Source organism: Oryctolagus cuniculus, chromosome 16 (assembly GCF_051225735.1).
Source record: "Oryctolagus cuniculus isolate XC-2025 breed Fujian yellow rabbit chromosome 16, ASM5122573v1, whole genome shotgun sequence".
In the NCBI taxonomy this organism is placed as follows: Eukaryota; Metazoa; Chordata; class Mammalia; order Lagomorpha; family Leporidae; genus Oryctolagus; species Oryctolagus cuniculus.
The window spans coordinates 15693146-15765234 of record NC_142882.1 but is presented as its reverse complement, the minus strand read 5'-3'; the positions used below and the strand labels follow the sequence as shown (position 1 = coordinate 15765234).

General features: G+C 39.4%; 2 protein-coding genes across 2 annotated transcripts; one reads left to right on the top strand and one right to left on the bottom strand.

The window, feature by feature from the left end:
- Positions 1 to 14533: 14533 nt before the first annotated feature.
- Positions 14534 to 37281, bottom strand: LOC138845779 (vomeronasal type-2 receptor 116-like). The gene is made up of 4 exons (XM_070059360.2): positions 37192 to 37281; positions 19414 to 19641; positions 18093 to 18216; positions 14534 to 15447 (listed from the first exon to the last, which is right to left on the bottom strand). The coding sequence occupies exons 1-4, from the start codon at positions 37279 to 37281 to the stop codon at positions 14534 to 14536; spliced, it is 1356 nt and encodes a 451-aa protein (XP_069915461.2).
- A 6573-nt stretch (positions 37282 to 43854) lies between these two features.
- Positions 43855 to 49688, top strand: LOC100351217 (vomeronasal type-2 receptor 116-like). Its single transcript, XM_089315569.1, has 2 exons — positions 43855 to 44020; positions 48775 to 49688. The coding sequence occupies exons 1-2, from the start codon at positions 43855 to 43857 to the stop codon at positions 49686 to 49688; spliced, it is 1080 nt and encodes a 359-aa protein (XP_089171695.1).
- The last annotated feature ends 22401 nt before the right edge of the window (positions 49689 to 72089 follow it).

Below are 72089 nucleotides of genomic sequence, written 5' to 3'. Positions count from 1 at the left end.
GCCTGAAGTCCACCACCCAAAATACAGCCTGTCCCCCCATATAACAACATTTGAAATCTACTCCATAGAAGTCTTTTGGGCATCATATCCTGAAAATAAGGGGCAATCCTTAATCACTGGTATTCTATATGGGAAAAGTCAGGGCCTGGCTTGTTCAGGAGCCCATGAGACAAGTGTAGAGGCCAAATTCTGCATTCTACTTTCTGTTCTCCAACTGGCAGATGTCTGTCCATCTCCATTCTATGCAAAAGAGAGCCTGCCATCATGTGTGTACTTGTCATGTCCCAAAATTTACTATTCCTAGATGTAGAAAATTCCTTTATGGGCACAGTCTGCCAATTCTATGTGTCATTAGACTTCCACATGAAGCTATATGTTATGAAAGTATTTCCTCATAACTGATGGACATTATGTTATTGTTTCCATGACCACCAAGTGTCATTTTGTATGCATAACCCTCACTTGTTTACTCAATATTAGATATTTGGAATGCCATGCATTTTGTGCAACTATATGTATTATACTGATGATCATTTTATTTGCATATTTCTCTGATGAAAATAATTAGGGAAAATTCTTGGATCATGAAGTATGTTCCCTTATAAAGCTTTTGATACTTCTTGACAAATCCTTGCTGATAAAACTCATTTCTGTTACCTCACAAATTTCCATACCCATTGTCTCCCCATTCTTCAGTCCATCCTCTTGCCTACCTTGTGTCTCTATGGATTTGCCTGTTGTGGGGACTTCATATAAATTGATTCAAATAAACCTCTGTTGATTGGCACCTTTCACTGCACAATGTCTTCATGCTCTATCCATTTTGTGGTTTGTACCAACATGTAGCATACTTTTCTCATAATATCTTAATAACTAGGTATAAATAGGTATCAAGATACTTCTGGTTAGCTATTATAGGTTAGAAATATTAAGAATATATAATTTTAATCTTCTGGATATAAACTATATCATTGGTGTTATCTAAAACTTACACATCTGGCAAAAAAATTTGAGCAATCATAGATCTTGTTCTGCCTCCAGATACCAGATTCTCGAATCAATCTTGCTTTGTCATCAAATTTTTTACAATCTTCCAAGTGTTAAAAATGTTTGACACAGGCAGTTAAAACCAAAATTAACATTTGGAATTGCATAAAATTGAGAAGTTTCTGAACTTCAAAAGAAACAGTCAGGAAAGTGAAGAGGCAACTGACAGAATGGGAAAAAATATTTGCAAACTAATGAAAGAGTGGGAACAAGAGAGGGAAGAGATGTGCAATTCGGGACATGCTCAAGCTGACTTACTGCAAACGGTAGAGTTAGAAACATAACAGGGGATTCCAATTCAATCCCATCAAGGTGGCATGTACCAATGCCATCTCACTAGTCCAAGTGATCAATTTCTGTTCACAATTGATCATAATGATAGGACTAAGAGCCAAAGGGAGCACATAAACAAGATTAGTGTCTGCAAATAGTAGCTGATAGAATAAAAAAGGGAGAGAACCATCCAACATGGGAAGTGAGATACACAGCAGACCCATAGAATGGCAGATGTCCTAAACAGCACTCTGGCCTCAGAATCAGTCCTAAAGGCATGCAGATCCGGCTGAAAAGCCCATGAGAGTATTTCAGGCATGGAAAGCCAAGACACTCTGGGGAAAAAAAAAAACTAAATGAAAGATCTCCACGAGTGAGATCCCAGTGGAAAGAACTGGTCATCAAAGAAGGAGGTACCTTTCTCTGAAGGGAGGAGAGAACCTCCACTTTGACTATGACCTTGTCTAAACAAGATAAGAGTCGGTGAACTCAAAAGGCTTCCATAGCCTTGGAAACTCACACCAAACCTGGGTGTGTCACCTTTGATACACCCTTAACCCTGAAGAACTGAACAGAGCTCTTTGGCCACACCCATCACAGGCCTCCAAAGATCCACCAAAAGCAGACAGTATGCTTAATCTAGAGTCAAAGTATAACGAGAAAAGCCACCACAGCAAGGATAAAAAATGAAGAAACCAAATAATATCTCCACAATGCCAAGCAACAAACACAGAATCTGAGGAAACAAGAACAATGAAGACATTATGATGCCCCCAAATGAACATGACACTCCAATTCAAGATTATGAAGATGATGAGATAGAAGGGAAGCAAGATATGGGTTTCAAAAAATTTATCATAAAAACATTTAGAAATTCTCAAAAACAAATGCTTGAGCTACACAAATCCTTACTGGACAGAATAGAAAATCTCTCTCAAGTGGGTGGGAGGGAAGTTATGGTGGGGGGAAGCTATTGTAATCCATAAGCTGTACTTTGGAAATTTATGTTCATTAAATAAAATATAAATACAAATTTTTAAAAAAAAACACAGTAAAAAAATGAAACCTTAAGGAGAAATCAAAATGAAAGGAGAAGAATCTAGTAGAACAAGAAATGGTGATATTGAAGAGAAAGTAAAATGAAATGAGGAATACAATAGATCAAATGACAAACGCATTTGAGAGCCTTAAAAACAGAGTCAGTGAAGCAGAAAAAGAATATCAGACTTCGAAGACAGAGCACAGGAAAGTATACAGTCAAATCAAAGAAAAGGAGAGGAAATTAGAAATCTAAAAAATATTCTTGGGAATCTACAGATTAGAACTTAAAAACCCAACATTCGGGTTCTAGGAGTTCGTGAAGGCATAGAGAGAGAGAAAGGATTAGAAGGCCTTTTTAGTGAGATACTAACTGAAAACATCCACAGTATGAAGAGGGACAGAGACATACAAGTACAGGAAGCTCATAGAATCCCCAGTAAACATGACCAAAAGAGATCCTCAGCATGACACATTGTAATCAAACTCACCACAATGAAACATAAAGAAAAAATTCTAAAATGTGCAAGAGAGAAATGTCAGATTACTCTCAGAGGATCTCCAATTAGACTCACAGCAGACTTCTTATCAGAAACCCTACAGGATACAAGGGAATGGCCAGATACAGCCAACGTATTAAGAGAAAAAAAAAAACCTGCCAGCCCAGAATATTATATCCTGCAAAGCTCTCATTTGTGAATGAAGGTGAAATCAAGACCTTTCATATCAAACAGAAATAGAAAGAATATATCACCACTTGTCCAGCCCTGCAAAAGATGCTTAAAGATGTATCACACACAGAAACACAGCCATCAGTATGAAAGAAGGTCAAGGAAGAACACATCCCAGGAAAAGATCACAGGAAGTTCAAAGCATATATTAGAAATATCTTTGGGAAAATGGAAGGGCAAACTTACTATTTTTTAAAAACTTTTATTTAGTAAATATAAATTTCCAATATACAGTTTATGGATTACGATGGCTTCCCCCCCCCCATACCTTTGCTCCCACTTGCACCCTTCCCATCTCCCGCTCCCTATCCATTCCATTCAAATCAAGATTCATTTTCAATTATCTTTATATACAGATCAATTTAGTATATATTAAGTAAAGATTTTATCAGTTCGCACCCACACAGAACATAAAGTGAAAATACTCTTTCAGTACAGTTTTAGCATTAATTCACAGTGGAAAACACATTAAGGATGGAGATCCCACATGAGGAGGAATTACACAGTGACTCCTGTTGTTGACTTAACAATTTGACACCCTTGTTTATGGCGTCAGTAATCTCCCTAGGATCTAGTCAAGAGTTGCCAAGGCTATGGAAGCCTTTTGAGTTCGCCAACTTCGATCTTACTCAGACAAGGTCATAGTCAAAGTGGAAGTTTTCTCCTCCCTTCAGAGGAAGGTGCCTCCTTCTTTGATGGCCCTGTTCTTTCCAATGGGATCCCACTTGCAGAGATCTTTCATTTAGGTCCTTTTTTTTTTTTTTTTTTTTTTTTTTTTGCCAGAGTGTCTTGCCTTTCCATGCCTGTAATACTCTCATGGGATCTTCAGCCAGAACTGAATGCCTTAAGGGTTGATTCTGAGGCCAGAGTGCTGTTTAGGATATCTGCCATTCTATGAGTCTGCTGTGTAACCCACTTCTCATGTTGGATCATTCTCTTCCTTTTTTATTCTATCAGTTAGTATTCACAGACACTAGTCTCGTTTGTGTGATCCATTTGACTCTTAGACCTATCAGTGTGATCAATTGTGAACTGAAATTGATCACTTGGACTAGTGAGATGGACTCAGTACATGCAATCTTGATGGGATTGTAATGGAATCCCCTGGTAAGTTTCTAACTCTACCATTTGGGGCAAGTCCGATTGAGCATATCCCAGATTGTACATCTCCTCCCTCTCTTATTCCTACTCTTATATTTAACAGGGATCACTTTTCAGTTAAATTTCAATACCTAAGACTAAATGTGTGTTAATTATAGAGTTCAACCACTAGTATTAACTAGAACAAAAAATACTAAAATGGATAAAGTATTACATTGTACATCAACAGTCAGGACAAGGGCTGATCAAGTCACTGTTTCTCATAGTGTCCCTTTGACTTCAACAGGTTTCCTTGTTGGTGCTTGGTTAGCTGTCACTGATCAGGGAGAACATATGATATTTGTCCCTCTGGGATTGGCTTATTTCACTCAGCACAATGTTTTCCAGATTCCTACATTTTGTTGCAAATGACTGGGTTTCATTGTATAGTATTCTGTATAGTATTCTGTAGAGTACATATCCCATAATTTCTTTATCCAGTCTACTGTTGATGGGCATTTGGGTTGGTTCCACATCTGTTGTGAAGTGAGCTGCAATACATTAATGTGCAGACAGCTTTTTTGTTTGCCAATTTCATTTCCTTTGGGTAAACTCCAAGGAGTGGGATGGCTGGGTTGAATGGTAGCGTTATATTCAGCTTTCTGAGGAATCTCCAGACTGACTTCCATAGTGGCTTAACCAGTTTGCATTCCCACCAACAGCGGGTTAGTGTCCCTTTTTCTCCACATCCTCAGTAGCATCTGTTCTTGGTAGATTTCTGTATGTGAGCCATTCTAACTGGAGTGAGGTGAAACCTCATTGTGGTTTTGATTTGCATTTCCCTGATTGCTAGTGATCTTGGACATTTTTTCATGTGCCTGTTAGCCATTTAAATTTCCTCTTTTGAAAAATGTCTACTGAAGTCCTTGAACCATCTCTCAAGTGGGTTTTGTTTTGTTGTTGTGGAGTTTCTTGATTTCTTTGTAGATTCTTTTTATTAATCCGTTATCTATAGCATAGTTTGCAAATATGTTTTCCCATTCTGTCGGTTGCCTCTTCACTTCCCTGACTGTTTCTTTTGAAGTACAGGAACTTCTCAATTTGATGCAATCCCAATAGTTAATATTGGCTTTCACTGCCTGTGCCTCCTGGGTCTTTTCCAAGAAGTATTTCCCTGTGCCTATATCTTGCAAGGTTTCTCCAATGCTCTCTAATAATTTGATGGTGTCGGGTCATAGATTTAGGTCTTTAATCCATGTTGAGTGGAATTTTCTGTAAGGTGAAAGGTAGGGGTCTTGCTTCATGCTTCTGCCCGTGGAAATCCAGTTTGCCCAGAACCATTTATTGAATAGACTGTGTTTACTCCAGGAATTGGTTTTAGATCCTTGATCAAATATAAGTTGGCTGTAGGTGTTTGGATTGATTTCTGGTGTTTCTATTCTGTTCCATTGGTCTATCCATCTGTTTCTGTACCAGTACGATGCTGTTTTGATCACAACTGCCCTGTAGTATGTCCTGAAATCTGGTATTGTGATGCCTCCGGCTTTGTTTTTGTTGTACAAGATTGCTTTAGCTATTGAAGGTCTCCTGTGGCTACATGTTAATTTCAGCATCATTTTTTCTAGATCAGAGAAGAATGTCTTTGGTATCTTGATTGGTATCACATTGAATCTATAAATTGCTTTTGGGGGAATGGACATTTTGACAATATTGATTCTTCCAATCCATGAGCATGGAAGATTTTTCCATTTTTTGGAATCTTCTTCTATTTCTTTCTTTAAGATTCCGGAATTCTCATCATAGAGATCTTTAACGTCCTTGGTTATGTTTATTCCAAGGTATTTGATTGTTTTTGTAGCTATTGTGAATGGGATTGATCTTAGCAGTTCTTTCTCAGCTGTGGCATTGCCTGTGTATACAAAGGCTGTTGATTTTTGCACATTGTTTTATATCCTGCTACTTTGCCCAACTCATCTATGAGTGCCAATAGTCTCTTAATAGAGTTCTTTGGGTCCCCTAAAGAATGAATCATATCATCTGCAAAGAGGAATAGTTTGAGTTCTTCCTTCCCAATTTTTATCCCTTTCATTTCTTTTTCTTGCCTGATGGCTCTGGCTAAAATTTCCAGAACTATATTGAATAGCAGTGGTGAGAGTGGGCATCTCTCTCTGGTACCAAATCTCAGCTTCCAACTTTACCCCATTCAATAGGATGCTGGCCATGGGTTTTTATAAATTGCTTTGATTGCATTGAGGAATGTTCCTTCTATATCCAGTTTGCTTAGAGTTTTCATCATGAAAGGGTGTTGTATTTTTTTGAATGCTTTCTCTGCACCTATTGAGATATTCACATGTTTTTTTTTTCCTTCTGCAGTCTGTTAATGTGGTGTAGCACATTGATTGATTTGCAAACATTGAACCATCCCTGCATACCAGGGATAAATACCACCTGGTCTGGGTGGATGATCTTTCTGATGTGTTGTTGCATTCTATTGGCAAGAATTTTATTGAGGATTTTTGCATCTAGGTTCATCAGGGATATTGGTCTGTAATTTTCTCTCAGTGCTGCATCTTTCTCTGGCTTAGGAATTAAGGTGATGCTGGCTTCATAGAAAGAATTTGGGAGGATTCCATCTTTTTTGATTGTTCTGTAGTTTGAGGAGAATTGGAGTTAGTTCTTTTTAAATGTCTGGTAGAATTCAGCAGTGAATCCCTCTGGTCCTGGGCTTTTATTTGTAGGGAGGGCCTTTATTACTGTTTCAATTTCTGTCTCGGTTATGGGTCTATTTACATTTTCTAAGTCTTCCTTCTTCAATTAATGTAGGTGCATGTGTCCAGGAATCTATCCATTTCTAATAGATTTCCCTGTTTGCTGGCATACAGGTCCTTGTATTAATTTCTGATGATTCTTTTTATTTCTGTGGCGTCGGTTGTTACATTTCCTTTTTCATCTCTGATTTTTTTTAAAATTTATTTATTTATTTATTTTTAAACTTTTATTTAATGCATATAAATTTCCAAAGTACGACTTATGGATTACAATGGCTTCCCCCCAATACCGTCCCTCCCACCCACAACCCTCCCCTTTCCCACTCCCTCTCCCCTTCCATTCACATCAAGATTCATTTTTGATTATCTTAATATACAGAAGATCAGCTTAGTATACATTAAGTAAGGATTTCAACAGTTTGCTCTCACACAGAAACATTAAGTGAAAAATAATAGATGATTTTTTTAAAATGATGATGAAATCAGATCAGACCTATTGTCATGTTTAATCCCAGTGAGAGTCAAGTTGGGAATTGATAATTTCTTTTTTTTTTTTTTTTACAGAAGATCAGTTCAGTATGCATTAAGTAAAGATTTCAACAGTTTGTACCCCCATAGAAACACAAAGTGAAATATATTGTTTGAGTACTCGTTATAGCATTAAATCTCAATGTACAGCACATTAAGGACAGAGATCCTACATGAGGAGTAAGTGCACAGTGACTCCTGTTGTTGACTTTACCAATTGACACTCCTGTCTATGGCATCAGTAATCTCCCTATGCTCCAGTCATGAGTTTCCAAGGCTATGGAAGCCCTCTGAGTTCTCCGACTCTTATCTTGTTTAGACAAGGTCATAGTCAAAGTGGAGGTTCTCTCCTCCCTTCAGAGAAAGGTACCTCCTTCTTTGATGACCTGTTCTTTCCACTGGGATCTCACTCGCAGAGATCTTTTGCCAGAGTGTCTTGGCTTTCCATGCCTGAAATACTCTCATGAGCTTTTCAGCCAGCTCTGAATGCCTTTAGGGCTGATTCTGAGGCCAGAGTGCTATTTAGGACATCTGCCATTCTATGAGTCTGCTGAGTATCTCACTTCCCATGTTGGATCACTCTCCCCTTTATTTACTCCATCGGTTAGCATTAGCAGGTACTAGACTTGTCTATGTGCTCCCTTTGACTCCCAGTCCCTCCACCATGACCAACTGTGAACTGAAACTGATCACCTGGAACAGTGAGATGGCATTGGTACATGCCACCTCGATGGGATTGAATTGGAATCCCCTGGTATGCTTCCAACTCCACCACTTGGGGCAAGTCAGCCTGAGCATGTCCCAAATTATACATCTCTTCCCTCTCCCATTCCCACCACCATGTTCAACAGGGATCACATTTCAGTTAATTTTCAACACTTAAGGATAACTGTGCATCAATTACAGATCTAAACCAGTCATATTAAGTAGAACAGATAAAAAAACTACTAAGAGGGATAATGTATTAAGTTGTTCATTAACAGTCAGGGCTATGCTGATCAAGCCACCGTTTCCCATAGTGTCCACCTCACTCCAACAGGTTTCCCTCTTGGTGTTCAGTCAGTCGTCACCGATCAGGGAGAACATATGGTATTTGTCCCTTTGGGACTGGCATCTCTGATTTTTATTGATTTGTGTCCTTTATTTTTTTAGTTAGTTGGGCCAACAGGATGTCAATTTTGTTTATTTTTTAAAAAGTTAGCTCCTCGTTTGGCTGATCTTTTGTAAATTTTTTTTATTCAATCCTATTGATTTCTTCTCTGATTTTAATTATTTCTCTTCTCCTACTAGATTTGGGTCTGGTTTGCTGCAGTTTTTCTAGATCCTTGAGATGCAGTGAAAGCTCATCTATTTGGTGCCTTTCCAATTTCTTGATGTAGGCAGCTATTGCTATAAACTTACCTCTCAACACTGCTTTTGCTGTATCCCATAAGTTTTGGTATGTTGTGTTGTTATCCTCATGTACTTCCAGAAAGTTTCTGATTTCTATTTTGATTTCTTCTATGACCCATTGTTCATTCAGGAGCATGTTGTTCAGCCTCTGTGTGTTTGCATATGCTCTAGGGATTCCTAAGTTTCTAATTTCCAACTTCATTCCCCTATGGTCTGAGAATCTGCATCGTATGATTCTAATTCTTTTGAATTTGCTGAGACTTGCTTTATGGCCTAGTATGTGGTCAATCCTAGAGTAGGTTCCATGTACTACTGAGAAGAATGTAAATTCTTCAAGAGTAGGATGAAAAGTTCTGTATTTCTGTTAGATCCATTTGGGCTATAGTGTCATTTAAATCTTCTGTATACTTGTTGATCTTCTGTCTGGTTGACCTGTCTGTTTCTGAGAGTGGGGTATTGAAGTCCCCCAGTACTATTGTATTGGAGTCTAAGTCTCCCTTTAAGTCCCTTAACAAATCTTTTAAATAAAATGGTGCCCTGTAATTAGGTGCATATACATTGATAATCATTATATCTTCCTGTTGAATTAATCCCTTAATCATCATATAGTGCCCCTCTTTGTCTCTCTTAACAGTTTTTTTGTTAAAGTTTATTTTGTCTGATATTAAGATGGCTATGACCGCTCTTTTTTCATTTCTGTTGGCATGGAATATCTTTTTCCAGCCTTTCATTTCCAATCTATATGCATCTTTATTGGAAAGATGTGTTTCTTGTAAGTAACAAATTCATGGGTTTTGTTCCTTAACCCAGTCAGTCAATCTGTGTCTTTTAAATGGACAGTTAAAGCTGTTAACATTCAATGTGACTATTGATAAGTGGTAACTTTGCCCTGCCATTTGCCGAAGATATTTTCTAATATATGCTTTGAACTTCCTTTGATCTTTTTCTGTGAGGTTTCATATTGATGATCGTGTTTCTGTGTTTCTGTGTGTAACACATCTTTAAGCATCTTTTGCAGGGATGAGTAGCAACAAATGCTTTCAATTTCTGTTTGCTATGAAAGGTCTTGATTTCACCTTCATTCTCAAATGAGAGCTTTGCAGGATATAATATTCTGGGCTGGCAGTTTTTTTTTCTCTTAATACATTGGCTGTATCTGGCCATTCCCTTCTATCCTGTAGGGTTTCTGATGAGAAGTCAGCTGTGAGTCTAATTGGAGATCCTCTGAGAGTAATCTGACATTTCTCTCTTGCACATTTTAGGATCTTTTCTTTCTGTTTCACTGTGGTGAGTTTAATTACAATGTGTCATGGTGAGGATCTCTTTTGGTCATGTTTATTTGGGCTTTTATGAGCTTCCTGTACTTGGATGTCTCTGTCATTCACCAAACCCTGGAAGTTCTCTGCTAGTATCTCACTAAAAAGGCCTTCTAATCCTTTCTCTCTCTCCATGCCTTCACGAACTCCTTGAACACAAATGTTGGGTTTTTTAATTCTAATCTGTAGATTCCCAATAATAGTTTTTATATTTCTAATTTCCTCATCTTTTCTTTGGTTTGACTGTATACTTTCCTGTGCTCTGCCTTCTACGTGCGATATTCTCTTCTGCTTCACCCATTCTGTTTTTAAGGCTCTCTAATGTGTTTGTCATTTGATCTATTGAATTTTTCATTTCATTTTGATTTCTCCTCACTATCACACTTCCCTGTTCTACTAGATTCTTCCTTTCATTTTGACTCCTCCTTGAGATTTCATTTTCACAAGAGAGATTTTCTATCCTGTCCAGTAAGGATTTATATAGCTCAAGCATTTGTTTTTGGAAACTTCTAAATGTTCTTATTAATTTTTTGAAATCTGTATCTTGCATTTTTTCCATCTCATCGTCTTCATAATCTTGGCTTGAGGTGTCTTGTTCATTCGGGGGCATCATAATGTCTTCCTTGTTCTGGTTTCCTCAGTTTCTGCATTTGTTGCTTGACATTGTGGAGTTATTCTTTGGATTCTTCTTCCCTCGCTGTGGTATTTTTTTTCTTGTTATACTATGCCTGTAGAAGGTGGACTGTCTGCTTTGATGCAGCCTTAGAGGCTTGAGATGGGTGTGGCCAGAGAGTTCTGTTTGGTTCCTCAGGATTAAGGGTGTGCCAAAGGTGACACTCCCAGGTTAGGCGTGGTAAATCTTTTTTTTTTTTTTTTTTATTCAGAAGGGACATAATTCCACACAGCTGAGCGGAATTAAAGGTACTCAGCTTCTGATCTCTGGCTCCTGTGGGTATAACATTTGCCTGCTCTTTTCCAAGGACCACAGAGGGAATCTGTGCTGCTCTCAGTGTGAGCTCAAATTCTCCTGCAGTCTCTCACTGGGTTGCCAAGGTTACCGACTTGTAGCATCTCTGGAGAGTACTCACGTGAACTCCGTGAGTTCTCTCACCCACCATCTCTTTTTTCACAGTCTCAGTTCATTAGCTCCACACATCACACATTGATTATGTCCTAATCTCCTATTATTTCACACACACACCCCCAGAGTCAGCTTGGCTGTGGGCGGGCACAGCCGTAAGGTCATGCAGCTTTTACGAATGACCAAAATGGCACCTGCTCTTTGTTTCGCTCACCTTTGAGAGGTAAGCAGAGAGAGAGAAACTCATGTTCGTACTGGTCCCTTTGGAAGAGGAGCAACTGGGACAGAATCCAGTACCCTGACCAAGACTAGAACCCAGTGTGCCGGCGCTGCAGGCAGAGGATTAGCCTATTGAGCCATGGCGCCAGCCACTAACACATATTTTTAAAAGGTTACCAAAGCAAGAAAATTTTCGAGGACCAGGAAGCATTCTAGAATAAAGATGGTTCAGAATGCCTGGACCAAAACATGTATTTATAGCCCTGGCCTATATTCTTGCAGAACTATGGTCTTCTTGCTTATTTGTTGAACATTTTGTTTGTTGGAGCATTAAGTCTTTGAATATAATGCAAACTAAAACTATGTTATCACAAAAATAACAAAACAAATATTAGGTTCAGCAAAAGAAAAAAAGAAAATAAAACTGCAAAGCAGAATGATGAAAATCAGGGTGGCACCATGGCTCACTTGGATAATCCTCTGCCAGCAGCACTGGCATCCCATATGGGTGCCAGGTTCTAGTCTCGGTTGCTCCTCTTCCAGTCCAGCTCTCTGCTGTGGCCCAGCAAGGCAGTGGAGGATGGCCCAAGTTCTTGGGCCCTGTACCCACATGGGAGACCAGGAGGAAGCACCTGGTTCCTGGCTTCAGATCAGCATGGCACGCCAGCTGTAAGAGCCATTTGGGAAGTGAACCAATGGAAGGAAGACCTTTCTCTCTCTCTCTCTCTCTCTCTCTCTCTCTAACTCTGCCTGTCTAAAAAAGAATGATGAAAATCAGTAAAATGGAAAACTACACTTTAAAAAAAGGAATGAAAGACGCATGCTGCAATGTGAATGGGTTTGGAATCTGGATCCAATTGAATGAAGCCACACTCCTATGCCACATACTGCTAGAAAGCTTTTTATTTAATAAATATAAATTTCCAAAGTACAACTTTTGGATTATAGCGGTTCTTCCACCCATACCCAACCTCCCATTCCCAAACCATCCCTGCTCCTATTCCCTTTACCACCCCATTCTTCATCAAGATTCATTTTCAATTATCTTTATATACAGAAGATCAACTCTATACTAAGTAAAGAGTTCAACAGTTTGCACACACACATGCACACACACAAAGTATAAAGTACTCTTTAAAGACTAATTTTACTGTTAATTCTCATAGTACAATACATTAAGGATGGAGGTCCTACATGGGGAGCAAGTGCACAGTGACTCCTGTTGTTGATTTAACAATTGATACTCTTATTTATGACATTGGTGATCACGCAAAGCATTTGCCATGAGCTGCCAAGGCTATGGAAGCCTCTAGAGTTCACAAACTCTGACCTTATTTAAACAAGGCCATAATCAAAATGTAAGTGCACTGCTCCCTTGAGAGGAAGGAAGGAAGGAAGGAAGGAAGGAAGGAAGGAAGGAAGGAAGGGAGGAAGGATGGAAGGAAGGAAGAAAGGAAGGAAGGAAGGAAGGAAGGAAGGAAGGAAGGAAGGAAGGAAGGGAGAAAGGAAGGGAGAAAGGAAGGAAGGAAGGAAGGAAGGGAGAAAGGAAGGGAGGAAGGAAGGAAGGAAGGAAGGAAGGAAGGGAGGAAGGGAGGAACTGGAGATGATTGGTTGCATGATATAAGGTCATGGGAATTAGAAAATGACTACTAATGCAGAAATTTTTATAGAGTGATGCAGATGTATTCAATCCACAGAGAAGACTATTGCACAAATGTGAACACAGTATGCACAATCTGAATGTATAAATCCAACTGATTTGAACAATTTAAAAATGTTTCAATTTGGCTGTAAGAATTTCACATCAATCACACAGCATTCTGACCCCATATGCTATTGGAAAAAGAAAAATTAAAACAAGGGAATAACATAACCAGTATTTTGACTGAAGAACATATAGTTACTGAGTCATTCACATGTGCAAATCAATATCCCATGTATGTGTGATAAAGATACCATTTCAAAATAGCTCAACAATGAGTATTTATTAAGATTTTTTTGGAAAACAGGGTATACCCACAGTGGAATACTGCATGACCTACCACCTCCTGTATCTAGGAAAGAAGTCTCACTTAAATCACAATGCCAATAAATAAATGACAAACATTCAACAGCCAGGGAAAACAGAATGTGAAGCATGTTAATTAGATGTCTTAGCAAATAAGAACACTTACATTGTCTGCACATTGATAAATAAATAGAAATTAATTCAGTATCCACCATTTCAGTGATAGCTATTAAATATAAAATAACATTGCTGGGGACAGGTGCAGTGGCTTACTTGGTTAATCCTCCACCTGCGGCACCAGAATCCCATATGGGCACTGGGTTCTAATCCCAGTTGCTCCTCTTCCAGTCCAGTTCTCTGCTGTGGCCCAGGAGGGCAGTGGAGGATGGCCCAAGTGCTTCAGCCCTGCACCCACATGGGAGACAAGGAAGAAGCACCTGGCTCCTGGCTTTGGATCAGGCTAGCTCCGCCGGTAGTGGCCATTTGGGGGGTGAACCCTCTCACTGTCTGTAATTCTACATGTCAAATTAATAAATAAATAATCTTTTTTAAAAATGACCTTGCTGTTGTAGTCTTGATGGCCATCAAAGGTTTCATTTAAAGCATGATTCATTTTTACTCAATTTAAAAATTTCCCTAAACTCCATTACTAACTCTGAGATGTAGAGAAACAGAAGGTTAGTGATAGAAACCAAGAGACCTCCTATTCGATGCTTCACACATCTACACCCCCAATGCTTGCACCTGGGCTGAGGTTACAACCAACAACAGGGATTCAGACCCTGGATTTTCACATGGGTGCCAGGACCAAGTTACATGAAGATTCACCACTTCCTTCCAAGGGCCCCCAGGACTCAAAAGTCCAGGTCAGGGGCCAAAACCAGAGCCAGAAATAGATGCCATGAGCTCAGATTGCTAGGCTAAACATCCAACTAACAAGTCATTTATAATGGAAAAATCCATTTTAGCTCCTTCATATATCTGGATTGCTACTCAGCCTGCATTCTTGGTCCTAAACCCTGAAAATGTGACAGGAAAACAAGTGGAAATTTTTAGAATCCCTTAGAACTTACTCTTTTCTTTAAGCCTTTCAAAGAATTCCTTTCTGGTCTTAAGAGAATAATGTAGCACTTGGGGAGGAAGATGCAGCCCAGGAGCCCCGCACTGGAGGCCAAGATGGAGAAGACCTCCACGGCCACCATGACCTTCCCCTTGGTGCTGTGGTAGACAGGCAGGAAGGTCACCCAGACACTGCAGAACACCAGCATGCTGAATGTCAGGAACTTGGCTTCATTGAATGTGTCAGGCAGGTTCCTGGCTAGGAAAGCCACAGTGAAGCTTGCCAGGACCAAGGAGCCCAGATATCCCAGGACACAGTAGAAGGCAGTGGCTGAACCCTTGTTGCACACCAGGATGATGTGGCCAGGCTCAGAGTGTGCATCTTTGTCAATAAAGGGAGGAGAAGTCCCAAGCCAGATGCCACAAACAACCACTTGGATCAGGAAACAGATAGAAATGACAGAGTTAGAAGCTCCTGATACCAGCAATTGCCTGATAGTTCTTCCAGGTTTTGTAAATTTGAAGGCAAGAATCACAGTGATGGTCTTGGCCAGCACGGTGGAAACAGCCACTGTGAACACAAGACCAAATGCTATTTGTTGCAGGAGGCAGGTGGCTGTGTTGGGACGGCCAAAGAAGAGTAAGGAGCAGAGAAAGCACAGGAGGAGGGCGATGAGCAGGATGTAGCTGAGGGTCCTGTTATTGGCCTTGATGATGGGAGTGTCTTGGTGCTTCACAAAGACCCAGAGGACGGCAGCTGTGAGGACAGAGAAGCACAGAGCCATGCAGGTCAGAGCCATCCCCAGAAATTCCTCAAAGCCTAAGAAGGTCACCAGTTTCAGGAGGCAGTGGTTTCTCTCCATGTTTGGGTACTCGTGATCTGCACACGGGATGCATTGTTCTGCATCTGTGGGGAAAAGCAAGATTCACGTTTCCATTTCACAATTTGTTCCTTTTTCCCTGTTCAGGAAAAGGGTCCGTTTTTCAATGTCATAGTGAGTCCATCCTGCTCTGATGTATACCAACAAACACTAAAGGATATTTCTACATTCCTGACCCAGGGAGAATGCTTATCTCCTGTGGAAGAAAGTCTTTCAAGGAAGCTCCTTTGCACATGGGGCTCTGTGGCCTCATTCTGTCACTCTGAGTTTTTTTGTGTGTGTGTGTGTTTGAATTTCTATAAAATGATGAATTTCCTGTATTTCATATGGGCATGAGATTCTTCCAAGCCCTCTTCTCTACAGTCCCCAGTGTCTTTCTTAGGAAAAGCCTTAGATTCACATGGGTTAGAATATTTTTCTGGGGTCATCAGTGTTAAGGTTGTTCTTACTTTTCCTCAGATGTTGACGACGTATATAAATGATATCTGATTCCTGGGACCTCTATAAATTTTTTCAGTACTCTAATTTCCTGCATGGACTCACCTTTTTATTCTTTCCATATAAATATTGTGATACTGTGATTGAATGTAAGAGAATTGTAGCTGGTTGTCTTTCTGAGGTAATATAGCCATAAGTGGTATTTTCATGATGTCACTGAAACACACTCTTGTTAACCTGAAAGCATGGCTTTTTCACCTTTTTAGCTCATGTGAACACCACATTGGGCACCACATTTTCTCACTTGAAGTAATGCACTTCTGCTGCTACAGCATGAGAGAAGTCATTAAATACAGGCCAGTTGGTGAATATGTTTCTTTTAATCAAATGTCCATTAAACAAACAAAAATAGGGTCAGTGTTGTGGCATGATAGGTAAAGCCACGACCTGCAATGCCAGCATCCCATATGACATTGTTTTGTGTTCCAGTTGATCAATTTCCATTCCAGCTCCCTGCAAATAACCTAGAAAAAGCAGCAGAAGGTGATCCAAGTAATTGAGACACCCACACCCATCTGGACAACCCAAATGAAGCTCCTGGCTCCTGGCTTCTGCCTGGCCCAGCCTGGGCCATTCTTTTCCTCTGGGGCATGAGCAATTACATTGAGGCTCTCTCTCTTTCTCTCCTGTTCTCTGAATCTTTGATTTTCAAATAAAATAAATCTTTTTTTAAAAAAGCAAAAAAATGGTATTAGTAGGACTACACTTGCAGTAAGAGTCCTACTCTGTTTTTATCCTTGGTGTTCATGCAAGAATACAAGCTTCAGGGACTGAAGTTGTGATGTAGGAGGAAAAGCCACTGTGTAGGATGATGGCATCCCATACAGGCACCAGTTCATGTCCTAGCTGCTCCTCTTTTAAACCTACTCCGTGCAAAGGTGCCTGGAAAACCATCATAGGAAGGCCAAATACTTGTGCCTCTGCAAAATCTGGAAGAAGCTCTTGGTTTCCGGCTTTGGCCAGGCTCAGTTCAGACCATTACAGCCATCTGGGGAGTGAATCTACCTAATGGAAGATCTTCTCTGTCACTTTTCTCCCTCTCTGTTATGCTCTCCCTCTCTCTGTAACTGACATTGAAATGAAGAAATAAACATATTTGTGAAAAAAAAGAAAGAGAATATAAGCATCTATAAAAATTTGAGGAATTCTCTCTTAAAATTCTTTTCAAGGTGTACCCTTTACTTTTTATAGAATATGTAGGTGCTTCTGGCATCTGGCTCAGAGATGCACTAGACACACATATGCAAATGTACATTGTACAATGGGTCAGTGTATGACACATTAGTTTTCTTTTTTCACTAACTTACTGCATGTTGATTATTTTCACAAAACTTAAAGTCTTTTTTTGTTATCATCTTTTTACTGGAAACTATATAACTTGTTTGAAGTAACTGAAATGAAAACAATTCTAGAGCTAAGATTATGTGAACTGAAATATCCTTTCAGAAGAATTCAAATTATTATAAATATATTTATTATACATTGAATAGTGAAACTATTTACCAATGAGACTTAGTACATTTTCACATTTCTCAAAACAATTGGCTTTGATATTTAACATTGCTTAAATGTTGGCCTTTTGCAAAGGATTTTGGGTTACTCAGTTGGATCATTTTTAGGATGCTGTATCTCTATATTCACCTTGTTTGTTCTCTTACTAAATTATATACATTCAAAGGACAAAGTGGTGGCATTCGTTATGTGTACTGCACACCATGCACAATGTCAAAGATGTAACACAGAAAATAATACAGTATTCCCATCACAATTCATGTGAAGTAGAACCCTGCTCATCAGTTGTGTATGGAAAAGTTTTGATTTCAAGCCCTTTAGAAATCCAAAGGGAGCCTTAACAAACACAAATATTATATTTCTTGTTTAGACATTAGGTCTCAGAATGAGACAGTCTCCTCCAGCACCAGATGGGAAAGAAGGATGCCAGATAGAATCAGTGTCAGAGTAGAACTAGAGAGGATGAGCATCACCAGACAACAGCTTACACATAATGAGATGGTGATAGTGAGCATACAACAAGGGTATGGAAAGAGTGAGTGAAGGTGTGCATGGAGAACAATAGGGCACTCTGATCCCAATACAAATACTCTTGGTTTCCTTTTTATCAAGAGATAGTTCAGAGACTGGAGTCCTCATAGGTCAGTTCTAGGGTTTTTACCTGTATGATTGGAAATGTCTCTCTCTGGACAAACAACACAAGTATAGCAGCAAACAGGTCTTCCTTCCTGTGGTATTTTCCTGAATCCTGGACCACACCTCTGGCTGCACAAAGACTGAGGAGTCTGAGGGGGGAAGAGAAGTGATGGTCATTGTTTTATATGTCATTAGGCACTGTGATAGGATGACTCTATTTGCCTCATCACCCCCAAGGTCATCACTATGCCCTCCCTGATCTGTATCTCCTTGATTTTACCTAGACATCCAATTTGGAGTTTCTATGATTCTCATCCCTGGTTTATCAGCTGTCTAGCAAATATTATGAGGTACCTGATCACTTTAATTTCATTCATAACCACATCTATGCTAAGCATTTCTTTCTTTCTTGAATTGCTTCCTGTGAAATCTTTTCCATTCAGCTTTTAATGTGGTAATTATTTTGAGAATGTGTATGTCTGAGACTATTTTACATGCTTCTTTCCTTGATTGAGTAGATTTTACATGCCAGAAAAAATATCAAAAAATCAAAATGACTAGGTACAGTTCTGAATAACTACCTAGGAAAAGACAAGCCCACACAGAAATGGTGAGAAATGTTATAAACCATGGATTGTGCATTGATCTACTTCTGGACTTCTAGACCCAGGGAGAGCAGCAATTCTAGATTACCAAAGATTTGTAATATAATGTACAGCAGCTGTATAAAACAATAACAAAATTGTCTGGAGTATTTAAACAGCACAATAATGATAAAATTTTTTATCACAGCTAAGAGGTGCTATTCAGAAAACCTTAACTGATTGGCAAACACAATGAAAATATAGAAAATGGGAATAGTTTCTACAAATACATGATGGATAAGTCCACTCATAATTTATTTGTATTCATACTGCATCAAAACATAATATTGACTCTCACCATATGATTAAAATATCACTATGCTTATATATATATATATATATATATATCTAATACATGAAGTTTTTTCACGTTATATAAATAAAAAAGTTGAAATAAAATTTTGGAATTTGTGTAGACGTGCATTTAGTAATTTTATGTCTACATATTGTTCTCTATCTCTATTCCTTAACATTGCTCTTTCTAGTCACTCAACCTTTGGATGCATAAATATGCCCAGAATAAAAACAACAGTATCTAATACAAATGTGCACTTCTAATACACACTGGCTCATATATGTGTAAGCAACACCATATCTTTTGGAGCCAAGATGTGAAATGGGAACTGAAAGTCTCACACATAATATCCTCTCAGACTCTCCTCAGACCCTCTGTAGGTATCCAATATTCCCATGAATTCACACCTCCATGAATGCAACAGGCCATTCTATCATTTCTTCATTGAGGACCAAGCTTTGATCATGTTTACTCTCAGAGGAAAACTCCCCGATTTTAATCAGCAACCGAAATCCAGCAGGAAAGTTCACAATGTTGTGGATATCGTAGTGTGCCATATGGAATCTCATTTCATGGAAGGAAACATCCTCCCCAGCACTGTTGGTAAATTGGATTTCCCTCAGAAGTGGATGAAGCTGGAGGGGAGGCACAATTGAAAAGGGAGAGAACATTCAGATTAGAGGTGGGAGGTGCACATGTACTGAGAAATCCTTGTCTCCCCTCCTCTCTATTTTCAGAGAGTCTATTTGGTGGAGGCTGACTTTGTCTGAATGGTCCCCATATTGTGGGTTCAAGTAATGAGAATTCTGCCTCTTCCCTATTAGAATGATGGGGAGTATCTGAATCCAAACAGAGAAATCACAGGATGTGTCCCACAGGGTGGCTGACCAAGAACGATTGGTTAGAGGTTTAGGAAAGCTCATCTTAGTTCTTCCACATGAGAACAACATGGCTTCATATGTGAAATACCTTGATTGTTGTGATGGTTCTACAGGATAGTACACTTCTAAAAGTTTAACCCATTCCCCCAAAAAGAATGATATCTGTTCTTTGGCAAAATAATGGATGCAACTGGATACCATTATTCATTGTGAAATGAATTCCATAAAGAAAATAGCATATAGTTTTTTTGGTAATAGGTACTACATAATACAGAATGGAAAAAAAATCCACAATGTATAAAAGTGAAACTGACATCTCTGGGTTTGATTTGATTTGTTTATGACCCATGTGTAAATTCCTGTGTAGCTGTGGTATTTCTACTTTTCACTTCTGGAACATTATGATTTGTGTGGTATTAAACCCTACTTTTCACTTCTGGAACATTATGATTTGTGTGGTATTAAACCTGTGATTTAAAGTTAATTGAAATTAAAAGGAAATTAGTAAAGGAATTAGAGGGGATTAAGATATGAAAGGAAAAAACAATGGTTATCTTCTTAGAATTGTATCAGTGAGCCAGCACTGAGGCTCAATAGGCTAATCCTCTGCCTGTGGTGCTGGCACACCGGGTTCTAGTCCCGGTTTGGGTGCCGGATTCCGTCCCGGTTGCCCCTCTTCCAGTCTAGCTCTCTGATGTGGCCCGGGAGTGCAGTGGAGGATGGCTTAAGTCCTTAGGCCCTGCATCCCCATGGGAGACCAAGAGAAGCACCTGGTTCCTGGCTTTGGATCAGCACAGCGCGCCAGCTGCAGCAGCCATTGGAGGGTGAACCAATGGCAAAAGGAAGACCTTTCTCTCTGACTCTCACTGTCCACTCCGCCTGTCAAAAAAAAAAAAAAAAAAAAACCAGAATTGTATCAATGAAATACATGAAATCTGTTCTTTTATATCAGTAAATTTCTCTTTAATTTAACAAAATTTAAGCTGAGCTTGTGGTGCAGCAGGTGAAGCCGCTGTGCACAGTGCCCAGCAACCCTTTGAGTGCTGGTTCAAATTCCAGCTGTTCTACCGCTGATTCAGATTTCTGCTAATGTTCCTGGGAAAGCAGCAGATTAGGGTCCAAGAGCTTGGGCCCCTGCGCTCACATGGGAGACATGGTTGAAGCTCCTACATCCTGGCTTGGCTTGGCCTAGTCCTGGTCCTTGCAACCAGTGGGGAGTGAATCAACAGATGCAAAATCTGCCTTCTCTTTCTTTCTGTCTCCCTCTCACACAGTAACTTGGTTAAACGAATTAGAAATCCAAGCATAATTTTTTCTTAATAAACATTTTGGAAAGTCTGCTTGTACATCCCTGGCTGAACCTGATAGTTCTAAACTTTAAAAATGTGTATGTTTTGTATGTGCAGGTCCATTTGTATAGCAATTTCACCTCAGTGGATTTTAACAGTAATATGCAAGATTTTTATATAACTCTCTGCACTTTGACTCTTTTTTGTTGAGAATACAGGTACCTTTTGAGATGATAGGGGAAATATTTTATAACCAAAAAGATAATTAAGGATACCCTGATGGTAGTTAGGATCTGAACAGTGTGTACTAGCCCTTACTTTCTGAGTCTCCTGATGCCTTTGTGGGATGACCAATTCTTTAAACAACTATCATCATGTCTTCACTAACGTGAACCAAGAACTTCATAAATAACAATAATCTTATCTTTGTAAACATTCTTGGCCAATATACTTACTTTTCTAATTATGAGGCTACCAAATCACAGCTGATATGTCAATTATTATTGTACATGAACACAGAAGTTACATAGACAAGTAAACATGCTGATGTCCATTTACATATATATAGAGTATAGATTATATGTATTTCTTCTGTGAGACATTAAATTTATTTCATTTACTAAATAATTTGATCAGTATATTTTCCTGTACATGCATGGAGACGTTCCTAATTGTGTTCTACAATGGGTATTAGATTTATGTGAGCCAGAGTTAAAATCCAGACAAATCCATGTATATCCCAGTGGGTGTACCCTGTGCTTATGTGCATGCTTAGTGATCTTGTATATAATAATAGGTTCACAGCCCCTCCTGACTGCTTGTGCCAGGTTTTCTGTATGACATCACTTCCTGGGTTAGAGTCATTTTATGATATAATGTTGACCCCAATTCTTCTTTTTTTTTTTTTTGTTTACAGGCAGAGTGGACAGTGAGATAGAGAGAGAGACAGAGAGAGAGAGAAAGGTCTTCCTTTTGCCATTGGTTCACCCTCCAATGGCTGCTGTGGCCAGGGCACTGCTGCCAGTGCACCGCGCCTATCCGAAGGCAGGAGCCAGGAGCCAGGTGCTTCTCCTGGTCTCCCATGGGGTGCAGGGCCCAAGCACTTGGGCCATCCTCCACTGCACTCCCGGGCCACAGCAGAGAGCTGGCCTGGAAGAGGGGCAACCAGGACAGAATCCGGCGCCCCGACCGGGACTAGAACCCCGTGTGCCAGCGCCGCTAGGCGCAGGATCAGCCTATTGAGCTGCGGCGCCGGCGCCATTGACCCCACTTCTATTTTCCCCATGAGCATCTCACAGAGGGCATGGGCTACAGCGTACAGCATTATAGAGGAGATATCTGCTGTGGGAAACACCATAGTCCATATTTCCTGGCTTTGCAATCATTCCAAAAGAAAATATAGTTTTGATCATTACCTTCTTCCTAGTCCTTGTAATGAGCTGTATTAAGATATTTTGCAGCATTTCATTGTACGGTGAGAAACATTATTCTTCTATGATCTGTCATTATAGAGACTGAATTGAATTTTCCTTTTATTTTTTGCAATAACATCATTTGAATTTGCTTTAAATTTTAGGTTTAATACCCCACAAATCATAATGTTCCACAAGTGAAATGTAGAAAGATCACTGCACCACAGGAATTTAAGCTAGGGCCATAAAAACAAATCAATTCCTGTGATGCCAGTTTTATTTTTATACATTATGGGTTTTTCTTCCATTCTATATTATGCAGTACATATCACCAAAAATCTTATATGATATTTTCCTTATGCAATGGGTATATTTCACTATGCATAATGGTATCCAGCTGAATCTATTGTTTTGCCAAAGAGAGGATTTCATTCTTTTTTGGGGGATGGGTTAAACTTTTAAAAGTGCACATGAATGTACTACCATGTGGAACCATCACAACAATCAAGATATTTCACATATGAAGCCACGTTGTTCTCATGTGGAAGAACTAAGATGAGCTTTCCTAAACCTCTGACTAATCATTCATGGTCAGCCACCCTGTGGGACACATTCCATGATTTTTCTGTTTGGATTCATATGCTCTCCATCATTTTAATAGGAGAGAGGCAGAATTCCCCACACTTGAACCCATGATATGATGTTCATTCAGACAAATGTCAGCCTACACCAAATAAACTCTCTGAGGATAGAGAGGAGGGAAAAGCAGGATTTCTCATGTGCACCTCCCACCTCTAATCTGAATGTTCTCCCTCTTTCCAATTGTGTCTCCCTTCAAGCTTCATCCACTTCTGAGGAAAATCCAATTTACCAACAGTGCTGGGGAGGACTTTTCCTTCCATGAAATGAGACACCATATGGCACACTATGATATCCTCAACATTGTGAATTTTCCTGCTGGATTTCAGTTGCTGATCAAAATCTGGGAGCTTTCCTCCGAGAGTGCATATGGCCATGATTTGGTCCTCAATGAAGAGATGATAAAATGGCCTGTAGCGTTCATGGAGGTGTGGATCCATGGGAATATTGCATACATACAGAGTGTCTGAGTAGCATCTGAGAGGATATTATGTGTGCAATTTTAAATAAGCTTTCAACTCTAATTTCACAACTTGGCTTCAAAAGATATGGTGGTGCTTACACATATATGAGCCAGTGTGTATTAGAAGTGCACATTTGTACTAGTATTGTTGTTTTTACTTTGGGCATATTTATGTATTCTGAGGTTGAGTGACTAGAAAGAGCAATGTTAAGGAATAGAGATAGAGATCAATATGTAGACATGAAATTACAAAAGACACATCTACACAAATTCTAAAATTTTATTTCAACGTTTTTATTTATATAAGGTGAAAAAACTTCATGTATTAGATATATATCTATAAGCATGGTGATATTTTAATCTTTTGGTGAGAGTCGTAATTCTGTTTGCTGCAGTATGAACACAAGTAAATTTTGAGTTGACTATTTGAAGAAACCATTCCCATTTTCCTTTTTTATTGTGTTTACCAATTAGTTCAGTTTTTCTTCTGAATAGCGCCACACAGCTGTGATCAAAAATTTTATCATCATTGTGCTGTTGAAATACCCCAGACAATTTTGTGGGCAATTTTTATAACTGTTGTGTTATACCGCAAATGCAATGGTAGTATCAGGAATTGATTCGCTCCCTGGGTCTAGAAGTCCAGAAGTAGATCAATGCACAATCCATAGTTTATAATATTTGCTCATCTTTTCTTTATAGGCTTGTCTTTTTCTGAGTCGTTACAATCAGAAGTGTACATAGTCATCATTTTTTTGGGAATATTTTTTTCTGGCATGTAAAATCTTCTACTCAATTAAGGAAAGAGGCGTGTAAAATAGTCTCAGACATACACATTCTGAGAATAATTTTACCACATAAAAAGCTGAACTGAAAAGATTTCAGAGGAAGCAATTCAATAAAGAGACAAATGTCCAGAAGCATAGATCTGATGATGATCAATATTAAACCCATCAGGTGCCCTCACATTATTTGATAGGCTGTTGTCAAACTTTGAATAAGCATCATAGAAACTTGAATTTGATGTTTGGATAAAATTGACAGACACAGACTGTTGAGATTATAGTGATGACCTTGGGATGAAGAGGCAAATAGTGACATCGTATCACAGTGCCTAATGTCGTGCATAGCAATGACCATCACTTCTCTTTCCCTTACAGACGCCTCAGTCTTTGTGTAGCCAGAGGTGTGGTCCAGGATTCAGGAAAATACCACAGGAAGGAAAATATACCTGCTGCTATACTTGTGTTGTTTGTCCAGAGAGACATTTCCAATCATACAGGTAGAAAACATTTGACTTACCTGTGAGAACTCCAGCCTATGAACTATTTCTTGATAAGAAGGAAACCAAGAATATTTGCAATGGGATCAGAGTGCCCTATTGTCTCATGCACACCTCCACTCACTCTTTCCATACCTTTGTTGTATGCTCACTATCACCATCTCATTATGTATAAGCTGTTGTCTTGCAGTGCTCAAACTCTCAAGCTCAGCTCTGACACTGATTCTATCTGGTGTCCTTCTTTCCCATCCAGTGCAGGATGAGACCTTCTCAATCTGTGATCTAAGGTCTAAACAAGAAATATAATATTTGTGTTTCCTAATGCTCCATTTGGATATCTAGAAGGCTTAAAATCAAAACTTTTTTATACATAACTGACGAGAAGGGAGCTGCTTCATATGAATTGTGATGGGAGTATTATATGACTTTCTGTGCTACATCCTTGACATTGTGCATGCTGTTCACTACACATAATGAATGTCACCACTTGTCTTTTATGTATATGCTAGAAGAAGAGAAAAAACAAGGTGAAATATAGAGACAAAGCATCCTAAAAATGATGCCACTTGCTAACTCCAAAACCATTTGCAAAATGCAAATATTTAAGCAATGTTAGGTATCAAATAAAATATCAAAGCCAATTGTTTTGAGAAATGTAAAAATGTACTAAGTCTCATTTGTAAATAGTTCCACTGTTCAATGTAGAATAAATATCTTTATAATAATTTGAATTCCTCCAAAAGGATGTTTTAATTCACATAATCTTAGCTTTATAAATATTTTTATTTCAGTATCTTCAAACAAGCTATATATAGTTTCCAGTATAAAGAAGATAACAGGCTGGCACCGTGGCTCACTAGGCTAATCCTCCACCTGCAACACCAGCACACCAGGTTCTAGTCCTGGTTGGGGTGCCGGATTCTGTCCCGGTCACTCCTCTTCTAGTCCAGCTCTCTGCTATGGCCCGGGGAGGCAGTGGAGGATGGCCCGGGTCCTTGGGCCCTACAACTGCATGGGAGACCAGGAGAAGCACCTGGCTCCTGTCTTTAGATTGACGCAGCATGCCAGACACAGTGGCCACTTGGGGAGTGAACCAATGGATAAAGGAAGACCTTTCTCTCTCTCTCTCACTGTCTAATTCTGCCTGTCAAAAAAAAGATAACAGAAAAATGACTTCAAGTTTCTGCGAAAATACTCAACATGCAGTAAGTTAGTGAAAGAAAGAAAACTAAAGTATCATGTATTGACCCATTGTACAATGTACACTTGCCTATTTGTTCCTGGGGTATCTTTTTTTTTTTTTTTTTTGACAGGCAGAGTGGACAGTGAGAGAGACAGACAGACAGAAAGGTCTTCCTTTGCCATTGGTTCACACTCCAATGGCCGCCGCGGCCGGTGCGCTGCAGCCGGTGCACCGTGCTGATCCGATGGCAGGAGCCAGGAGCCAGGTGCTTTTCCTGGTCTCCCATGGGGTGCAGGGCCCAAGCACCTGGGCCATCCTCCACTGCACTCCCTGGCCACAGTAGAGGGCTGGCCTGGAAGAGGGGCAACCGGGACAGAATCCGGCACCCCGACCGGGACTAGAACCCGGTGTGCCGGCGCCGCTAGGTGGAGGATTAGCCTAGTGAGCTGTGGCGCCGGCCCCTGGGGTATCTTTGAGACAGGTGCTGAAAGCACCTACATTCTATGAAAAGTAAAGGGAACACATTGAAAAGAATTGAAAGAGAGAATTCCTCTAAATTTTTGCAAATATTTATATTTCATTTTTTTACAAAATATCTTTATTTATTTGTCTGAATATCAGCATTACAGATAGAGGGAGAGCATAATAGAGAGGGAGAGAAGATGCAGAGAAAATCTTCCATCAGGTAGATTCACTCTCCAGGTAGCTGCAATGGCCAGTTCTGGGCCAGGCGAAGGCCAGAAACCAGGAGCTTCTTCCAGGTCTTGCACAGGACCCACATTTGAGCCTTTCTCTGTTGGTTTCCTAGGCACATTGGCATGGAGATGGTTTGGATGTGGATCAGCCAGGACATGAATAAGCACCTGTTCAGATGCCATCATTGCAGGCAGTGGCTTTAACCACTACATCACAACTCCAGTCCCTGAAGCTTGTATTCTTGCATGAGCACTAAGGATAATAACTGAGTAGGACTCTTATTGCAAGTGTAGCCATACTAATAATATTTTCTTGCTTTTTAAAAAAGATTTATTTAATTTAAAAATCAGAGATACAGAGAATGAGAGACAGAGAGAGAGAGAGAGAGAGAGAGAGAGAGAAAGATTCAATCCAATTGCTCAGGCCCCAGATGGAAACAATGGCCCAGGATGGATGAGGCAGAATCCAGGAGCCAGGAGCCACATCTGGGTCTCCCACATAGGTGTGGGGGTCCCAATTACTTTAGCCACCTTCTGCTGTTCTTTCTAGGCAATTAGCAGGGACCTGTATTGGGAAGTGATCAACTGGAACACAAAACAATGTCCATAAGAGATGCCGGCATTGCAGGTCGTGGCTTTACCCACTGTGCCACAACACTGACGCTATTTTTGTTTGACATTAGATTGAAAGAGAGACATATTCATCAACTGGCCTGTTCTTAATGACTTCTCTCATGCTATAGCAGCAGAAGTGCATTATTTCAAGTGAGACAATGTGGTGTCCAATGTGGTGTTCACAGGAGCTAAACTGGTAAACACGTCATACTTTCAGGTTAACTAGAGTGCCTAGTTGTTTTTCAGTAACATGATGAAAATACCACTTACTACCATATACCCTCATAAAGACAAACAGCTACAATTCTCTTCTATTCAACTGCAGTATCACAACAGTTATATGGAAATACTGACGAGACGAGTCCATGTAGGAATTAGAGTAGAGAAAAATGTATGGCGGTCCCAGGAATGACACATGATTTATATAGGTCATCTCCATTTGAGGATAAATGAGAAAAACTTTAACACTGATGACCCCAGAAAAATATTCTAACCCATGTGAACAAAAGGCTTCTCCTGAGAAAGACACTGGGGACTGTAGAGAAGAGGGCTTGGAAGAATCCAAGCCCATATGAATTACAGGAAATTCACCATTTTATAGAAATTAAAACACTGAAAAAAAGTCTGAGCGACAGGATGAGACCACAGAGCCCCACGTGCAAAGGAGCTTCTTTGAACCAGTTTCTCCTATGGGAGTCAAGCATTGTCCCTGGGTCAGGAGTGCAGAAATATCCTTTAGTGTTTCTTGGTATACATCAGAGCAGGATGGACTCAACATGATATTGAAGAAGGGACCCTTTTCCTGAACAGGGAAAAAGGAGCAAATTGTGAAATGGAAACGTGGATCTTGCTTTTCCCCACAGATGCAGAGCAGTGCATCCCATGTGCAGATCACGAGTACCCAAACCTGGAGAGAAACCACTGCCTCCCCAAGCTGGTGACCTTCTTAGGCTTTGAGGAATTTCTGGGGATGGCTCTGACCTGCATGGCTCTGTGCTTCTCTGTCCTCACAGCTGCTGTCCTCTGGGTCTTTGTGAAGCACCAAGACACTCCCATCGTCAAGGCCAATAACAGGACCCTCAGCTACATCCTGCTCATCGCCCTCCTCCTGTGCTTCCTCTGCTCCTTACTCTTCCTTGGCCGTCCCAACACAGCCACCTGCCTCCTCCAGCAAATAGCATTTGGGAAGTTCTCCTCCCTTTAGTGACACAGATGCACACTCTGAGCCTGGCCACATCATCCTGGTGTGCAATAAGAGCTCGGCCACTGCCTTCTACTGTGTCCTGGGATACCTGGGTTCCTTGGCCCTGGCCAGCTTCACTGTGGCTTTCCTAGTCAGGAATCTGCCTGACACTTCCAATGAAGCCAAGTTCCTGACGTTCAGCATGCTGGTGTTCTGCAGTGTCTGGGTGACCTTCCTGCCTGTCTACCACAGCACCAAGGGGAAGGTCATGGTGGCTGTGGAAGTCTTCTTCATCTTGGCCTCCAGTGCAGGGCTCCTGGGTTGCATCTTTGCCTCCAAATGCTATGTTATTATCATAAAACCTGATAACAATTCTTTGAAAGCTTTAAAGAATCAGAGCAGTTCTAGGAGATCCTAAATTATTTTTCTCAGGCTTGTCTTCACATTTCTACCTTTGTAAACAAAATCCAAAGGGAAGTAGCCATTCAACATTGTCTAATAAGCAAAACTAAAAGCCATTGTTGGTTAGGCATTTGGCCTTGCAATTAAGATGACCTTGTACCCCATAGTATTATCTGGGTTCTTAATTTGTTCTGACTCCTGACCCCAGTTGCCCCCCCCCACCAAAAAAAAAAAAAAACCCAATGATTGGTAACAACTCAGTTATTTTTTTTTTTCTGGCTTCTGGCTCTGACTTCAATCCAGGCTGAGCCACTGCAGGCATTGAGAGGTGAAGCAGTGAAAGGTTTGTCTCTCAACCACCTCTCACTTTCTCTGTTTCTCTCTCTTTCTCACAAAAAACACAATGCAGTCCACAAATATTTTCATATAAAGTAAAAGGAATCACTCTTTTTTTTATCTTTTATTTAATGAATATAAATTTCCAAAGTACGTCTCATGGGTTACAATGGCTTTCCCCCCCATACCGTCCCTCCCACCCACCACCCTCCCCTTTCCCACTCCCTCTCCCCTTCCATTCACATCAAGATTCATTTTCGATTATCTTAGTATACAGAAGATCAGCTTAGTATACCTTAAGTAAGGATTTCAACAGTTTGTTCCCACACAGAAACATAAAGTGAAAAATAATAGATGATTTTTTTTTAAATGATGATGAAATAAAAGAAACTATCAATTCCCAACTTGACTCAAAGGAATCACTCTTTAAACTGAAACACAGCAGACCATCAACTTATAAATAGCAATGTCAGGTTATCCCTGAAAATATGCACACTAATTAATTTCCTTTTTGTTTATCAATTTAGATGCTATAAGCGTTCATATTTGAAAACATGTCTTAGTTATACCTGCTTTATCTTGCTTTCCTGAAGGTCTTGAATTTATCCTTTTGTTGTTATAATTTAGTGGAATTTATTTCCCAAACACAAGTCAACTAATCCTTGAGCATTCTTCACTTTGGACACTGTATCGTTCACAAACATCTTAGTCAATAATTACTTTCTGGTTATTTGGACAGCATATCTTTATCTCAACTATCAGTAGATTCCATGATTATAGGCATTATTCTGTAATTGTGTCCTCCATCATTTGACTGCTTTCTCTTTCTGCCTTTGGTTAGTGTTCATATTCCAGGGGAAAATGATGCTTTTATTGTGGTGAAATTCACATACACTGTGGGAACCACTGAAGTAATGTACAAATATGTTGTATTACAGTACTTTTACATTCAAATTCTACATCAACTTTTTATAACGTATGTTCACAGTGTTGTGCAATTATCATGTCTGTGTAGATTGAAGCCCTTTGCATCATCCCATAATCAAAGCCTTTGTCCACTAAGCAGCCTCTTGCAAACTTGCATGAACTTGGTTCATGCAACCATTCATCTCTTTAGTTGCTATGTGTTTACCTACTCTGGACAGTTCCTGGCATTGGAATGAGGTAATATGAGACCTCTTAGATCTAGCTTCTTTCACATGACATTACATTTTTAATTTATCCAAATTATAGCAGATATCCTTCATTATTTTTATAGCTGTCGAACATTCAATCTTATGGATCTGCCATATCCAACTTATTCAATCATTTACAGGTGATGATTTGTGTTATTTCCACACTTCCAGTGTTATGAACAGATTGCCCTGAGTATTCTTGTAAAAATATATGTTTAGGCATATACCTCCAGCTCTTTTGAGTGCACAGGATATTTCAAATGGTTTTGAGGAAAATGCAGTGAATATATATGTTTATTTTAGTGAAAACTTTTAGTTTTTATTTATTCATGTTTTAGGCAAGTATTTTACCCTTTGTGTTTCTGTGTGGGTGCAAACTGATGAAATCTTTAATATATGCTAAATCAATCTTCTGTATATAAAGATAATTGAAAATGAATCTTGATGTGAATGGAATGGGAGAGGGAGTGGGAGATAGGATTGTTGTGAGTGGGAGGGAGGTTATGGGGGAAAAAAGCCACTGTAATCCAAAGGCTATACTTTGGAAATTTATATCTATTAAATAAAAGTTAAAAAACATGTAAAACCAAAAAAAAAAAAACCCACAAAATTTCAAAATAACAAAAATAAAACTTAAAGCAACTAAAAAGACACTCCCCAAAAGAAGTGACTTCCAAGAGAAAATTTTTTGAAAATAATGAAAATACTGAAGAAACAAAGCTCCCTAGTAGGTAATTATGTTCTTTAATATGAAGAATGATGAGGCCGGCACTGCAGCGCAATGGGTTGATCTTCTGCTTGCCATGCCAGCATCCCATATGGGTGCTGGTTCTAGTTCCAGCTGCACTTCTTCCAATCTAGCTCTCTGCTATGGCCTGGGAAAGCAGTGGAGGATGGCTCAAGTCCTTGGGCCCCTGCACCTGTGTGGGAGACCAGAAGAGGCTCCTGGCCCCTTGGTTCAGATTGCTGCAGCTCCAGCCTTTGCGACCATTTGGGGAGTGAACCAATGGACGGAAGACCTTTCTCTCTGTCTCTCCCTCTCACTGTTTGTAACTCTATCTCTAAAATCAATAAATAAAAAACTTTCAAAAAATGATACAGAATGGTGATAAAATACTCAAGTGATTTAAAGACTTTGCTAATGAGTACACCCATCCCAGATTCTTTCACACTCACTGTTTGTAACTCCATCTCTAAAATAAATAAATAAAAATATTTCAAAAAATAATATAGAATGATGATAAAATACTGAAGTGATTTAAAGGCATTGCTAATGAGTACACCCATCCCAGATTCTTTCACACATATCACTGCCAAACACAGAACATAGCTCTGGAGGATTCTGGGCTAGTAATTGATTTTATTTTCAAGGTAACTCAGGTCATGCTTTGGTAACACATGAACCCCAAAGTTGTAAGACATCAATGCAGTAAAGATTTACATTAGTCTCAGAGTAAATATACAACAGTGGTTGCTGAGAGAGGGGGCTGTGCTCCCCAGAGACATGGAGATAAAATGAGGGAAGTCCACTGTCCTGATGATCTGCATCCAATGTTCATGCTTTCCTCACTTGGAATTTCAAAGCCTACAGAGCCTCTGGGTATCTTGCCTATTTTCATTCCTTCTGTGAACAAAAGTCATTCTCCTTAAAGCAATGTGCATGTGAAATGTCATCTTCTCTATGCTCAGAATGACAGAGTGCAGCATGGGGATGGCCTCATCCACAACCATGCCCCACGTTGCTGCCATGGTCCACACCTTCCCCACATGAAGAAGCATTTTTCTACAATGTATACACTGACAAGACTCTACATCACTGTGTAGCATGTGCACATTTGCAGAGGAAACTCTTATGCTCCTCTTGAAAGCAATATCACTAGATACTGAGGATGTCTTTTCTTCCTGAATTATAGCTGGATTTCTCTGGATTTTACTACTATATTATCTGAACCCAAACTTATATTTATTAACTCATGGGACAAAAAGATTAAATTAGTTGAAGAGATTGAAGTCTAGGAAAAAGGCAAATAACCATATGTAAGAAAAATCTCAGAGAGTTTATTTCACCATCTAATTCATTTGTTTAACTTTTAGTAAGAGTTCTTGAAATAGTCTGTGTTCTTATTTACAGTTAGTAACTTGGAATAATTTACAGTGAATTTGTCAAAGGGTCTCAAAGATGTATGCCTAATATGCCTTATATTAGGCATCATAAGCCCAGAAGATAAGGTTTAGCTCAGAATATGAATAGTTACAATATCGTGTGGAGATTCAGAAGCTTTCTTTTTTGTTCACACACTGATCCTTAATTTCAAAGGAAGGAAAATCTCAGTCTCATAAAGTAGTCCAAGGGTAGAGATGGAACATAACATAAGCAGTATGTATACATAGGTTTAAATTTATAGAATGTGCACATTTTTGTAACTTTGAGCCTACCAGATAACACAAGGTGTCTTTAAGAACTTGTGAATTCTGAAAAGTCTATGGATCAATTTGTATTTGTTGAACCAAAATTGAGCTTGGATTTCATTTGTTGAACTTACATAGAATTTTAAATAAACCTACCACTTTTTGTTTGACCTACACAAAATCATAGTGACCTGTCCACCCATGTTTTGCTTATGCTATTGAAGAACTAGGTTTAGCTTCCACACAGTTGCAGCCAAATCTTTGGGATGAGTTCCAAAGTGCCCATACCCTAGTCAACCTTGAACTACATCATACACCTATCTTGAGTGTGTTAAGAAAATTCTCAATTTGGTGGAAGGGTTCATAGAAAAAAATTTCTCATCATTTGAACCTATGACATGCTGTCCACAAAAACTAATTTCTACCAAAAAGAAGCATTGGGGATAGGGATGTTGAGGAAAAAATAAGGACTGCTGAGTACACATGCACCTCCCACCTCTCATTTGAGTGCTCTCTCTCTTTCCAATTATGCCTATTGTACAGCTTCAGCAACTTCCAAGGAAAAGCCCACTTACAAACAGTGCTGGGGTTGAAAAATTTCCCCATCATCAAGTCACCATATAGCACACCACAATATCCATAGTGTGTGGACTTTCCTATGGGTCTTGGGTTGTTGGCTCAAATTGGAGTTTCCCTACAAGAGTGCACATGACCAAGGCTTGGTCATCCATGCAGACAGATAGAAAGGCCTACTGCATTCAAGGAGGTGTCGTTCCATGAGTAGAATTCGAAACAGAGGGAGGTGAGAATAGATGACGTGTGAAATTTTAAATATGCATTCAATTCTTATTTCACATGTATGCATTAAATATGATGTTCCTCACACAAGTCATCAGCAAGTGTCTTTCAAATGTGCAACTTTCTATCAGCAGTGGAGAGAATATTAAGAACAAAGCTAATATATGTGTTATAAGCAAATTAAGAAGAAACAAGCACACACACACACACGCATGCACACACACAGATGCTATATATATTCCTGTATACATTCTGAAAGGCTTAATTATATATGGTGAGCATCTTTACTGTATTTTGATATACTACAAAGACAATTAGATTACACAAGATGATGTAAAAGGGTAAGTGCATGGATGAACTACTGCCCTTCTCTGGATGTACATACTATTTCCAATTTATGAAGCCTATTTCTCCATTAGAGTACTACAGGACTGGGAGAGATGTTAGGCACAGCCATGAAGAGACTTCCTGGAGGTACACATAGGGTCATCAGTGGTGAAGGTGACCTTTCACCTTTTTTTTTTTTTGATAGGCAGAGTGGACAGTAAGAGAGAGAGAGAGAGAGAGAGAGAGAGAGAGACAGAGAGAAAGGTCTTCCTTTGCCGTTGGTTCACCCTCCAATGGCCACCGCAGCCAGCACACCGCACTGATCCGAAGGCAGGAGCCAGGTGCTCCTCCTGGTCTCCCATGGGGTGCAGGGCACAAGCACTTGGGCCGTCCTCAACTGCACTCCCAGGCCATAGCAGAGAGCTGGACTGGAAGAGGGGCTACCAGGACAGAATCCGGCACCCCAACCAGGACTAGAACCCAGTGTACCGGCACAACAAGGTGGAGGATTAGCCTAGTGAGCTTCGGCACCGGCCTCTTTTACCTTCTTGATAAAGGATTTTGTGACATGATGAAACTGAATTTTTTTATTTCCCAAACTAATTATTTCTACAATTGCCAAATCCCTCAAAACAGTTGACTGACCTAACAACTCTTGGCCTCTGTGCTCTCAGGTTTACAGAACTCTATCCTGGCAATGCCCTAGGGAGGAATGAGAGTCCAAAGCATGTTTTTCCAAAACTGTTTTTCCTCCTAATGGAGAGTGGCAGGTGCTTGGCCTCAGGGAGGGATGTTGCCCTGAGTTCCCGGATGGGACAGAAATGAAGCAATGGAAATATATAGAAGCCAGAGCTGATCTAATCACAGGGACATTAAGGCAAGGCCTCAGCCCTGTGACTCCCTTTGAAATGTCTTCCTTGTGATTCTAGCTGTGTCCCTGTGTGACTCAGTAAACTAGCACACACTGTCCACTGATTGAGAACATACAGCTATACTGGGATCAGCTGTACCCTACACAGAGCTCTATTCTCCCTTCAGGGAGCTGAGATAGCAGATATAATCCAGGCCATTTTCACCTAATATCAACAGGGATTTGGGCCTTTAACTTTATGGTGGGTTGACTTGACATGCTATTTTCTATGATGTTTCTCAACCTACTCCTGAATTTTTCAAACAGTTCACAGGAGATACCTCCCAGGAACTGTTATAATTCCATGAGGCCAAGTGTCTACAGAGATGGAGACCTGGTACTGGGTGGGTTTTTCCCCCTTTACTTTCTGGAACCAGAATCAGACATGATCCTGTTATCTTTTTTATCCAGGCCAAAGGATAAAATGGAGATAGATTGGTAAGTGCCACATTGAGTTATGTGTCAACTGTGGTTCAGACTGTGAGAGTGTGCTTGTTTCTGTGAGTGGTTAATTGCACTTGAGAATTTTCCAAAAAAGAACATATACAGAAGTTTCAGGATTGCAGATCAATGAAGGCTGGAGTTTTTTCCCTTCTTTCGCCATTCACAACCTTCCCTTTCCATTTTCTGTTTGCTCTCCACTCCTGCACAGAGTGTGAGATGGACATTTTGTATGTACTCTATTGATCTTACTTCCTGATCAGCCTCCAAGAGTCCTGAAATGAATGTGCAGGTCAGAACTTAAGAGCTGGCAACCTTGTACTCAGGGATAGAAGTAAATTTGTCAGCTTGCAGCTGACAGCAAGTACTGTAAGTAACCCAGCAGTGAATAAAATTGCACAAGATGATGATAATTGCAATTATGCAAAATGATTAAAAGCAAGAAACATTTCAATTGAATGCTCTGAATTTCCATTCAAGTAAGTAAAACTTAGTATTGAACAGTCTTCAGTAGCATATTTTTTGATAGGTCTACTTAATGTATAAGAAATAAACATTGTTTCTGAGGTAAACATTTTGAATCAACCTTTTACTATAAGGAACAAAATTTAACTATTTTTATGGAAAAATAAATTTTCAAATTCTGTATGTAAGTATAATACAAAATTGTGTGAAACTTGAGAAAAAAGTACTAACCTTGAATCAAACACTGCATTTTAGAAAATGCATAAACATATGTCATGAATTGAACGCATATTGAAATGACAATCTATTAAGCTCAGCATTTAAACACATGAATCAATGCACCTAAACAACAGATGATTGCATAAATTTATTAAATCCCACATAATCTATTGACAAGTATGTGTTTGCTTGATATTCAAATTATGGATGAATTGTAAAAATAAGAAAGAAAATTCCAAGAAGAGGAGCAAAGATATCCATTGTGTGAAAACAAAACATCCACACTCTTGGACAGGTAACATTTGAGAGCCATTACTAAATCCCAAGAACTCATAATTTTGCTTAAGCTTTATAGAAACATGCAGAGAATGTTAAGGAATAAAAAGTGAAATGTTAAAAGAGATTTCAGTGCATAAGGAAAACAATGAATAAAAATAAAGTGAACCTCGTAAATCTTCTGAGAATTTGACCTTCTGAATAAAATGCTCATTTTCAAGGCAAATATATTTGAACAAAATTGCTTCTGTGAGTGTTGGTATATTAAGAGGGAAATTACAGAAAAGACTCATGAAAATGGCCTTGGTGAATAGATTAGAGGCGCTCCCAAATGCTAATATACCTGACAAGTCAGATGGTGTTAAACTATTTTAGAAGTTGCTGAAAATAGAGATGTTTGCCTCATGGGTACCATCCCTATGTAGAAGTGAAATCCCATGTTGGGGCACATCAAGGCTTTCCTGAAGGGCTCGGGAAGGTGAGTGTGATCATGGGCACAGTTTGCTTCAGAGGAGTCCAATGGCCATTCCATGATCTTCTAGAGCCCTTAGAATCTCACTTACACCTCCTCCATGTGCCAGAGCTGAGGCACCACTGAGTGGCAGCCTGAGTCTGACCATTGCTGCCTCAGGGCATGGCTGTGTTGTTGATCTGAATTCCATGGTGTCTCCCTTCTCCCTGATACTGCCCCTCTCTTTAGGTGGCTGTGGAAGAACTACCAATATATTCTGGCCTTCCATTTTGCCATCCAGGAGATCAATAAGGAGCCTCAGCTCCTCCCCAACCTGACCCTGGGTTTCCAGCTCTACAATTCTGTTACCAGTGGTAAGTTCACCCTGAGGAGCACTCTGCACTGGCTGACTGGAAAGCATCATCTCATCCCTAACTACACCTGCCAAACACAAGGCAAGACAGTTGCCGTCATTGCTGGAACCACATCAGCATTTTCGGCTGAAATTGGAATGATGTTGGGGCTGTACAAAACCCCACAGGTAAATGGGTTGTGAATTCTTGTGAGAAATATTTCCATCTGCCACCAGATCAGCCACATCTGAAGCAAGGGCCATTGGAAGCCATGTGACATATACCACTGTTAGTTGAAAGAGATCTCCAGAGATCTCTTTTGGCTGTGAGAAACGGAAGGAGCAGTGGAAGCTGAGAGCCTCCACCCAGATCCAGCTTGGGCCAATGTATCCATCCCCACCTGCTGGGAATGTTGATTGTTGACTACTCACAGGAAATACCCATAGCACAGACATGTCCTAGGATGATTCCATGTTAGACATGGGTATATAAGTCATCGGCCTGTACTTTCATTTGGAGCACATGAGGACCATGAGAGTCCCAATGATCATCAAAGAGTGTTTGATGCTGAGTTGCATTTAGGTGAGATTTTACCCTCTCCCTATCCCAATCCTGACTTCATCACATTCAGCAGATTCTTTCACAGGGCTCCCAGATCACTTTCCATGTCAGCACACTGATTTAATCTTAGAGTGTGGTTGATAGACTGAGAAACAAAGAGAGGAAGACAGTGTACACACATTCACTAGTTGAGTCATCAAATACCCACTATGGTGCTGGTGCTGACGCTCTGTGGTGAGAATGAGGGACTAGCACTCAATTGAAATCTCATAAGAAAGTCTCAGGAACCAATTAAAGAATTCGATCAAGCTTCCTCCAAGGGTCTGAATTCACGGTTTCAGGATTCTGAAAGAGACCCACTTCAAACAGGTAGCAATCTGCACAGATTAATATCAAGATAGACTGGAATAGCATAGGAAGATTCTGGTCTGAAAAGCAACTTCACCAAAACTCAGAGGTGGTAGGTGAATGTATCCTTCAAGGCAATATAGGTTATGCTGTGAAAACATATGTAATTCAAACTATGAAGTGATTAACAGAGTAAGGGGTTGTTTGTCTCAGAGGTAACATTTAACATCAGTTGCAGTGTGGGCTGCTCTCCACATGTGAAATGGGGTGAGAAGTGGGGAAGTCCAATGTCCTGGTCCAAAATCCATGTACTCTTCTTCCCTTGGATGAATAGGAAGATATACGGGTGTCTTACACATTTTCTTTCATGCTATGAATGAGGATATGTATTTCTCCTCCTGAAAGCAATAGGCATTGAAGCATGGGTTTCTCTGAGCCCAGTTGATAGAAATTGACCTTCTTTACCCACAAAAGTCAGATCATGATTGTTTTCTTTCCATTCAGATCACATATGGTCCCTTTGATCCCATGCTAAGTGAGAGAGACAAGTTTCCATCGCTCTATCAGATGGCCACAAGTGACAGCTCTCTGGCCTGCGGAATGCTCTCATTGCTGCTCCATTTTGGCTGGATTTGGGTGGCAATCTTTGTATCTAATGATCTGAAAGGAGAGCAGTTCCTTCAGGATATTTTAGCCGAGATGGTAAAGAAACGTGTCTGCTTGGCCTATGTATTAAAGCTCCCTGACACTAAGAAAAGGTATGAAAACACTCACATGTCTTTCTTAGCTGATCTTCACATTTCATCAGCAAATGTGCATATTCTGTATGGTGATGCGAGGAGTCTCTATACCATGGAATTTCTAAGCAAATACTATTTAACCCTGGGGAAAGTGTGGATCATGGCTGCAAAGTGGGAGATTGTTGTGCATGAGACAGACCACATGCTGCACTCTTTCCATGGAGGCTTCTCATTTTCACATCACAAGGGGGAAATCCCTGGCCTCAACCACTTTGTCAAGACAGTGGACCCTTCCCACTACCCAGAAGATTTCTTCCTCAGTCAACTATGGCTTCATGCTCTTCACTGCTTACCTCCTGGGTCACACTGCAGAACAATTGGAGTCTGCCCACCAAATGCTTCCTTTGAGTTTTTCCCAGGACACATTGACATGCTGACCATATCTGACTCCAGCTATTTCATCTACAATGCTGTGTATGCAGTGGCCCATGCCCTCCATAAGATGCTTTCAGAGCAAATAGAAAAGGGATCTCCAGGAGATGCAGCTCAACCTAGGATTCTTCCATGGCAGGTAAACATCTCCCAGAACAGGACATGCACTGAACACCTGTTGGCATCCTCAGGTGTTTATTGTAGTTCCACATAACCAGGTTTTCATTTTGAAAAAACTAGCATGATCACGCATGTTGGAAAGTGGGCTCTTTAACATTTCACTGGGCATGGATACATCTGTAATAGTTATCTATGTGTGGAGGATTTGTTATCTACTATTGAACATTTCAGAAAACATTTTCTGCTATGGACATGTTGAAAATATTTAAAAACAGTATATATACTAAGAAATGCACATAAGTCTACAGATAAACGAGTTTTTGTTTTTGCATCACACTCATAATCAACACCCAAATTCAGCAAGCTTATAGTATTACTAGTATCGCTAAGGAGCTCTGTATCCCCAACTCAATTTTTTGAATATGTGAAGGAGGGGAATATTGTCATTAGCATGCTATGATTCAGTGAAGCAGTATTAATATTGCATAGTCAATGATCTGACATCCACACAATTTTATACTCTATGCATTAACTAGCACAAATAAGAGAAAACTTACTATTTTTTATGTCTGGCTTATATAATATAATGCAATGATCTCCAGTTTTAAATGTCAAATATTCATTCTTTCTCATGGCTGAGTAACATTCCACTATATATGCTTGTGTGTGTGTATATATATATATATATATATGTACATATATATTTGTATGTATATATATGTATATATGTCACGTTTCCTTCATCCAGTCATCAGTTGATGGACATTTAGATGATTCCACATCTTAGCTAATGTCCGTTGAGCTGCTTTAAACATGGGAGTATGGGTGATTCCTTTATGTGCTGATTTCACATGAATACAAGTTGTCCTTGTAATGAGCTGTATTAATATAAATTAGTGAGCTGTCAAATATCTTAATACAGCTCATTACAAGGACATGAATATTTCCTTTGAATACATTCCCAGGTGTGGACAGCTGGACCATAAGTTACAACTAGTATTGGTTTTCTGAGGTTTCACTCTACTAACTTCCATTATGGTTGTACCAGCTTACAATCTTTCCCATCATCAATGTATTGGGGTACTTCTTTTCCATATCCTCACCAGACTTTGTTATTTTTCACATTTTGGATAATAGTCAAGCTATGTGGGGTGGAGAGAAATCTCACTGTAGTTTTTATTGGCACTTCAAATAAATTTAATGTCACAGTAGAAATACATATAATCTATATATAATATATAAAAATTATATATTAATATATTATATAATATATATTGTATATTATATTATAAAATATATAATCTATATATGCATATATGTAAATGGACATCAGCATGTTTACTTGACTATGTAACTTCTGTGTTTATGTACAGTAATAGTTGACAGACAGATGTGATTTGGTAGCCTCATAATGAGAAAAGTAAGTATCTTGGCCAAGTATGTTTACAAAGATAAGATTATTGATATTTATGAAGTTCTTGTTTCAAGTTAGTGAAGACATGATGACAGTTGTTTAAAGAACTGGTCATCCCACAAAGGCATCAAGTGACTCCAAAAGTCAGGGCTAGTACACACTGTTCAGATCCTAACTACCATCAGGGTACTCTTAATTATCTTTTTGGTTATACAATATTTCCCCTATCATCTCAAAAGGTACCTTTATTCCCAAAAAAAAGAGTCAAAGTGCAGAGAGTCAAATAAAAGTCATGCATATTTCGGTTAAACTCTATTGAGGTGAAAATGCTATACAAATAGACCTGTACATACACAGCATACACATTTTTGTAAGTTTAACTACCAGGTGCAGCCAGGGATGTACAAGCAGATTTTGCAAAATGTTTTTTAAGAAAAATTATGCTTGGATTTCTAATTCATTTAACCAAAATCAACAGATATTTCATTCAGTTTTGTTAAACTTTAAAAAATTATTTGAAAATCAGAGTTACTGGGAGGGAGAGATAGAGAGAGAAAGAGAACAGATCTTGCATCTGCTGATTCACTCATCAATGGCTGTAAAGACCTGGAATAGGCAAAGCCAAGCCAGGATGCAGGAGCTTCAACCACGTCTCCCATATGAGTGCAGGGGCCCAAGCACTGGGACCCTCATCTGCTGCTTTCCCAGGCACATTAGCAGAAAACTGAATCAGCAGTAGAACAACTGGGATTTGAACCGGCATTCACAGGGATGCTGGGCACTGTGGACAGCAGCTTTACCTGCTGAACCACAAGGTCAGCCTAATTTTTGTTAAATTAAAGAGAAATTTACTGATATAAAAGAACAGATTTCATGTATTCATTCATACAATTCTAAGAAGATAACCATCGTGTCTTCCTTTTCTTTCTCAATCTCCTCTAATTCCTTTCCTTTTTCTTTTTAACTTCAATTTACGTTAACTCACAGGTTTAATACTGCACTAATCATAATGTTCCACAAGTGAAATGTAGAAATACCACTGCTCCACAGGAATTTACACAAGGGTGATAAACAAAAATCAAATCCAGAGATGTCAGTTTCATTTTTATACATTGTGTTTTTTTTCCAATCTATATTATGTAGTACATATTACCAAAAAAACTTATATGATATTTTCTTTATGGAATGGGTATATTTCACTATGCATAATGGTATCCAGCAAAAACCACTTTTTGCCAAAGAACAGATTTAATTCCTTTTTGGGGAATGAGTTAAACTTTTAAAAGTGCACATGAATGTACTACCCTGTGGAACCATCACAACAATCAAGATATGTCACATATAAAGCCATGTTGTTCTCATGTGGAAGAACTAAGATGAGCTTTCCTAAACCTCTAACCAATCATTCATGGTCAGCCACTCTGTGGGACACAGTCTGTGATTTCTCTGTTTGGAATCAGATACTCCCCATCATTCTAATAGGGGAGAGGCAGAATTCCCCTTACTTGAACCCACAATATGGAGACCATTCAGGCAAAAGTAAACCAAATACACTCTCTGATGTTAGAAGGAGGGAATAGAAGGATTTCTTAGTCGTGTGCACCTCCCACCTCCAATCTGAATGTTCTCCCTCTTTCCAATTGTGCCTCCCCTCCAGCTTCATCCACTTCTGAGGGAAATCCAATTTACCAACAGTGCTGGGGAGGATGTTTCCTTCCATGAAATGAGACACCGTGTGGCACACTATGATATCCACAACATTGTGAACTTTCCTGCTGGATTTCGGTTGCTGATTAAAATCGGGGAGTTTTCCTCTGAGAGTAAACATGATCAAAGCTTGGACCTCAAGGAAGAAATGATAGAATGGCCTGTAGCATTCAAGGAGGTGTGGAATGTTGGATACATACAGAGGGTCTGAGGAGAGTCTGAGAGGATACAATGTGTGAAACTTTAAATAACCATTCAGTTCTCATTTCACAACTTGGCTTCAAAAGATATGGTGGTGCTTACACATATAGGAGCCAGTGTATATTAGAAGTGCATGTTTGTGTTAGATATTGATGTTTTTACTCTGGGCATATTTATGCATCCCGAGTTTGAGTGACTAGAAAGAGCAATGTTAAGGAATAGAGATAGAGATCAATATGTAGACATAAAATTACTAAATGCATGTCTACACAAATTCCAAAATTTTATTTCAACTCTTTATTCATATAATGTAAAAAACTTCATGTATTAGATATATATCTATAAGCATAGTGATATTTTAATCTTTTGGTGAGAGTCGTAATTATGTTTGATGCCGTATGAACACAAGTAAATTATGAGTGGACTTATCCATCACCTATTTGTAGAAACCATTTCCATTATTTATATTTTCATTGCGCTTGCCAATCAGTTCAGTTTTTCTTTGGAGTAGAACCTCAAAACTGTGATCAAAAATTTTATCATCACTGAGCTGTGAAATACCCAATTTTTTGGGTGATTTTATAACTATTGTTTGTTATACTGCAAATGCATTGGTGTATTAGGAATTGATTCTCTCCCTGGGTCTAGAAGTCTAGAAGTAGATCAATGGGCAATCTACGTTTTAGAATATTTGCTCATCTTTTCTGTGTGGGCTTGTCTTTTCCTGAGTAGTTACTCAGAAGTGTACCTAGTCATTCTGATTTTTGGATATTATTTTTCTGGCATGTAAAATCTACTCAATTAAGGAAAGACACATGTCAAATACTCCCAGGCATACACATTCTCAAAATAATTATCAAATAAAAAGCTGAACAGCAAAGATTTCAGAGGAAACAATTCAATAAAGAGAGAAATGTTCAGAAGCATATATCTGGTGATGAATGAAATTTAAGCGATCAGGTACCCTCATATTATTTGTTACACAGATGAAAAACCTCTAACGAGCATCATAGAAACTTGGGTGTCCAGGTAAAATCAAGGAGATACAGATAAAGATTGGGAAGGACACAGTGATGTCCTTGGGGGTGATGAGGTAAATAGTCATCCTATCACAGTGCCTAATGTCGTGCAAAGCAATCATCATCATTCTCTTTTCTCCACAGACTCCTCAGTCTTTGTGTAGCCAGAGGTGTGGTCCAGGATTCAGGAAAATACTACAGGAAGGAAGACCTGTCTACTGCTATACTTGTGTTGTTTGTTCAGAAAGAGACATTTCCAATCATACAGGTAAAAACCCTAGAATTGACCTATGAGAATCCAGCCTCTGAACTATCTCTTGATAAAAAGGAAACCAAGAATATTTGCATTGGAATCAGAGTGCCCTACTGTTCTCCATGCACACCTTCACTCACTCTTTCCATACCCTTGTTGTATGCTCACTATCACCATCTCATTATGTATAAGCTGTTGTCTGACGGTGCTCATCCTCTCTAGCTCAACTCTGAAACTGATTCTATCTGGTGTCCTTCTTTCCCATCCAGTCCTGGAGGAGACTGTCTCAATCTGAGACCTAATGTCTAAACAAGAAATACAATATTTATATTTGTTAAGGCTCACTTTGGATTTCTAAAGGGCTTGAAATCAGAACTTTTCCATACACAACTGACGAGCAGGGCGCTACTTCACATGAATTGTGATGGGAATACTGTGTTATTTTCTGTGCTACATCTTTGACACTGTGCATGGTGTGCAGTACACATAACAAAAGCTACCACTTTGTCCTTTGGATGTATATAATAGAATAAGAGAAAATCAATGTGAAATGTAGAGACACAAAATCCTAAAAATGATACAACTTGGTAACCCCAAAAACCATTGCAAAAGGTCAACTTTTAAGCAATGTTAAATATCACAGTCAATCATTTTGAGAAATGTAAAAATGTACTAAGTCTCATTGGTAAATAGTTCCACTGTTCAATGTAGAATAAATATATTTTTTTAACTTTTATTTAATGAATATAAATTTCCAAAGGACGGCTTATGGATTACAATGGCTTCCCCCCCATAACGTCCCTCCCACCCACTACCCTCCCCTTTCCCACTCCCTCTCCCCTTCCATTCACATCAAGATTCATTTTCGATTCTCTTTATATACAGAAGATCAGTTTAGTATACATTAAGTAAAGATTTCAGCAGTTTGCTCCCATACAGAAACATAAAGTGAAAAATAATAGATGATTTTTAAATGATGATGAAATCAGATCAGACCTATTGTCATGTTTAATCCCAGTGAGAGTCAAGTTGGGAATTGATAATTTCTTTTCTTTTTTTTTTTTTACAGAGGATCAGTTTAGTATACATTAAGTAAAGATTTCAACAGTTTGCACCCCCATAGAAACACAAAGTGAAATATACTGTTTGAGTACTCGTTATAGCATTAAGCCTCAATGTACAGCACATTAAGGACAGAGATCCTACATGAGGAGTAAGTGCACAGTGACTCCTGTTGTTGACTTTACAAATTGACACTCCTGTTTATGGGATCAGTAATCTCCCTATGCACCAGTCATGAGTTTCTAAGGCTATGAGCCCCTTGAGTTCCCCCACTCTTATCTTGTTTAGACAAGGTCATAGTCAAAGTGGAGGTTCTCTCCTCCCTTCAGAGAAAGGTACCTCCTTTTTTTTTTTTTTTGACAGGCAGAGTGAACAGTGAGAGAGAGAGAGACAGAAAGGAAGGTCTTCCTTTGCCGTTGGTTCACCCTCCAATGGCCGCCACGGCTGGCGCACCGCACTGATCTGATGGCAGGAACCAGGAGCCAGGTGCTTCTTCCTGGTCTCCCATGGGGTGCAGGGCCCAAGCACTTGGGCCATCCTCCACTGCACTCCCTGGCCACAGCAGAGAGCTGGCCTGGAAGAGGGGCAACCGGGACAGAAGCCGGCGCCCCGACCGGGACTAGAACCCGGTGTGCCGGCGCCGCTAGGTGGAGGATTAGCCTAGTGAGCCACGGCGCCGGCAGAAAGGTACCCCCTTCTTTGAAGACCTATTCTTTCCACTGGGATCTCACTCACAGAGATCTTTCATTTAGTTTTTTTTTTTTTTTTTTTTTTTGCCAGAGTGTCTTGGCTTTCGATGCCTGAAATACTCTCATGGGCTTTTCAGCCAGATTGGAATACCTTTAGGGCTGATTCTGAGGCCAGAGTGCTGTTTAGGACATCTGCCATTCTATGAGTCTGCTGAGTATCTCGCTTCCCATGTTGGATCACTCTCCCCTTTATTTATTCTATCGGTTAGTATTAGCAGGTACTAGACTTGTTTATGTGCTCCCTTTGACTCTTAGTCCTTTCATTATGATCAATTGTGAACTGAAATTGATCACTTGGACTAGTGAGATGGCATTGGTACATGCCACCTTGATGGGATTAAATTGGAGTCCCCTGGTATGTTTCTAACTCTACCATTTGGGGCAAGTCAGCTTGAGCATGTCCCAAATTGTACATCTCTTCCCTCTCTTATCCCCACTCTTGTGTTTAACAGGGATCACATTTCAGTTAAATTTTAACACTTAAGAATAACTGTGTATTAATTACAGAATTAACCCAGTCATATTAAGTAGAACAGACAGAAAAAACTACTAAGGGGGATAATGTATTAAGTTGTTCATTAACAGTCAGAGCTATGCTGATCAAGTCAATATCTTTATAATAATTTGAATTCTTTCAAAAGGTTGTTTAAATTCCCATAATCTTAGTTCTAGAAATATTTTATTTCAGTATCTTCAAATAAGGTCTATATAGTTCCCTTTATGAAGAAGATAATAAAAATGACTTCAAGTTTTGTGAGAATATTCAACATGCATTAAGTTAAAGAAAGAAAACTAAAGCATCATGCATTGACTCATTGTACAATGTACACTTGCCTATGTGTGTCCAGTGCATCTCTGATACTGGTGCCAGAAGCACCTAGAGATTCTATCAAAAGTAAAGGATGCACGTTGAAAAGAATTGTAAGAGAAAATTCTTCAAATATTTACAGATGCTTATATTCTTTCACTTTGTCCTTTTTTTTACCAAATATGTTTATTTCTTTGAATGTGAGTTACAGAGAGAGGGAGAGCCTAATAGAGAGAGAGAGAAGTGAAAGAGAAGACCTTCCATCTGGTAGTTTCACTCCCCAGATAGCTGCAATGGCCTGAACTTGGCCTGGCCAAAGCCAGAAACCAGGAACTACTTCCAGGCATTGCAGAGGCCCACCTATTTGGCCTTCCTATAATGGTTTCTTAGGCACATTGGCATGGAGTTGGTTTGGAAGAGGAGCAGCCAGGAAACGAACTGGTGCCTGTATGGGATGCCATCATCCCAGGCTGTGGCTTTTCCTCCTACATCACAACTTCATTCCCTGAAGCTTGTATTCTTGCATGAACACCAAGGATAAAAACTGAGTAGGACTCTTACTGCAAGTGTAGCCCTACTGATAGCATTTTCTTGATTTTTCAGAAAATATTTATTTTATTTGAAAATCAGAGATTCAGAGAACAGGAGAGAGAGAGTGAGTGAGAGCGAGAGTGAGTGAGAGAGAGAGAGAGAGAGAGAGAGAGAGAGAGAGAATTGCTCATGCCCCAGATGAAAACAATGGCCTGGGCTGGGCCAGGCAGAAGTCATGAATCAGGAGCTTCATTTGAGTTTCCCACATGGATTTGGGGGCCCCAAATACTTGGGCCACCTTCTGCTGCTTTCTGTAGGTTATTCACAGGAAGCTGGGGTGGAAATTTATGAACTGGAGCACAAAACAATGTCCATATGGGATGCTAGCATTGCAGGTGATGGCTTTACCTACTATGCCAAACACTGACCCCACTAGTTTTGTTTATTTAATGGACATTTCTTTGAAAGAGATTTACCAGCTGACTGGTTCTTAATGACTTTGAAAATCATAGATTCAGAGATGGAGAGAGAGAGAGAGAGAGAGAGAGAGAAAATCTAATTGTTCACTACCCAGATGGAAAGAAAGAGTGGCCTGGGCTGGACCAGGCACAATCCAGGAACCAGGAGCTTCATTTGCATTTCCCACATGGGTGTGGGGTTCAAAGTACTTTGGCCATCTTCTGCTGTTCTTTCTAGGCAATTAGCAGGGACCTGTATTGGGAAGTGATCAACTGGAACACAAAACAATGTCCATAAGAGATGCTGGCATTGTCGGTGGTGGCTTTGCCAGAATACTGGCCCTATTTTTGTTTGTTTGACATATGATTCAAAGAGAGACATATTCACCAACTGGCCTGTTCTTAATGACTTCTCTTATGCTGTAGCAGCAGAACTGCATTATTTCAAGTGAGACAATGTGGTGTCCAATGTGGTGTTCACAGGAGCTAAAATGGTGAACACATCATGCTTTCAGGTTAACAAGAGTGCCTAGTTGTTTTTCAGTAACATGATGAAAATACCACTTATAACCATATACCCTCATAAAGACAAACAGCTACAATTCTCTTCAATTCAACCGCAGTATCACAGCAGTTATATGGAAATACTGACAAGACGAGTCCATGTAGGAATTAGAGTAGAGAAAAATGTATGGTGGTCCCAGGAATGACACATGATTTATATAGGTCATCTCCATTTGAGGATAAGTGAGAAAAACCTTAACACTGATGACCCCAGAAAAATATTCTAACCCATGTGAACAAAAGGCTTCTCCTGAGAAAGACACTGGGGACTGTAGAGAAGAGGGCTTGGAAGAATCCAAGCCCATATGAATTACAGGAAATTCACCATTTTATAGAAATTAAAACACTGAAAAAAAGTCTGAGCGACAGGATGAGACCACAGAGCCCCAAGTGCAAAGGAGCTTCTTTGAACCAGTTTCTCCTATGGGAGTCAAGCATTGTCCCTGGGTCAGGAGTGCAGAAATATCCTTTAGTGTTTCTTGGTATACATCAGAGCAGGATGGACTCAACATGATATTGAAGAAGGGACCCTTTTCCTGAACAGGGAAAAAGGAGCAAATTGTGAAATGGAAACGTGAATCTTGCTTTTCCCCACAGATGCAGAGCAGTGCATCCCATGTGCAGATCACGAGTACCCAAACATGGAGAGAAACCACTGCCTCCCCAAGCTGGTGACCTTCTTAGGCTTTGAGGAATTTCTGGGGATGGCTCTGACCTGCATGGCTCTGTGCTTCTCTGTCCTCACAGCTGCCGTCCTCTGGGTCTTTGTGAAGCACCAAGACACTCCCATCGTCAAGGCCAATAACAGGACCCTCAGCTACATCCTGCTCATCGCCCTCCTCCTGTGCTTCCTCTGCTCCTTACTCTTCCTTGGCCGTCCCAACACAGCCACCTGCCTCCTCCAGCAAATAGCATTTGGCCTTGTGTTCACAGTGGCTGTTTCTACTGTGCTGGCCAAGACCATCACTGTGATTCTGGCCTTCAAAGCTCTGAGACCTGGAAGAACAATGAGGCGATTGCTGGTAATAGGAGCTTCTAACTTCATCATTCCCATCTGCTCCTTGATCCAACTGGCTCTCTGTGGCATCTGGTTGGGAATTTCTCCTCCATTTATTGAGTTAGATGCACATTCTGAGCCTGACCACATCATCCTGGTGTGCAATAAGGGCTCGGTCACTGCCTTCTACTGTGTCCTGGGCTACGTAGTTTCCTTGGCCCTGGCGAGCTTCACTGTGGCTTTCCTAGCCAGGAATCTGCCTGACACATTCAATGAAGCCAAGTTCCTGACATTCAGTATGCTGGTGTTCTGCAGTGTCTGGGTGACCTTCCTTCCTGTCTACCACAGCACCAAGGGGAAGGTCATGGTGGCCGTGGAGGTCTTCTCCATCTTGGCCTCCAGTGCAGGGCTCCTGGGCTGCATCTTTGCCCCCAAATGCTATGTTATTCTCATAAAACCTGATAAAAATTCTTTGAAAGCTTTAAAGAATCAGAGTAGTTTTAGGAGACCCTAAATTATTTTTCTCAAGATTTTCTTCACATTTCTACATTTGTAAGCAAAATCCAAAGTGAAGTAGCCTTTCAACTTTGTCAGATAAGCCAAACTAAAAGCCATTGTTGGTTAGGCATTTGGCTTTGCAATTAAGATGACCTTGCATTCCATAATAGTATCCCAGTTACTAATTTGGTTCTGACTCCTGACCCCAGTTCCCCCCCCCAAAGAAAAAACCCATTGAGTGAGTGGTAACAACTCAAGCTATTGGATCCTTGTCAGTTATTTTTTTTCCTGGCTCCTTGCTCTGTCTTCAATCCAGGCTCAGCCACTGCAAACATTGTGAGGTGAAGCACTGAAAGGTTTGTCTCAACCATCTCTCCCTTTCTCTCAGTTTTTCTATCTTCCTCTCAAAAAATACAAGGCAGTCTAGAAATATTTTCATATATCTGATATGATTTGGATAAATTGAAAATGTAATGCCATGTTAAAGAAGCTAGATCTAAGAGGTCTCATATTACCTCATTCCATTGCCAGGAACTGTCCAGAGTATGTAAACACATAGCAAATAAAGAGATGAATGGTTGCATGAACCACGTTCATGCAAGTTTGCAAGTGGCTGCTTAGTGGACAAAGGCTTTGATTATGGGATGATGCAAAAGGCTTCAATCTACATAGACATGATAATTGTACAACCCTGTGAACATACTTTATAAAAAGTCAATGCAGAATTTGAATGTAAAAGTACTGTAATACAACATATTTGTACATTACTTCAGTGGTTCCCACAGGGTATGTGAATTTCACTGGAGTAATAGCATCATTGTGTCCTGGAATATGAACACTAAGCAAAGGCAAAAAGAGAAAGCAGTCAAATGATGGAGGACACAATTACAGAATAATGTCTATAATCGTGGAATCTACCAATAGTTGTGATAAAGATATGCTGTCCAAATAACTAGACAGTAATTATTGACTAAGATGTTTGTGAACAATACAGTGTCCAAAGTGAAGAATGCTCAAGGATTAGTTGACTCTTGTGTTTGGGAAATAAATTCCACTAAATTATACCAACAAGAGGATAAATTCAAGACCTTCAGGAAAGCAAGATAAAGCAGGTATAACTGAGACATGTTTTCAAATATAAACATTTATAGCATCTAAATTGATAAACAAAAAGGAAATTAATTAGTGTACATATTTTCAGGGATAACCCTACCATATAAAATGACATTGCTATTTATAAGTTGATGGTCTGCTGTCTTTCAGTTTCCTTCATTATTTTTATAGCTGTAGAACATTCAATCTTATGGATCTGCCATATTCAACTTATTGAATCATTCACAGGCGATGATTTGTGTTGTTTCCACACTTCCAGTGTTATGAACAGATTATCCTGACTATTCTTTTAAAAATATATGTTTGGGTATGTATCTCCAACTGATTGAGTGCACAGGATATTTCAAATGGTTCTGAGGAAAATGCAGTGAATATATATGTTTATTTTAGTGAAAAATTTAGTTTTTATTTATTCATGTTTTAAGCGAGTTTCTAAAACTTAAAACAACTAAAAAAACACCCCCCAAAAGAAGTGACTTCTAAGTGAAAAGTTTTTGAAAGTAATGAAGATACTGAAGAAACAAAACTCTCTGTTATCCAAACATAACACATACATAAACATAAATAAGTTGAGTTTTAAAATTCTAGGCAAATATAACTTATAAGTGTGTAACCATTACAGTAGTATTCTATGTGATCTGAATTTTCATGACATTTCTTATGTTTTGCTATTTTCTTAAATATCCATTTCATAATTCATTTATTTATTTTATATTAAATATTTAAATAATGTTTCCTAAAAGTAGGTAATTATGTTCTTTAGATGAAGAATGATGAGGCCGGCACTGCGGCACAATGGGTTGATCCTCTGCCTGCTGTGCTGGCATCCCATGTGGGTGCTGGTTCTAGTCCCAGCTGCTCCTCTTCCAATCCAGCTCTCTGCTATGGCCTGGGAAAGCAGTGGAGGATGGCTGAAGTCCTTGGGCCCCTGCACCTGTGTGGGAGACCAGAAGAGGCTCTGTCTCCTGGCTTTGGATCGGCGCAGCTCCAGCCATTGCGACCATTTGGGGAGTGAACCAATGGACGGAAGACCTTTCTCTCTGTCTCTCCCTCTCACTGTTTGTAACTCTATCTCTAAAATCAATAAATAAAAATCTTTCAAAAAATAATACAGAATGATGATAAAATACTGAAGCAATTTAAAGGCTTTGCTAATGAGTACACTCATCCCAGATTCTTTCACACTCACTGTTTGTAGCTCCATCTCTAAAATAAATAAATAAAAATATTTCAAAAAATAAATTCAGAATGATGATAAAATACCGAAGCAATTTAAAGCCTTTGCTAATGAGTACACCCATCCCAGATTCTTTCACACATATCACTGCCAAACACAGAACATAGCTCTGGAGGATTCTGAGCTAGAAATTGATTTTATTTCCAAGGTAACTCAGGTCATGCTTTGGTAACATATGAACCCCAAAGTTGTAAGACATCAATGCAGTAAAGATTTACATTAGTCTCAGAGTAAATATATAACAGTGGTTGCTGAGAGAGGGGGCTGTGCTCCCCAGAGACATGGAGATAAAATGAGGGAAAGACCACTGTCCTGATGATGCTGCACTGAATGTTCATGCTTTCCTCACTTGGAATTTCAAAGCATAGAGCCTCTGGGTATCTTGCCTATTTTCATTCCTTCTGTGAGCAAAAGTCACACTCCTTAAAGCAATGTGCATGTGAAATGTCATCTTCTCTATGTCCAGAATGACAGAGTGCAGCATGGGGATGGCCTCATCCACAACCATGCCCCACGTTGCTGCCATGATCCACACCTTAGCCACATGATGAAGCATTTTTCTACAATGTATACACTGACAAGACTCTACATCACTGTGTAGCATTTGCACATTTGCAGAAGAAACTCTTGTTCTCCTCTTGAAAGCAATATCACTGGATACTGAGGATGCCTTTTCTTCCTGAATTATAGCTGGATTTGTGTGGATTTTACTACCACATTATCTGAACCCACACTTATATTTATTAACTCATGGGACAAAAAGATTAAATTAGTTGAAGAGATTGAAGTCTAGGAAAAAGGCAAATAACCATATGTAAGAAAAATCTCAGAGAGTTTATTTCACCATCTAATTTCATTTTTTACTTGTAGTTAGAGTTCTTGAAATAGTCTGTGTTCTTATTTACAGTTAGTAACTTGGAATAATTTACAGTGAATTTGTCAAAGGGTCTCAAAGATGTGTGCCTAATATGCCATATATTAGGCATCATAAGCACAGAAGATAAAGTTTAGCTCAGACTATGAATAGTTGCAATATTTTGTGGAGATTTGGAAGCTTTCTTTTTGGTCACACCCTGATCCTTAATTTCAAAGGAAAATCACAGTCTCATAAAATAGTCCAAGGGTAGAGATAGAACATAACATAAGTAGTATGTATACATATGTTTAGATTTATAGAATGTGAACGTTTTGTAACTTTGGGCCTACCAGATAACACAAGGTGTCTTTAAGGAGAAATTGTGAATTCTGAAACATCTATGTTTCTCACACGTGTCATCAGCAAATGTCTTTCAATTGTGCAGCTTTCTATCAGCAGCTGAGAGAATATTAGGAACAAAGCTAATACATGTGCTAGAAGCAAATTCAGAAGAAACAAGCACACACACACACACACACAAACACAGACGCTATGTATATTCCTGTATACATTCTGAAAGGCTTAATTATATATGGTGAGCATCTTTACTGTATTTTTATGTACTGCAAAGACAATTAGATTACACAAAGTGATGTAAAAGGGTAAGTATATGGAGAAACTACTGCCCTTCTCTGGATGTACATACTATTTCCAATTTATGAAGCCTATTTCTCCATGAGAGTACTACAGGACTGGGAGAGATGTTAGACACAGCCATGAAGAGACTTCCTGGAGGTACACATAGGGTCATCAGTGGTGAAGATGAACTTTCACCTTCTTGATGAAGGATTTTGTGACATGATGAAATTGAATATTTTTTTTAGCTCCAAACTAATTATTTCTACAATTGCCAAATCCCTCAAAACAGTTGACTGACCTAACAACTCTTGGCCCCTGTGCACGCAGATTTACAGAGCTCTGTCCTGGCAATGCCCTAGGGAGGAATGAGAGTCCAAAGCATGTTTTTACAAAACTGTTTTTCCTCCTAATGGAGAGTGGCAGGTGCTTGGCCTCAGGGAGGGATGATGCCCTGAGTTCCCGCATGGGACAGAAATGAAGCAATGGAAATATATAGAAGCCAGAGCTGATCTAATCACATTAAGGCAAGGCCTCAGCCCTGTGACTCCCTTTGAAATGTCTTCCTTGTGATTCTAGCTGTGTCCCTGTGACTCAGTAGACTAGCACACACTGTCCACAGGTTGAGAACATACAGCTACTGGGATCAGCTGTGCCCTACACAGAGCTCTATTCTCCCTGCAGGGAGCTGAGATAGCAGATATAATCCAGACCATTTTTACCTAATATCAACAGAGATTCGGGCCTTTAACTTTATGGTGGGTTGTCTTGACATGCTGTTATATGATGTTTCTCAACCTACTCCTGAATTTTTCATACAGTTCACAGGAAATACCTCCCAGGAACTGTTATAATTCCATGAGGCCAAGTGTCTACAGAGATGGAGACCTGGTACTGGGTGGGTTTTTCCCTCTTTACTTTCTGGAACCAGAATCAGAGATGGACTGGAAGAGGAGCAATTTAAAATTAAATCAATGAATTAAATACAGTTTAGAGCTTCAAGAACAGATAAACCAAGACAGAGGGGAAACAAAACTGCTGTTCTTGAGAATAGATTTTTGGAATAATACAGTCTGGTAAAAATAATGAAAAGGCCAGTGTGATATATGGCATATCAATAAGTAAACAAACATTTGTTGTTACAGGAATAATTGAAGGAAAAGGCTATGGAGAACTTCCTGAATGCAATAATAACTGGAAGCTTCTTAGTTCTTGAAAGAGATATGAACATTCAGATAACGGACGTTCAACCCTTTACAGACTCAACCAATAAAGTTGTTCCATAAGGAATGTTGCAGTCAAATTGTCAAAAGGTAATAATAGTGGGCCAGTGCTGTGGCACAGTGGGGTAAATCCCTGGCCTGAAGCTCTGGAATCCCAAATTGGTGCTGATTGTTGTCCCAGCTGCTCCTCTTCCGATTCAGCTCCCTGCTGGGAAAGCAGTAGAAGATGGCCCAAGTGCTTGGGCCCTGCACCCATGTGGGAGACCTGGAATAAGCTCCTGGCTCCTGGCTTTGGATCAGCACAGCCTCGGCCATTGAAGCCATTTGGGGAGTGAACCAACAGAAGGAAGACCTTTCTCCCTGTCTCTTCCTCTCACTGTCTGTAACTCTACCTCTCAAATAAGTGAATAATATTTTAAATAAACTATACCCAAGCCTACATTATCCATAAAAAACTCACTTCACAGGTTAAGATACACATTCACTGAGAGTAAAGGATTGCAAAAAATATTAGATACAAATAGAGAGAAAAAATGATCAGGAGTAGATGTACTCATATCAGGTAAAAACAGATTTCAATCCAGAAATTAAAAAGAGACAAAGAAGATTATATATTAATAAGAGAATTCATTTAGAAAGAAGACATAACTATATATATATATATACATATATAATACAAAACCCCAAATATATAAAGCAAATATTATTATAAATAAATGGAGAGATAGATTGCAATACAATAATAGTGATGCACTTCAATATCTCACTGTCATTAATGGACACATTGTCTATGCAGAAACTCCACAAAGGTATATAAGAGAGCCAAACCATGGAGCAAATGAACAACACAGGCATTGACAGAACATTTTAATTAAAAACCACAAGAATACACATTCTCCTCATTAGCACACCAAACAATGTCCAGGATAAATCATACATTGGGTGACAATCAGGTCTCAGAATTTACATATTCAACATTTTCTTCATTTACTCATTGTTACTATTATGGATTGTGCTTCAATAAACAGGGTTCATGTATCTCTTTCATAGGCTGACTAAGCTAGACACAGAAAGAGAAATATCACATATTCTCTCATATGTGAAAGTTAATACATGTAGAGTATAAAAAATGTATGTGTGTTATATTGTTTGGTGTATAAAAGTTATAAATATTGTCTTCACTAAATTATAACATCAATATAATATACCCTGATTTCCTCAGTTTATGATCATTGTCATGAGTCCTGCATTATGTCATATTAATATACTGTTTTTTATAAATATAGTATGTGTACATATATAATATCTACATATGAAAGGAATTTGGCAAACTGTTAAGACTTATTAAATCTAAAAATCAACTACAGTTTTTAAAAATTCCTTGAAACAAAAAATGAAAACACAGCATGTGAAGTGTATTTATCTATTCTACCAAAAGTAGAATTAAGAAATTTCAGAAATAAATGCATACACTAAAATACAGAAATATTTCAGATAAAGCAGTATAACAATGCATTTTCAACGACTTAAAAAAGCAAGAACAAATGAAACTCCAAATTAGAAGGAGGTGAGAAATGAAAGGGACTGAACAAACATAAATAAAATTGAAATTAAAAAATGCAAAAGATCAACAAAACAAAAAACTGGTACTATGTACAGATAAACAAAATAGACAAAACTTTACTCAGGACAACAAAGAAAAATTTGAATAAAATTAGGGATGAAAGTGGAAACATCATAACTGATATCACAGAAACACAGAGAACCATAAGAAATTACTACAAACCACTGTATGTAAGCAAAATAGAAAACTTTGCAGAAATGGAAAGGAACCTAGATACATGCAACTTGTCAAAATTACATCAAGAAGATGTATAGGGGGCTGGCACGGTGGTGCAGCGGGTAAGGCCACTGCCTGAAGTACCAGCATCCCATATAGGCACTGGTTTTAGTCCTGGCTGCTCCACTTCTGATCCAGCTCTCTGCTATGGCCTGGAAAAGCAGTGGAAGATGGCCCAAGTCCTTGGGCCCCTGTACCCATGTGGGAGACCCAGAAGAAGCTCCTATCCCTGGCTTTGGATTGACACAGCTCCAGCCATTGCAGCCATCTGAGGAGTGAACCAACAGATGAAAGTCCTTTCTGTCTCTCTCTGCCTCTACCTCTGCCTCTCTATAACTCTGCCTTTCAAATAAATATTTTTTTAAAAAAAGAAGATATATAAAACCTAACCTAATAACACTAAAGCAGTAATGAAATATCGCATCAAAGAAAAATCCAGGGCCCAGTGGCTTCAAAACTGAATTCTACAGAAATAACTCTGATTCTTCTATAACTGTTTCAAAATATTGAAAAGGATGGAACTCTACAAGCATCACTCAGATACCAAAATGAAACACAGACACAACAGAAAAAAAATACTGATCAATATACTTAAAAACCCCAAGTGCAAAAATTCCCAAAAAAATGTTAGCAAGGTGAATTTAACACTACAACAAAATACCATACATTGTGATGAAGTGAGATTTAACCCAGGAATGCCAACTGGGTTTAAAATTCACAAATCACATATTGTAGTAAATCACATCAACAGAATGAAGGAAAAAAAATCACATGATCATCTCAATGGATGCAGAATTTTTTTTTAACTTAGGCAGAGTTAGACAGTGAGAGAGAGAGAGACAGAGAGAAAGGTCTTCCTTCCATTGGTTCACTCACAAATTGGCCTCCACGGCCAGTGTGCTTGGCCAATCCAAAGCCAGGAACCAGGTGCTTCCTCCTGGTCTCCCATGTGGGTGCAGGGCCCAAGAACCTGGGCCATCCTCCACTGCCTTCCCAGGACACAGCAGAGAGCTGGACTGGAAGAAGAACAACCAGGACCAGAACGCGGTGCCCCATCTGGGACTAGAACCCGGGGTGCCAGTGCCACAGGTGGAGGATTAGCCAAGTGAGCCACGGTGCTGGCTGCAGAAAATTATGTGATAATATTCAACATTCATTCACAATTTTTAAAAAACGTACCAAACTAGGTACAGAAAGATCATACACCAAAATTGCAATGACTCTACATTTTAAAAAATAGCCAATATCATATTGAATGAGGAAAATCTGAAATCATTTCCCCTCAGATCTGGAAGAAGACAAAGACATTCAGTTTCAACACTCTTAGTACAGTATCAGAAACAATAACAAGAGAAGAGGAGAATGAAAAAGAAATAGAGGGGCTCCAAGATGGTGGAATAGAAGGAAGGAGTTCATTGATAGTCCAGGGAAAGATAGTTTAATTTTTTTTTGACAGGCAGAGCAGAGAGTGACAGAGAGAGACAGAGAGAAAGGTCTTCCTTTTTGCCGTTGGTTCACCCCCCAATGGCCACTGCGGCTGGCACATCATGCTGATCCGAAGCCAGGAGCCAGGTGCTTCTCCTGGTCTCCCATGTGGGTGCAGGGCCCAAGAAAGATAGTTTAATAAAAGTGGAGATAGTGAAGTCTCAGAGAAGAGTTAGGGGAAAAACAACTGCAGAGGAAACCCTTCCAGAATTAGAGGGACATGGTAGATCTACGTGGAGGACATGGGCGCCCACAGCTCAGGAGCCCAGCTGCTGAGAATCTTCTCCTTCACACCAGCACTGGAAAGAGAGGTGAGGCAAAACCACAGTAGCCTGAGACACTGGCAGAAAAGTGGCAGGAAGAGCCTAGAGGGAATGAGGCTTGAATCCCCATGGGGGAAAGTACACCAGCCTAACTAGAGGAGAGAAAAAGTAAAAGGGATGGTACGGACATGATTCTCTCTCTCCACACACCTTACAAAGGTGTGCAAGACAATAGAGCAGGCACCATTTTGGACATACATATCATCTGCACCAGCTCAAGGCTGCACCCACCCTCAAGCAAGCAGAAAAACCTAACTCAGGTTGGGAGTAATAACAGGAGACTAAGACTTAGTGAATGTGTGGAGCTTATGAACCGGGACTGTGGAAAAAAAAATTGAGAGTGTGTGGGAGAACTCACAGTGTGGCTGAGATGTGAGTAGTCTCATGTTGCTGTGGATTTGTTCTGAGAGGAGGAGCGTGGTGGGTTCAGGAGGTGCGGAGTCACCACACAGACCCCGGGAGTCTGGTGAAAGCAGGCCAGAGGTGAGCAGCCTGCAGACTTGTTTATTTCAGTTGGTACAGCAGCCAAGGCAGCCAAGACAGCCAATCCAGTCAAGGGGTGGTTTATGCCCTAACCAATCACAGCCTGTTCCAGGCAGGCTCCATTGCCAGGTGGGTTTTGAAGCAATTCCTGAGTAACTGATACTCACTTCCCAGCAGCCATCTTGGCATGGCCTTCTCATTCCACCACAGTCTCGTTGGGAGAAGCCACAAACTTGAGTGGCCTTGGCTACCCAGTGAGAGACATTGCAGGGGAATCTGAGCTTACACTGAGGACTGAACAGATCCTTTGTGTGGTCCTTGGGACAGAGCAGATGAAGATTATACCCACTGTGGCTAGTGCTCAGGCACTGATTGCCATCGAGAGAAGAGCTCAGCTGAGTGGAATTACTTCCCTTCTGGATAAGAGAGAGAGAGTTACCACTCCAAACCTGGGTGTGTCTCCTTTGGCACAGCCTTAACCCTGAAGAACTGTATAGAGCTCTCTGGCCACACCCACCACAAGCCTCTAGAGATTCACCAAAAGCAGACAGTCCACTTAATCTAGAGTCATAGTATAATGAGAAAAGCCACCACAGAAAAAAAGAAGAAGAAACCAAAGAATATCTCCACAATGCCAAACAACAAATGCAGAAACTGAGGAAACAAGAACAAGGAAGACTTCATGACACTCTAATACAAGATTATGAAGACGATGAGATCAAAGAAATACAAGATATGGAATTCAAAAAATTTATGATAAGAACATTTAGGAGTTTTCAAAAACAAATGCATGAACTACAGAAATCCATACAGGACAGGACAGAGAATCTCTCTCATGAAAATGAAATCATAAGGAGGAATCAAAATGAAATGAGGAATTTGGTAGAACATGAAATTGATATATTCAAAAGAAACCAAAATGAAATGAAGAATTCAATAGACCAAATAAACAACACATTTGAGAGCCTTAGAAACAGAATCAGTGAAGCAGGAAAGAGAATATCGGACTTAGAAGACAGAGCACAGGAAAGTATACACTCAAACCAGAGAAAAGAAGAGGAAATTTAGGAATCAAAAAATATTGTTGGGAATCTATAGGATACTATTAAAAAAACCAACATTTGAGTTCTAAGAGTTCCTGAAGGCATGGAGGGAGAGAAAGGTTCAGAAGGCCTTTTTAGTGAGATACTAGCACAAAACTTCCTGGGTTTGGAGAAGGAAAGAGACATCCAAGTACAGGAAGCACATAGAACCCCCAATAAACATGAGCAAAGGAAATCCTCATCAGGACACATTGTAATCAAACTCACCACAGTGAAACATAAAGAAAAGATTCTAAAATGTGCAATAGGGAAACGTCAGATTACTCTCAGAGGATCTCCAATTAGACTCACCCAGACTTCTCATCAGAAACCTTACAGGCTAGGAGGGAATGGCGAGGCATAGCCCAGGTGCTGAGAGAAAAACTGATGTCACAGAATATTATATTCTGCAAAGCTCTCATTTGTGAATGAAGGTGAAATAAAGACCTTTCACATTAAACAGAAATTGAAAGAATTTGTCAACACACATCCATCCCTGCAAAAGATGCTTAAAGATGTGTTACACACAGAAACACAGCCATCAATATGAAAGAAGGTGAAGGAAGAAAACCTCACAGTAAAAGATCACAAGAAGTTCAAAGCATATATTAGAAATATCTTTGGCAAATGGCAGGGCAAAGTCACTACTTATCAAGAGTCACATTGAATGTAAATGGCCTCAACTCTCCAATTAAAAGACACAGGCTGGCTGAATGGATTAAGGAACAAAACCCATCTATTTGCTGCCTACAAGAAACACATCTTTCCAACAAAGATGCATGCAGACTGAAAGTGAAAGGTTGGAAAAAGATATGCCATGCCAACAGAAACCAAAAAAGAGCTGGTGTAGCCATCTTAATATCAGACAAAATAAACTTTAACACAAAAACTGTTAACAGAGAAAAAGAGGGGCACTATTTAATGACTAAGGGATCAATTCAACTGGAAGTTGTAACTATTATAAATGTATATGCACCTAAGTACAGGGCACCGGTTTATTTAAAATATATGGTAAGGAACTTAAAGGTAGACTTAGACTCCAATACAATAGAATTGGGGGATTTCAATGCTCCACATTCAGCAATAGACAGATCAACCAGACAGACGATCAACAAAGAAACAACATATTTAATCGACACTATAAACCAAATGGACCTAACAGATATCTACAGAACTTTTCATCCTACACCTAAGGAATATACATTCTTCTCAGGAGTACATAGAACCTACTCTAGGATTGACCACATACTAGGCTATAAAGCAAGTCTCAGCAAATTCAAAAGAATTAGAATCATACCATGAAGCTTCTCAGACCACAGTGGAATGAATCTGGAAATTAGCAATCCTGAGAGCATATGCAAACACATGGAGACTGAACAACATGCTCCTGAATGAACACTGGGTCACAGAAGAAATCAAAAGAGAAATCAAAAAGTAAATGAAGATAACAACACAATATATCAAAAGGTGGTCCAAGTACTTGGGACCCCCAACCCATGTGGGACACTCAAATGAAGTTCCTGGTTCCTGGCTTCTGCCTGGCCCAGCCAGTGCCATTGATTTCACTGGGGGCATGAGCAATTACATTCATACTTTCTCTCTCTCTCTTTCTCTCTCTCTCTCTCTCTCTTTCTCTCTCTCTCTATCTCTCTCTCTCCCCTCTGTTCTCTGAATCTCTGATTTTCAAATAAAATAAATAAATATTTTTTTTTAAAAAGCAAGAAAATGGTATTAGTAGGGCTACACTTGCAGTAAGAGTCCTACTCAGTTTTTATCCTTGGTGTTCATGCAAGAATACAAGCTTCAGGGACTGAAGTTGTGATGTTGGAGGAAAAGCCACAGCCTGGGATGATGGCATCCCATACAGGCACCAGTTCACGTCCTGGCTGCTCCTCTTCCAAACCAACTCCATGCCAATGTCCCTGAGAAACCATCATAGGAAGGCCAAATACTTGGGCCTCTGCGATGCCTGGAAGCAGCTCCTGGTTTCTGGCTTTGTCCAGGCCCAGTTCGAGCCATTGCAGTTATCTTGGGAGTGAATCTACCTGACGGAAGATCTTATCTTTCACTTTTTTCTCTCTCTCTCTCTATTAGGCTCTACCTCTCTCTGTAACTGACATTCAAACAGAGAAATAAAATGTTTTAGAGAGAGAGAGAGAGAGAATATAAGCATCTGTAAATATTTGAAGAATTCTCTCTTAAAATTCTTTTAAACGTGCACCCTTTACTTTTTATAGAATGTAGGTGCTTCTGCCACCCGTTTCAGAGATGCACTGGACACACATAGGCAAGTGTGCATTGCACAATGGGTCAATGCATGGTACTTTAGTTTTCTTTATTTCACTAACTTACTGCATGTTGAATATTTTAACAAAACTTGAAGTCATTTTTGTTATCTTCCTCATAAAGGAAACTATATAGACCTTATTTGAAGATACTGCAATAAAAATATTTCTAGAGCTAAGATTATGGAAATTAAATATACTTTTGGAAGAATTCAAATTATTATAAACATATTTATTCTGCATTGAACAGTGGAAATATTTATCATTGAGACTTAGTACATTTTTACATTTCTCAAAATGATTGGCTTTGATATTTAACATTGCTTAAATGTTGACCTTTTGCAATGGTTTTTGGGGTTACCAAGTTGTATCATTTTTAGGATTTTGTGTCTCTACATTTCACATTGATTTTCCTCTTCTTCTATTATATACATACAAAGGACAAAGTGGTAGCTTTTGTTATGTGTACTGCACACCATGCACAGTGTCAAAGATGTAGCACAGAAAATAACACAGTATTCCCATCACAATTCATGTGAAGTAGCGCCCTGCTCGTCAGTTGTGTATGGAAAAGTTCTGATTTCAAGCCCTTTAGAAATCCAAAGGGAGCCTTAACAAATATAAATATTATATTTCTTGTTTAGACATTAGGTCTCAGATTGAGACAGTCTCCTCCAGGACTGGATGGGAAAGAAGGACACCAGATAGAATCAGTTTCAGAGTTGAGCTAGAGAGGATGAGCACCGTCAGACAACAGCTTATACATAATGAGATGGTGATAGTGAGCATACAACAAGGGTATGGAAAGAGTGAGTGAAGGTGTGCATGGAGAACAATAGGGCACTCTGATTCCAATGCAAATATTCTTGGTTTCCTTTTTATCAAGAGATAGTTCAGAGGCTGGATTCTCATAGGTCAGTTCTAGGGTTTTTACCTGTATGATTGGAAATGTCTCTTTCTGGACAAATAACACAAGTATAGCAGCAGACAGGTCTTCCTTCCTGTGTCATTTTCCTGAATCCTGGACCACACCTCTGGCTACACAAAGACTGAGGAGTCTGTGGAGAAAAGAGAATGATGATGATTGCTTTGCACGACATTAGGCACTGTGATAGGATGACTATTTGCCTCATCACCCCCAAGGACATCACTGTGTCCTTCCCAATCTGATTGTGTATCTCCTTGATTTTACATAGGCATCCAATTTGGAGTTTCTATGATGCTCGTTAGAGGTTTTTCATCTGTGTAACAAATAATATGAGGGTACCTGATCACTTAAATTTCATTCATCACCAGATATATGCTTCTGAACATTTCTCTCTTTATTGAATTGTTTCCTCTGAAATCTTTGCCATTCAGTTTTTTATTTGATAATTATTTTGAGAATGTGTATGCCTGAGACTATTTTACATGTGTCTTTCCTTAATTGAGTAGATTTTACATGCCAGAAAAATAATATCCAAAAATCAGTATGACTAGGTACACTTCTGAGTAAGCAGATTGATTCTACAATCTCTGGAGCCTGGAGGCAGAACAAGATCTTTGATTGCTTCATTGGTCAATTTGCCAAATATTTAAGTTATAGATAACACCAATGGTAAAGTGTCTATCCAGAAGATTGAAAAGCATGTATTCTTAGCAAAAAACATATTAAATAATTTCATTTCATCTACAAGGATGCTGGACAGTTGAGGGAGGGGGGACAAGCATTTTATAAACCTTTAATGCTATCATAATAAGAATTTTGTTTTGCAGTAGTAATATTCTTAATTAGCAGATGAAGAATATAAGGTTTGATGTAATAAACAGATGGAAGGCAAAGTCAGGATTTATATCTCCTACCTGTCTGTAAACATTTCTCATACTTCTTCCAAGTCTACAGTGACCAGGTAATTGACATTCCAAGCTGATACACTTTTAACAACAAGATGGGATGACATTAATGAATACTCAAGGATTATTTGCATAAATTGGCTGTAGGAAGCAAACCAGAATGTGTGATCATTTTAGATAAAAAATACCTGTCTCACATGTAGACATCCAGTGATTTCATGATTTGTACTATAACCATGCATAGCATGTTTAGTTTGGCACATGAGAGGTACTCGGTAAATTATTTGATGAATAACCGATATTTTGTTCAGTATATTCTAAAATTCATAAAGTTTAGGTTTTCCAAGTTGTGAGATATAAATCATGTGAAATAAGTTATGTAAGTAAAAAAAAGAATAGAATTTTGATAACAAAGAAAAACATATATTCCTAATTTTATATCAATAATAAGTAAACACAAGCATCTGGATAGCAAATGTAGACCTATCTATTAAGTTATTATGATAAGGGGGGTGATAGTGTGGCGTACCTGGTAAAGCTGCCTCCTACACTGCTGTATTCCCATATAGGTGCCAGTTCAGGTCCTGGCTTCTCTACTTCCAATTCAGCTCTCTGTTATGCCTGGGAAAGCAATAGAAAATGGCCCAAGTCCTTGGGCCTCTGCACCTGTGTAGGAGACCCTGAGGAGGATGCTGGCTCCTGGCTTCAGGTTGGCACAGCTCTGGCCATTGCAGCCAACTGGGGAATGAACCAATGGATGGAAGACCTCTCTCTCTCTCTCTCTCTCTCTCTCTCTCTCTCTCTCTCTCTCCCTCTGCCTCTCCTTCTCTCTGTGTGTAACTCTGACTTTCAAATAAATAAATAAATCTTTAAAAATATTATGAGAAAATTATGCTACAGGTTGATACAAGCCATTAAATGGAAAAGACTTGAAAACATTGTGCAGTGAAAGGTGCCAATCAACAGATGATAACAAAGGCTATGAATCAGTTTATATGCAGTCTCCACAACAAGCAGACCCATAGAGACACAAGGTGAACTGGGGGTGTGCTGGGCAGGAGGAAGGCCTGAGTGTGGGGACACACTGACAATGGGTGTGGGGATTTGTGAGGGTAATGGAAATCTGTGGGTTTATCAGCAAGAATTTGTCAAGAAGTACCACAAGCTTTATAAAGAAATATACCTCATGATCCAAGAATTTGCCCCAATTATTTCAGTCAGAGAAATATACAAATAAAATGATCATTAATATATTACATCGAGAAGCAAGAAATGAGTGACATTCCAAATATTCAATATTGGGTAAGCAAGTATGAGTTATGCATATGAAATGACACTTGGTGGCCATAACATAATGTCCATCAGTTAGGGGGAAATACTTTCATGGCATATTGCGTCATGTGGAAGTCTAATGACACATAGAATTGGCAGTTTGTGCCCATATAGGACTTTTCTACATCTAGGCACAGTAATTCCTGAGACATAAGATGGACACACATGATGACTGACTCTCTTCTGCATAGAATGGAGATGGACATTGTTTGCCAGTTGAACAGTAGGTAGAATGCAATGTATGGGGGGACAGGCTCTATTTCAGGTGGTGGATCTCAGACAATAATAGCTTCTACATGAGGCATATTTGTTAGCAATGACACCCAGGGTGAGTGCCTTAGACCTAACACTGACCTCAGGCCATTCTCTATTCCATGGGTTTTGTCTGTGGCAGACAAGGGTGGGGGCGAGGATGGGGGCTGGAGTTCCACTAGTCCACTCATTTCAAGATTCTCAGAGGCTGATTAGGATATCAGATTAATAGAGTGGATATAAAATATGTCCATCTCTCTCTCTTCTCTTCTAGAGGAGTGGAGAGCAAAATAAAATGGAAAGGGAACGTTGTGAAAGGCAAAAGAAAGGAAGGAACTTCAGAGTTCTTTGATCTGCATTCCTGCAACTTCTGTGTACATTTTTTAGAATTCTCAAGCAGATTAACCAATACAAGCACACACTCACTTGCAGTCTGAACCACAGTTGACACATAACTCAATGTTGGACTTACCAATTAACTGACATTTTATACTTTGGCCCTGATAAAAAAGGTAACCAGACCATGTCTGTTTCTCGTTCCAGGATGTAAAGGGGGGGAAAACCCACCCAATAGCAAGTCTCCATCTCTGTAGACACTTGGCCTCATGAAATTATAACAGATCAAGGGAGGAATGTCTTGTGAACTGCATATAGGATTCAAGAGTAATTTGAGAAAAATCACAGAAAACATGCCAAGTCCACCCAACATAAAGTTAAAAGCCCAAGTCTCTACTGATATTAGGAAAAAATAGACTGGATTATGTCTGCTAACTCAGCTCCCTACAAGGGGAGTATCTCTGTGTAGGGCAAAGCTGGTCCCAGTATTGCTGTATGCTCTCAACAAGTAGACAGTGTGTGCTAATCTACTGAGTCACACAGAGACACAACTAGAATCACTAGGAAGACATTTCAAAGGAAGTCACAGGGTTGAGGCCTTGCCTTAATGTCCCTGTGATCAGATCAGCTGATCTGATTTTCATTGCTTCACTTCTGCCCTATCCAGGAACTGTAGGCATCACCTTGTCCTGAGGCTATGCGTCTGCCACTGTCTATGAGCATAAAAACAACTTTGGAAAAACATGATTTGGACTCTCATTCCTCCCTAGGGCATTGCTGGAAAAGAACTCTGTAACCTGCGTGCACAGAGGCAAGGGTCATTACATCAGTAGATGTAATGGGAATTTGGGATTTGGCAATTGTAGACAGAATTAGTGTTTGAATTAAAAAAAAAAAACACATCCAGTTTCATCATTTCACATGATCCTTCATCGAGAAGGTGAAAGTTCACATTCACGACTGATGACCCTATGTGTACCCTAGGAAGTCTCTTCATGGCTTTGTCTAATATCTCTCTCAGGCCTACAGAACTTTAATGGAGAAATGGGCTACATGATTTGCCAATGTGTAAGCATATCCAGAGAAGGGCAGAAGTTCATCCCCCTACTGACACATCCACAAAATTAATCCTTTTACTCAACTTCTTGTGTAATCTGCTTGATTTTGAAGTATATCAAAATACAGCAAAGATTCTCACCATATATGACTAAATGATTTAGAATGTATAAAGAAATATATGTAGCATCTGTGTATGTGTGTGTGTGTTTGTGCTTCTGTTGTCTTAAGTTGCTTCTTTCTCCATGTATTAACTTTGCTCCTACCGTTCTCTCAGCTGCTGATACAAACTTGCACATATGAAAGACAGTGGCTGAGGACATGTGTGAGGAACATCATATTTTATGCATACATGTGAAATGAGAATTCAATGCATATTTAAAATTTCACATATCATCTCCTCCCACCTCTCTCTGTTTCTAATTCTTCTCATAGAATGACACATCCTTGAATGCAGGAGGCCATTCTATCATCTGTGCATTGATGACCAAGACTTATTCATGTACACTCTTGGCAGGGGAACTCTCCAATTTTAGCCAACAACCCAAGACCCAGAGGAAAATACACACACTCTGGATATCACAGTGTGTCACACAGTGCCTGAATCATGGAAGAATATGTTATCCCCAGCACTGTTTGCAAATTTGCTTTTCCTTGGAAGTTGCTGAAGCTGTAGGACAGGCATAATTGGAAAGAGAGAGAGCACTCAAATGAGAGGTGGGAGGTGCATGTGTACTCAGCAGTCCTTATTTTTCCTCAACCTCCCTATCCTAAAGGTTTCATTTGGGTAGAAGCTTAGTCTTTTGTTTGTGGTGGCCACCATCTCATGAGTTTAAATGATGAGAAATTGATTGTCCATGCATCCTTTCAACAAATTGGGAATTGCTTTAACTCAATCAAGAAAAGTGTATGAAGTAGTTGCAAGGGTGATTATGGTATGGACTGTTCTGGAACCCATCCCACGGAGGTTTTGTTGCAACTTTATGTTACCTAATTATAGTACTTCAATAACATAAGCAAAACATGGATGGAGATGTTTGTATGATTTTTGGGTAGGTTGCACTACTGTGTACATACAGGATTAAGTTTTTTAAAATAATTCTATTTAAGTTCAAAAAATGAAATTCAAGTTGTGTTTTTGTTCCACAATTACAAATCCATCATAGATTTTTCAGAATTCACAATTTCTGTTTATAGGCACCTTGTATTACTTGGTAGACCCAAACTTACAAAAAATGTATAAATGCAATTCTATGTATACATATTACTCAGGTTTTCTTCTGTCTCTACCATTGGACTATTTTGTGAGAATGTGATTTCTTTTGGTATTATAAGTTCAGGGTATGACCAAAAAGAAAACTTCCAAATCTTCCCATTGTTTTGAAATTATCTATAGTGTTAGCTAACCCTTGTCTTCTGGGTCACAATATGCCTAATATAGTGTATATCAGGAATATATTGTTGGAACCTTTTGACAAATTCACTTCTTTTTTATTTTTAAGATTTACTTATTTTTTGAAACAGTTACACAGAGAGGAGAGGCAGAGAGAGAGAGAGAGAGAGAGAGAGAGAGAGAGGTCTTTCATCCGATGGTTCACTACCCAGTTGGCCGCAACGGCTGGAGCTGTACCGATCTGAAGCCAGGAGCTTCTTCTGGGTCTCCCACACAGGTGCAGGGGCCCAAGGACCTGGGCCATCTTCCACTGCTTTCCCAGGCCACAGCAGAGAGCTGGATGGGAAGTGGAGCAGCCACATCTCAAACTGGCACCCATATGGGATCCTGCTGCTGCAGGCCAGGACATTAACCCACTGCACCACAGTCCAGCCCCATAATTCATTCTTTTCTAAGGATTCTTTGGTACACAGAGCATTTCAATCAATATTACTATACATAAAAAGAGAAATTAGATGGTGAAAGAAACTTTCCAGGATAATTTTTACATATGGTTATTTGCCTTTCCCCCAGATTTTAATTCCTCCAACTAATTTAATTAATGTGTTTGTCCCATGTACATGGATATACAAGCTCTTAAATATATTCTACATGTAAGCTATGGTATCAAATAACAAAGGGATACATTTCTCTCTTTTTTTTTTAGAAAACTTTTGTTACTTCATATAGTATATTCACAGTTTCAAAATGGCCGTGTTTCATTTTTAATATAAGGTACTTTTCTGTTTTGTCACACTCTATTGTATATATTATCCTGCCACATGAATCTAAAATTTTTCCTGTGGTATAAACATATAAACAAGTGTTCCTTTTCCATACACACCTGAACCAAATTGGATTTCTGATCACAGAGAGGACTCGCTTGTGGGACACTAAATATATCTGGTGCAAAAATTATGCTGTGGATCCATTGAGTAATTGAGTGATAAGAGTGGTGAATTAAATTATTTAAAATCATTTTGCTGTACCAGTGCCATATCACTATTCAAAGTGATCGGTTTCAGTTCACAATTGATCATAATGATAGGATTAAGAGTCAAAGGGATCACATAACTAAGACTAGTGTCTGATAATATTACTGATAGAATTAAAAAGACTAGAATGAACCAACATGGGAAGCGGGATACATAGCAGACTCATAAAAATGTCAGATGTCCTAAACAGCACTCTGGCCTCAGAATCAGCCCTTAAGGCATTTGGATCTGGCTGAAGAGCCCATGAGAGTATTTTAGGCATGGAAAGCCAAGACACTCTGGCAAAAAGCAAACAAACAAACAAACAAAAAAACCCCACAAAAAATAAAAAAAAAAACCCACATGGAAGATCTCAGCGAGTAAGATCCCAATGGAAAGAACAGGTCTTCAAGAAGGAGGTACCTTTCTCTGAAGGGAGGAGAGAACTTCCACTTTGACTATGACCTTGTCTAAATAAGATCAGAGTTGGCGAACTCAAAAGGCTTCCATAGCCTTGGCAATGCACGACAAGAGCCTAGGGTGATTACTGACACTATAAACTAGAGTGTCAATTGTTAAGTCAACAACAGGAGTCACTGTGCACATACTCCCCATTTAGGATCTCTGTCCTTAATGTGTTGTCCAATGTGAATTAATGCTACAACTAGTACTCAAACAGTACTTTACACTTTGTGTTTCTGTGTGAGAGCAAACTGTTGAAATCTTTACTTAATATGTACTAAATTAATCTTCTGTATATAAAGATAATCGAAAATGCATCTTTTTTTAAACTTTTATTTAATAAATATAAATTTCCAAAGTACAGCTTATGGATTACAATGGCTCCCCCCCCATAACTTCTCCCACCGGCAACCCTCCCATCTCCCGCTCCCTCTCCCATTCCATATGCATCAAGATTCATTTTCAATTATCTTTATATACAGAAAAGCAGTTTAGTAAATATTAAGTAAAGATTTCAACTGTTTGCACCCACACAGAAACACAAATTGTAAAATATTGTTTGAGTACTAGTTATAGCATTAAATCTCAATGTACAGCACACTAAGGACAGAGATCCCACATGAGGAGTAAGTGCACAGTGACTCCTGTTGTTGACTTAACAAATTGACACTCTTGTTTATGGCATAGTAAAATGAATCTTGATGTGAATGGAATGGGAGAGGGAGTAGGAGACGGGAGGGTTGTGGGTGGGAGGGAAGTTATGGGGGGGAATGCCACTGTAATCCAAAAGTTGTACTTGGAAATTTATATTTATTAAATAAAAATTAAAAAATAAAATAAAATCATTTTACCCTAGTGATATACTTTGCCATTATGATGGGTATATTTGTTCACCCCTGGGTTATTTATTGCACTGATAATCAACTGAATATTGAATACCTTAATATTTTTCCAAAATATGAAGCTGTCATCTATTAAGTTCTGTACTGTGCACAAAGTTGGAAGAAAAATCAAAGACTCAAGAACAAATACTTTTAAAATTCCCACCTTATTATAAGCAACCAAAAATATACTAATACAAAAAGTCCATGTATATGTTCTGAAAAAAGTATACTTCTCACTGATACAGTACAACATGGGTATAAAATGAAAATATTGGGCAGTGAAAGAAGCTCATCCCAAAGGCTGACAAAGTGAAGAAGAGGTTCTTGTCTTCCGATAAGAAATTAATTTCAGACATAAGATGGAGGAATGATAAGCAAGGCAGCAAGGTTGAATGAGGTAGTGCATGCATCAGAATACCTAGGCACCTTTCCAGACACATCTGCGCATTGTTAGTAGTGGTCCTGGGTCTCAAAATTCATCCATGCCAAGACCCTGGAGTTGGATCAGGGGATGTGCTTATGGGGTGAGCCCAAAAATCTTGATGCCTGTCTTCTACCTCTGAAAGGCTGGGGAGCAAACACAAAATTCTATGGAAGGCAGAACAAGGGTGAGGACCTCTGGTTTCATTCATCTGCCTTTCTGCCATACATTTGTCAGATTTGCCAATAGGGACAGAATACACAAAGGCACAAAAATACACTCACCTGCAGTCACAATGATACTTAACACATACATACAACCTTGAACTTACCAAGATGAGGACACTGTATTTTCTGGTTTGAACATTAGAGTCTGGTTGTATCTCTATTGGTAGACTTTCTGTGTAGACATTTATCCTCAGATAAATTTGGTAGCTGCAGACCGACATATTCAGTGAAGTGTGCAAGAGTTGGAGTTGCAGGCAAAGAAAATACAGAGATGATGACATGTCAAGATCTCCTCAGCATAGAGTTAGAGACCAGAGTGTCAGCTGAAATGGGGAGAACATGGGGTAGATACTGTCTGCAGGGCCAGCCCTCTGCAGGGAGAACTAGTCTCTGTGTAGGGCACAGCCAATCCCAGGATTGCTGTGTCCACAGCCTACAGAATGCATGTCACAGTCTGGTGATCCAGACCAGGACACAGCTCGAAGCCAAAGGGAGAGATTTCTAAGTCAGTCACAGTGCTGAGACCTCGCCTATGTGTCTCTGTGGTCAGAGCAGGTCAGAACTTTGTGTCCTTTTATTGCTATAATCCCTCTCCATCCCAGGAAGTCAGGGAAACACCCAGCCCTGATGCTCTGCACTGTGACT

Excerpts from the sequence above, each read along its gene's own strand:
- LOC138845779 (XM_070059360.2), bottom strand. The coding sequence starts at position 37,281 with ATGATGCTTTCCAGTCAGCCAGTGCAGAGTGCTCCTCAGGGTGAACTT. Across the intron at positions 18,217-19,413 it reads GGCCTGTTGCATTCATGGAG|ACTCCTCAGTCTTTGTGCAG; the intron begins GTGTGAATTCAT and ends TTCCCCCCTCAG. Across the intron at positions 15,448-18,092 it reads AGACATTTCCAATCATACAG|ATGCAGAACAATGCATCCCG; the intron begins GTAAAAACCCTA and ends TTTTCCCCACAG.
- LOC100351217 (XM_089315569.1), top strand. The coding sequence starts at position 43,855 with ATGTCGTGCAAAGCAATCATCATCATTCTCTTTTCTCCACAGACTCCT. Across the intron at positions 44,021-48,774 it reads AGACATTTCCAATCATACAG|ATGCAGAGCAGTGCATCCCA; the intron begins GTAAAAACCCTA and ends TTTTCCCCACAG.